At 38.6% G+C, this 52,338-nt stretch overlaps 2 protein-coding genes across 5 annotated transcripts; one reads left to right on the forward strand and one right to left on the reverse strand.

Moving 5' to 3' along the window:
* Positions 1 to 357: 357 nt before the first annotated feature.
* On the forward strand, positions 358 to 12,390 carry ALDH5A1 (aldehyde dehydrogenase 5 family member A1). Of its 3 annotated transcripts, none has more exons than XM_075213152.1 (11): positions 358 to 449; positions 1,010 to 1,299; positions 1,896 to 1,979; positions 3,474 to 3,644; positions 5,013 to 5,129; positions 5,244 to 5,387; positions 6,018 to 6,161; positions 7,015 to 7,173; positions 7,477 to 7,646; positions 8,157 to 8,215; positions 9,647 to 12,390. In XM_075213152.1, exons 2-11 carry the CDS (start codon positions 1,027 to 1,029, stop codon positions 9,850 to 9,852), a joined length of 1,527 nt encoding a protein of 508 aa, XP_075069253.1. In that variant the 5' UTR covers positions 358 to 449; positions 1,010 to 1,026; the 3' UTR covers positions 9,853 to 12,390. The 3 variants fall into 3 exon arrangements, with proteins under 3 accessions (XP_075069253.1, XP_075069252.1, XP_075069254.1); XM_075213153.1 differs by lacking the exon at positions 358 to 449 and adding an exon at positions 460 to 544; XM_075213151.1 differs by lacking the exon at positions 358 to 449 and having other exon boundaries at positions 456 to 1,299.
* A 712-nt stretch (positions 12,391 to 13,102) lies between these two features.
* KIAA0319 (KIAA0319 ortholog) lies at positions 13,103 to 48,410 on the reverse strand. 2 transcript variants are annotated; one of them, XM_075213150.1, is made up of 20 exons: positions 48,244 to 48,410; positions 40,536 to 40,655; positions 38,653 to 39,371; positions 37,915 to 38,110; positions 33,583 to 33,686; positions 32,019 to 32,106; positions 29,070 to 29,159; positions 28,612 to 28,744; positions 26,579 to 26,804; positions 25,861 to 25,984; positions 24,967 to 25,099; positions 24,241 to 24,389; positions 22,647 to 22,798; positions 19,649 to 19,787; positions 17,787 to 17,946; positions 16,554 to 16,696; positions 15,993 to 16,115; positions 15,219 to 15,309; positions 14,567 to 14,658; positions 13,103 to 14,236 (listed from the first exon to the last, which is right to left on the reverse strand). In XM_075213150.1, exons 2-20 carry the CDS (start codon positions 40,600 to 40,602, stop codon positions 14,058 to 14,060), a joined length of 3,108 nt encoding a protein of 1,035 aa, XP_075069251.1. In that variant the 5' UTR covers positions 40,603 to 40,655; positions 48,244 to 48,410; the 3' UTR covers positions 13,103 to 14,057. The 2 variants fall into 2 exon arrangements, with proteins under 2 accessions (XP_075069251.1, XP_075069250.1); XM_075213149.1 differs by having other exon boundaries at positions 13,104 to 14,236; positions 29,070 to 29,162.
* Positions 48,411 to 52,338: the final 3,928 nt, after the last annotated feature.

Consider the following 52,338-nt stretch of genomic DNA (forward strand, 5'->3'; position numbering starts at 1 on the left):
ATGTAATTTAAAAAAAAATGCGAAAAGCAAATGTTGGGGATAATTTCCGGGTTTCCCTACATGCCGCAAATAGATGGACAAGTTTTAGTGACTCCTGTAGTAAACTGTATGGATACCAAAAGGCCGGCAATTACTATGTCCAACGGGATGAATGATAGATGCGATCAGACAGTGCCTGCATGTAACTGTGTAGTTCCATACACGGTAAGCTCAATAGCACGATTTGTTTAACGAGTCCTTAGAGATGTAGAAACGTCGACCTCCCACCAGCAGATGGAGCCAAAGGTTCCAATCAATATGAATTCTAGAGCGGTTGCTGTATTGAACTACTCTTGAGTCAGCGAGATGAAATTGTTAAACATGATTGGAGGAGAATTATTGCTAGATAATGGTGATTGGAGGAAGATAGCAACACCCTCTTATGGTCAGCTGTCACAAGCACTGCCTGGGTAAGGTTCTGCAGTGCTGGGCTAGTTGCCGGTCTATTGTATTGTCACACGGTCATTTTACCTTAGACGCTGACCTGAATCTGTATAGAACAAGAGTTGGTTATATTTTTTCCGGTTGCACTGATATTTTATAGCTCTTATTCTGTGTCAAGTGAATGCACCGTGTTACTATCACCTTCGTGCAGATCCACCCTCATTGCAGATTGTTTTTATGTTTTACAATAGGATTGCAGCAGCACTAATGCATAATGCAAGAGTACTTGTATTCTTAGCAATCTAGTGTTGTTGTTTTTATATCTCCCTACCTTTTCCATGTTTAGTATGCCTAGAAATATGATATATTAATTATTACACTGCTTGGATTAGCTATTTACTAGTTATATGGAAGCTGACCACACTTTTGCATTTCATTTTATAAATAATTAATCTTGCCTTCTACTTGGAAGCTGAACACATTTCATTATAACTAATCTTTTTATTACATTTGAAGGTTGATGTGCATTTAGCAGCTCCTCCCTGCTTGGAGTTTAATCCTTTTCATTAATCTGCCTTCAATTCAGTTGTTCACTGATTGGTGATGTTTTCACATCTGCCTGTGTCTGGCATCCTAAAACTTCCGTGCAGGATGTCCTCTTCTCTGGCCTCGGCATTGCCTGCGTCTCTCTTACGCTCTGCTGCCTATATTGGTGGTTCTTGGGTGCGTTCCTCAGACTCTGCAACTTTTCCAGTGGTGGATCCTGCAACAGGCGCAGAACTAGTTCAAGTCACTGACTGTGGGCCCAAAGAATGTAGGGAGACTGTCAAAGCAGCAGCTGGAGCCTTTCAGGTCTGGAAAGAGGTGCCCAGCAAGGTGAGGATAAGTTTATTAAAAATACACTGACCCTATCAAGTATTAATTAAACCAAACATTGAGTGATTCTCGAGAAATATATTAAGAGTTTGCATCTCATTGTTTGCTTTAGGATAGTGTCATTGAGAATGTTTAGCCTTCTTTTTATGTTGACATTTACATTATATTTGATTTATCTTCTGTTGGTTGCGCCAATGTTTGGTTTTACACTTCCAGTTTTATGTTATGCATCACTACTACACTTAGCTATCCACATGCCTTTATCCTTCATCCAAGACCTTTCATCTATGATCTTTACACTTCTGTGATGTACTGTCACACATCAGGGTGCCTTGACATAATAGTTGGGAATCACTGATGTCCAGTAAAAGGGATTCTGCGTTATCTGTCTATTTACAACTCTTACATTTGTTAAGATTATGATCTATGTGCATCATGTTGTAAAAATCTAGGGGCAGCAATGCAAAGTTCAGCAATGTTTGTGTGCATCCTCTTCTATTTCCATAATTTCTGTACAGTTATGTCCTGATTCTAGTGTAGCAGCTGCACAATAGGTATCACTACTTTTGTTGCTTCCACTCTTGTCTTTTTCTTAGGAGCGAAGCAACTTGTTGCGTAAGTGGTACGACTTAATGATCCAGAACAAAGAGGACCTTGCTCGGATTATCACAGCAGAAAATGTAAGAATACTGAATCGTATTAATGTTGTTTTAAAAGATACGCTTACGGAATGTGTTCTCTAGGTAACTGGGGAAAGTAAGGCGCTGTAACCAAGAGGTATGCTACTTATGGGTTGGGACTCCACAGGAGGATCCCAGATCTGTTTTTGGGGTTTCCTGATTGTCAGATGTACAATATTTTGGGAACATTCCATTCTGGGGTCTTAGAACAATTACATGTCACCTCTTGGGCTCTTGGGACAATGGTGCACTAATATCTGGGCTCCCAGGACAATGACACACAATGGCATGGAAGTGAGGGATGACAATGGTAAAACAGAAGCAAGATGATATTTTGACACAACAATTCCAAGAGCAGTACTGTGGCAAAGGCAATGCGGTACAATAATGGCAGAGCCGTAAATTCAAAGGCAATGGGAAAATATAGTGTGGGTGAAGGGGTTTCGTGGCAGGAGAGCAGTGAAGAGACAGAGGCAGAAGTGAAGTGGTGAAAGTATGGAAAGCAAAAGTAGTAAGTGAAAAGTAAGAGAGCAGCTGGATGAGGCAGGGAAATAGAGTGAAACAACAAATGCAATTGCCTAGTCACAATGTCCATGACCATAAATGCAGGGGTAAGCTACAGCAGGTCAAGTCCTTTGCTGGCAGTCATCCGTGTCTGTCTTTCTTGTTTGTTCAACTGTGCCTTTCTAACAATTTGGAGCAGGTTCAATTGGCTGCAGAGTGCCTCTGGAACAGTCACAAAGGCACTCATTGGTGATGTAACATTGCAAATCCCCCCCCCCTTATAGAGGTGCGAGCAGAAATAGAAGATGTTTAGGTACCGTAATGCCTGCAAATGTTCGCAGCAGCAATGTTTGGAGAAACATCACAGCAGATTGACTTTTCCGCTTTGTAAGAAAAAGACAAAACATTTTTCCCCCTTAGAGTGAATGCTATTGGTCTTAGCCTAGATGAGCCAGGCCAGAATGGTGTCCTAAACTGTTTATCATTTCAAAGCACATCATATCGCTTCATTTGATTTTTAATCGATGCAGTGTACACACTAATGCAATATCGGGCTGAACGGTCGTTTATCGTTTGATTGGCCCGATAATCGGCTGGTAACACTGTAGTGTCTACCCAGCCTAATACAGGTTCTAACAGTAGATAAGATTCCTGTTACATACTTTTAAATGGCAGTTTGCACACATATGAAGCACAAGATACAATAAGGGGAGGTTCAGATTAGGAGAGGATGAGAGTTGTAGCAGATGATGTGTATATATACTTAAACCATTGTGTTTTGTCCTCTAGTACTTCGTGTAGTGCAGTAGTATATAGTTGGTTACACTGCGTGTCAGATTCTTGAAGATGAAATTATGTAGCTCACACAGCCTTGAGACTCTTCTTTTATATTTGTCTTATAAGTCTTTTTAAGTATTTTTTTATTTTACATAATGACAACATAATGATTTGTAGCATGTACTGGAGAGATGTTTGTGTTTTCCTTTATAGGGAAAACCTACAAAAGAAGCACTTGGGGAAATAATTTATGCTGCTGGTTTTCTGGAGTGGTTTTCAGAAGAGGCTCGTCGCATATATGGTGATGTTGTTTCTGTGCCAATGAAAGACCGCAGGGCTTTAGTCCTCAAGCAGCCTGTAGGAGTTGCAACTGTCATCACCCCAGTGAGTATATTTAAGCTTCCACAATGTTCCAGTAGAATCATTAAATAGGCCTGTGTGGTGTTTTATACACAGGGAAATTGATGTTTCCCAGAGCCTTTAGCATCTGTGTGCTCCAATGCCAGGATCTGTTGTTGACTCTGGTATGCAATTGTATTTGCTTTATTTAGTATGTTTTACTGAATTCTAGTTGGTAAGATAGAAAGGTATTTCTGATTTTAAATTTCCAATTGGTTTGCTATTGAACACATTATTATTAAAAACATTAAATTTTATTGATACTGTATATTTGAAAGGACAGTCCTATATATTTTTCCAGGTCTTGTTTATCCAGCGGATTATTCTTTAATTCCAAGTAAGGTGCAATGTATCTTTGGGTACGTAGCAGAACGCAGATGTGTTTTTCGCTGATGTAGTTTGTATACTTGGAGAGTGGGCCTAAATGAACACTCCACTCAAATTTTGAATAAAGAAAATTCCAACTCCCTCACTGTAAAATCAAAATACCCTAATTTTGGAGAAGAACAACTGAGCAAACATATGAAGATGTAGCAATGGATTAAAATTTGTGTAGCTAATAATTACAATGTAATGAAATTAGTTATTTTAAACATTACAACGTTGAAGGGGGCAGGACAGCATGTAATTATCCTGTGCTGTTGTAATAAAATATTTGTCCACAAGTTTAATTGTAAATGTTTATTTTAATGTTAAGAAACAGACACCAGATATATAGTGTTACTCAATAAACTGGACTTGTTTATCTTGCAAAGAATTGACTTCATTAAAGTGTGTATTGTGACATACAGTTAAATAATTTGCCTTTCAGGAAATATTTTAGTGTTGAAATAGTCTAAGCCTATTTGATTAGGGATTAGACTGTGTACCTATTGTCTGACATATCACACTTATTGATGAGGACTGATGGAACTGCAACCACGGTACTGCAGAATTTATTTAATGGCATCCTGCGGGGTATATTGATAGCTGCAATCTGTCTAGAATACAGGACTTCATCAGAGTTCTTGCAACATTCTGGTCACATTCTCCATAATCTTTCAGATATAAAAACTGGGGAGGGGTGGTCTTTTCAACCTGGTCATTTTTGCATGCAGTCATACTCTCGGCTGACTAGCTACAGATAACCTCCATGTTACTATGGAGTATATCCTGCTTCCTCTATACTGCATCTGTGACTGATAAGTATGGCATATATAACAGTACTACTGTGCTAGCAATGCCAGGAATGACTTGTGCTGTATCATGTATATTTAAGTAACTGTTGTTGCTGGTGCAAAAACGAAATGGGTTTTATTTTATTTTTTAAATCTATGCATTGAATCTATTCCTTCTCTGCTTCTCCGCTGTCAGTGGAATTTCCCCAGTGCTATGATAACGAGGAAGGTGGGTGCTGCCCTAGCTGCTGGATGTACAGTTATAGTGAAGCCTGCAGAAGATACCCCATTATCTGCCTTAGCACTTGCAGAGGTATAGTTTGCATCATCATTATCACCATTTATTTATATATGTAATAGGTTGCATTTATTTAGCACTACATGGTGTAAATATCCTGCTTACACCCCTTACTGTGTGTTTTTGTAGCTTGCTCACCAAGCAGGGATCCCAGCAGGAGTTTATAATGTTGTGCCATGTTCCCGGGAGAAGGCTCCAGCAGTCGGAGAAGTTCTCTGTACAGATCCTTCTGTAGCTAAAATTTCTTTTACTGGGTCCACGGCAACAGGAAAGGTAAAATATGAGAATAAGCCATTTAAATAGGCATTAGTAGCATCATTTAAAAGTGGACATTAAGATATTTTCACCATTCTCTATTACATAAGCATAATATAACTTACTATATTAAAAACATTTCCTCTGCTTTTTGCCTGTATATTTAACATGTCCTCATTGCCTACACAAACTGGAGTTTGTCATTTTGTGGTCTGAATCAATATCCATGAAAATCTAGCTTGACATCTCAGATAATGCAGTGCACCCACATACTTGGTACCATTGATATTAGTGAGGCTCTTTTTGCCTAATGAAGTTGTGTTGTGTATTTCAGCTCTCTAGTGATTGTTAGTGAATGGATAAGGCTGCATTCTTATGGATATTGGCTCAACCTACAAAATCTCCACTGTGCGTTGCTGACAGGTGTATTTAATGGTAAGCATCTGCTGACTGCATGCGCTATCTGTCAGATGCACTTTGCGTAGTTCTGTAAGGTTTGTGAGGTATTGAAGTAGTATAGCTTAAAAACATAATCTTAGTCTGTTCCTAAGTAGATTTATACATATTGAGTTAAGTCAGCTAGCTATGGGCTTTCTATATGGCATTTGTCCTACATCTGTGACCACGTTTCTTTACATGTACATGCAGATTCTGCTTCGCCATGCAGCGGACTCTGTGAAGCGTGTGTCTATGGAACTTGGGGGACATGCTCCTTTCATTGTTTTTGACAGTGCAAACGTTGACAAGGCTGTTGCTGGAGCTCTTGCATCCAAATTCCGCAATTCTGGGCAGGTGAGCATGTATACTCCTTCTTTTTTTTTTTTTTTTTTTTTATCTCTGTTACATACTTAGAATTTAATGGATATATAGTAATATCTTCCTTTTTCCTCAATGACTGTATATTCTTAAAATCATCTATGCAAGGTTAAACATAAATATCTGAAATGCAATATTGTGATGTAAATTCTCAGTTCCTAGTTAATGTGAACACACCAAACTTAACAGCTGTTCAAAGTGAGTTTTTATACCTCCAGTAATTGGACTGTTTGATCCGTTTGTTCTTGATTCAGTAGTGTAAAGAGAAGAGAATCTGCCATGTGGTTTTATGTTTATGTACTTAAGCAGTGAAGGTGTCCAATATACTGTTATGTTGGGCACACAGGCAGCAATACTGCTGAACCACTTTCCAATCTGGCTAAATCACTTACGGCATCACTGGGCTCTCTTAGTGTGGTTGGAAGATGACCATACACATAGGCCAGCCAATACAGGTCCTCAGCCACATTTACCAACATTGCCCGATAGCTATGGAATAGAGTCACTGTCAGTCGTGATCTACACATTTTGATCATTATCAGGCAACGTGGTTGTTTTGCGAGTAGTTGCTCAATATTGCCTTTAATATAGCAGCCTTTTGGGCAATTCTATTGAGAACGTTGTAACAATTAGTAGCTTTTATAAGGTTTTTATTTTTTTGGTGACATGCATGAGGTTACTGGACTGATGAAAGGGAAACCAAGCAGAGAGATAAACTGCAGATATAAGTGTATAATTGTTTAGTAACGGTAGACAAGGCCTGTGATACCTGTGTACTGTTGGCACTGCATTTTCTGTGTTTGTTTTTTATATTATTGTTTTTTTTCAGACATGTGTATGTACAAACAGATTCCTGGTTCAAAAAGGGATACATGATGTTTTTGTGAAAAAGTTGGCAGCGTTGATCGAGAAGGACCTGCATGTTGGAAATGGATTTGAAGAAGGTGTTACCCAGGGACCACTCATTAATGAGAGAGCTGTGGAGAAGGTATTGGTCTCCTTATGAGTTTTATGCAAGGTGATCTGGCAGCACCGTGTAATAGTGTGACTGCAGCTGCAATACAGTCTGCTATCCATAAGAAAGCTATATTGGTGGCAATATACTTTAAAATCTTTAACTTCAGCAAACCTTGAATTATTTCCATTTGCATGTATCTACAAATGTAAAGAAAGATGTCTGTACTACTGATCTCAGGTGCCTCTCTTTGGCCATTTGAATTATCTACATGTACCAATATCCTAATAGTTGATTGTAGTGCTGAGGATAAATGTATTATGTGTTGTCCTGTAGGTGGAGCATCATGTAAGGGACGCAGTGTCTCAAGGGGCTCGCGTTGAAACTGGAGGAAAACGATCTACATATGGAAAGAACTTTTATGAACCAACATTACTCAGCAATGTTACCACAAAAATGCTTTGCAGTAGGGAGGAAACATTTGGACCTTTAGCACCTGTTATCAAGTAAGAAAACCTTTTCAGTTGGATGGTTGCATATAAACATTCACCTTTTGAAAATTATCTTGCAACAAATAATGTAAAGCACCTCTTGGTAAATAAAATCAAAGACCATCTTCTATCAGAACACCAGATGGATGAATGCACTGTACCCTGCTACTACATTTCCACTTATGTATGTGTGGATTGCATAATGTGCATTTCACATATTGCTGGACAGCCATGTACTGTTAAATATTGCTTTTTTGGGGGGGAGGGGGGTGTATGCAGAGGGTTCTATTTTTGTCTTTTTTTTTTTTTTTTTTATGTACAGTCTAGTTTTGGGGGTGTTTTTTGTTTTGGTTTTTTTAAACTGATGCTTTAATGTCCACTGAAGGTGCGTAAACATACACCTGAAATTATCGACTGACTCATTTTGACACTTAATTAAACCATTACAAGAAAAATTTAATATGTAAACGCTAAACTGAGACCTTTTGTTTTCATTGTTGACATTGTGTATTTCCCATGTGACAGGTTTGACACTGAAGAGGAAGCTATGGCTATTGCAAATTCAGCCAATGTGGGCTTAGCAGGTATGTCTTCATTTAAATAGGGTACAATAATGCACCTAAAACTGCTATGACCTAGATGACTGTTAAAAGGAGTACTAAACTTCATTTTCAAGTTCATATAATATGAAACAGCCCTTGACACTGCTTAGAGGAGTAGTCTACCTAAAGTGCTCCCTGTGAGCAGTGCACAGTGAAGCGATAGGACTCCCCTTTGCTGCCAGACACTGCTGCTCCTCTGAACCAGCCCCTGTTTGAAGGTGCAGTTTGAATTACAATTTCAAATCCTTCCACTTTGTGCACCATTTGGACTATTCTCCTGAATCCTACTACATTATGTATTGTCCAGAGGCAAAACATTAGTTTTTTTTGAGAAGTGTGGGGGGTTGTTCAATATAGACAACTCAGTTGTATGAAATTTTGTTAGGCGAGTGTAGTCCATTGTCATTTGTGTATAGTTCATATGTTCTCCCAGTATTTGCGTGGATTTCCTATGAGATACTCAGTTTTCATAACACAGTCCAAAAATGTACTGATCAGTTAATGGGGCTGCTGACAAAAAGTGTGTGTGTGGTAGTAGGGGATTTAGCAGGGCCGTAACTAGGGCTGTGCGACAGTGGCGACCGCCCAGGGCGCAACGCTGAAGGGGGGCGCAATTTAGGAATATTTTAGGTTAATTTGGTTAAAATTGAGGGCTAGGGGGGCGGCATTTGCCTTTCTCGCCCAGGGCGCTAGAATTCTAAGTTACGGCTCTGGGATTTAGACTGCAAGCTCCAATGGGGTAGGGTTTGATGTAAATTATCACATTTTCTGTGTACAGCTCTGCATTATATGGTGGCACTATTTAGATAAATGATAACAAATAAATTTATCAATTTTGTAGTATGGATTCCAGACAATTTCCCTAATCTTTCACACATTAAGGCTGATTTGTATAGAATAAACACTTACTACGTGACATGTTTACTTCACTTATACATACATATACAGTGGCCCCTGTCCTATTTTGCACTTAATGTCACAACATGGAATTTTTATGTTTTTTTAGAATGAAATTTATTTTGTGACTCTCACATTTATCTTCAGACAGAAAAACATAAAGCAATAAAAATAAGTGATTTAGTATTTAATAAGTACACCTCCCCCTTGGTCAAGGCTACTTTGGAGAATTTCTGGCAGCTATTACAACCATAGGTCTTTCATTAAAGAAAAAAGTCTGTAACTTTAAACACGGAGACGAAGAACTTTTGACTCTTGAGATGATGTATTCTTATTGGCTGAATGCAATCCAGTCACTGTGTTTCTGTGATGGGATGGATATAGCATTTATTTCTAGTAGCTGTTCCATACTGGCCATTGTATGTTAGGTTTAGGTTCTCTAGGTTAACGGACAAGTATGTTCTAAACAGAATTTCATGTCGTTTTTTTTTTGTTTTGTTTTCTATCTGGGTGTAGGTTACTTTTATTCCCAAGACCCAGCACAAATCTGGAGAGTGGCTGAACGCCTGGAAGTGGGTATGGTTGGTGTTAATGAAGGCTTGTTGTCGTCTGTCGAATGTCCATTTGGTGGCGTGAAGCAGTCTGGTCTCGGAAGAGAAGGATCAAAATATGGCATTGATGAGTATTTAGAAGTTAAATACGTTTGCTTTGGGGGCCTATAATACATGCCTTATTATATGCATATAATATACACTATTTTACCAATGTGTATAATAGTAGTCAATGAGATGGAAAGGATTAGATAGTGAATAACCATAGCTCCCAAAATTCAGAATCCTGAAATCTGGACAAAATAAGCCCCGTCCTGCCCAAATTCCGCCCAGTTACAACCAAATTCCGTCCACAAATTGTCATATTTGTTCAAAAACCCACCCACTTTCCCATTAAGCCCCACCCCTGTTGTGGGCCGCAAATTGGGACAGTTGGGAGGTACGGTTTGACTCATGAGCCAGTAGCCTGCCTGTTTTGTATGGGTAAAGATTACCCACTGTGACTCTCTTTTAACCTGATTAGTGTTTTGTGAAACCATAGAAATTTTGTTAAATGAGAGATTAGAACTGAATTTAAAATAAATGTTTATACTTGTTAAAGGGTTTAGATCACTGCAGTTGTGTATATGTTAAGTGCTTGTAAAGAGCTGTTAAATCTGTTCAGACTTGTCTCCTTTTAGCACTCGTGGCACAAGATTGGACTTGGAAATGCTTTGTAAGTCTCTTTAAACTTATTCACCTTTGTAGCTCAGAGCACTGACCAGGAGCCGTTCTCACCCGGTGTTCCCGTCCCTATGCTGCCAGTGTGCATGCAGGATGATCACCATAGCATTATGTGAGCTATTAGTGGAAAGCAGAAGAGGGAGCTATGGTGGTGACAAAAGGGATGGATATGGCTCAATTGTTAATTATAATCAGTTGTGAAGTCTTTTCATTTTTAAACCACTGATATATTGTGATATTTACAATGTGTGGATGGTCTAATACCTTTAAGCATTTGTATTCTTAAACTTTGTTTAAGCATAAATAAGATGAATGTTTTCATATTATGACAGCCCTATGGCATGTTCTGTTCCTGTGCCAAATAACTATTTTCTATTAATAAGAGAGGAAGCTTTTCTGAAAAGATGAGAACACTACAAAATATTGCATTTTGTTTGGCTTTAGCGAGCATCTGTAATGCCGAGCGGTACAAAGACTGATGTTGAACGATATTGCACATATTTTGATTTCATAGTATTTTTTTATTTGTTTTTCTCATTGTGCAGCAGCCAATTATCGTTCTTTTCCATATCTCACTCTACTGTAGTTGATTCTGTTTGCCTAGAGAATTATAATATCATAGTACATCTAAATCACTGTAATCTCTTGGGTCAGGTGTAAATCTGGAACCACTAACAGACTTAAAGACGTCACATGTCCATAATGTGACCTAAATACATGCTCACAACTTTTTTTTTTTCCTGCTATACAATATTTTTCTATAGGTTATCTGCTCTTATGGTTATCTGTAATATCCTGAAACGTCCTTGTTCACATAAAAATTGTCAGGTTACATCATAGCAATGTAAGCACAAAACTTATACTATTTTTAATAAATTAGGCACTTGTGTACAATATGTTGAATTAATACTTTTTTTTCGTTTTTTGCCTTTTAAATAATTTGCCTAGCTCTACACATGTCTGTGTTGATATATTACTATATATTTTCTATGTATACCTGTCCTCGGTGGTACAGTGACATTGCACATGGTGGTTGCCATAAGAGATGTGCCTATACTGAGACAGTTTGAGAAGTTTTATTGGCAGTAAGATGTAAGGAATAAAAAATATTGGGATTTATTGATAATCAGAATGTGGTTCAGCTATATAGACACTTGCTTTGTTCTCCCATGTATAGTGGTGCTCCTATAATTTTATGCTCTGCAATTTCAGGATCTTATGTCTATATACTGTAAAGTTCCATATGTCATTTCCTTATTCAATAGTCAGAAAACTCTAATTTTGTTATGTGAACTAGAGGTTTTGTAGTACATTAAGAGCAAATACAATCCATTTAAGATGCTGTTTTATACCAGTGCTGTAAACTTTGCAGAAAAAAATGTTAGACATGCGTTGAAATTGACATTTTCTAAGCATAATAGTTGTTTAATGCCAAGCAGTATGCAATATCTGGTTATATCCCTATAAAGATATTATTTCACTACAAATGTGCCAAAGCTGCTTAAATTAGGCATAGATGTACTGTACAGTGACTCCCATTAGCACAGAATGTTTTTCATTCCTAATTAAAATGTTACCATCCAGCCAGTGATACGAGCCAAACACAGTATGAAGTTGTTTTAGTGTATTCAGTGTGTGAGTAGCTTTGTGCCTGTATCTCTTAGAAATACTCTTAGAAATACTGTGAACATTTCAAATAATGACAAGAAACGTAGACATGTGTTGATGTACTTCGAGATCAGCTGTGTCAACATATTAACAACTCTAAAATCTGTCCTGGAGAAATGTGAAAATTATATGTACCACTTTGTTGATACAGTCTTGTTTTATTACTGTTTGATCCCAAATGTAAAGCGCTAAGGCGTATGTGGACGCTATGTAAATAAATGTTAGTTATTAATGTATGTTTTCGGAAACATGGATGCTGTCCAAATAATCCGTTGTGCAAGTGTTTGTAGATACATTAATAAATCTGTTTTCTTGTAAGTTGTTCACTGATGAATACAAGAACTGACATAAATAGCGTGTTTTTATTGTTATAGTTAGACAGGAGGTCTGTTATATTATAATAAAATTAATTCACTAATTATGTATATTAAGATTCATAATTTATTTAAAAAAACCACACCAGGGCTCGCAGCCCCACAATTAGTTGGGCAGTCATTTGCACAAGAGCACTTCTCAAAGGTTGGAGATGGGTGCACCACTGTGTTCTGGTAACAAATAGACTAGTGCTCCACGATATATGTAAAAGAACCGATCTGGGAAATGAGCTATGTGGTTAGGTGCATTTACACAAAAATGAGTACAATTACACCCGCATATTTTGAGGATAGTAACTGACCTTTATTCTGTATTATAAAACACTGATATGGCTCCAATTCCACCCTTTTAGATCACACAGATAAGACATTCTTCTATTGCAGGCCTACAAGAATCACAGCAGGGGTAGTAGAAGTATCTTAATGAGCCAACCTTTTTTTTTTTTTTTTTTTTTTTTTCTAACCAACAATCCATAAAACAGCAGAATTGCAGAAAGAAAAACCGTTTTAATGCTTTATAAATATATTGATTAATAAATGTTACTTGTTGATGATCACTATAATTCTTTAATGACCTTTTACGCCACCATGACCAGACCAATTTCTACATTTTTGCCATTCGGTGATCCTATTAACCAAAGTTATTGGTTTTATTTTTTTTTTGTCTAAATAAATGGCCTTGCATCAGAGGAACTTTGGGGATAGCCAATGGTTCTTTATGATAGCAGCTGCATTATAACAACATTCTATATGCATGTACTGTGCTTAAGTGATATTCTAGTAGAGATTGTTCTCTGTTGGCTCATGAAGACCGGGGTCTGGAGTAACAGCCATCTATACCACCTTGTATAAATATCCCAAGCACACCAGACATCTTACGTCATGCTATAGGTGGGCAAGAACAGGCTAATGAAAAATTACCATATGAAACTATTTTATATATACAGTGCTGCAAAATATTTGTTCTATATAAACATAGGCTAATAATAACTGATTATAAATAATGCAAATGTCTCACATTTTGAAATAAGATAAACCAGAGACTTTAGTGGTAACAGTACAAACTTTTACTTTTGTTAATAATCAAAAACCATCATCCATTTTGGCAAATACTTCCATTTGGTTACATGTCTACAGTATTAACATTTTTACACAAGTTATGCCTGTTTGCCTGTATATAGCATTGAATTATGAGCATAAATATGGAGATTCCGCAAATATACCTGTAAGAGTAAAATAGTTTAGTTGAACAAATATACAGAAAAATGTTAAACAAAACAAATTGTTTCATAAAATCACCTTTGTCACTACTAAGCCTCTTTCCAGCTGCATTGTAAGAGCCATCTCTCTTCAGTCTTGACATGGATGAGACAGATGTATTTAGAAGCACCACTCTTAACAGCACAGTGAATATAATTTTCCTCCTCAAATGATTTATTCTTGACAAACTAACGTCATCAGTTTCAATAACCTACTTACTGATATCTTTTAGAATTCTTAGTTATAGAGTAATATTTTAATCTGTAAATTGTAAACCTTTCCAAGCTCTTGTATGGTCAAACACTTGTTTGACACCTGCTTAAAATACATTTATTTTCCCACTGTCTCCGTTTATCTGCACTTTGAACTAAAGTTAACAGGAGCACCGTTTTTGACGGGTCCACTGGCGATATTTTTTGGATTTTCTTGGTCCGCTTTCTCACGACTAAATGTAGTGTCTTGGTCACTGTCGAACTCTGACTCTGATACCATGAGACTGGAGTTGTGTTCTGTGCTCCTGTGCTTTATACCTGTGAAATAGAAAGATTACAGAGCAATAATTCAATGCTACCATTGCCATTATGTATCCCAAAAGTTGAAATGACCCACAATAAACAGTGTTCATTTAAAGTTAGTATGATCAATGTATATATACAAAAATCCTTTAAATTTCTTCCCCAGGAGAATACTTTAAGTTGCAAGTTACAAATATTGAAATCTATCTACAGCTTTCAAAATAACCAAAAACCAAACTAAAAATTGTATCCTGAACTAAGGGATCTTTGAAGTCACTAATTGTTACTGTAGTAATGGAGACTGACACAGTACGAGTTAGTCAGTTGCAATGTCTTCCTACATACCATACTTGGGTCTTAGTGCCATTCTTTCTTGCTCATCAAAATTATCCAGGATTGTATATTTCGTTTTTTTCCGTATTTTGGTCCTTTTGCGGCTGATGTGAAACAAATATAAATTTTTAGCTAAAAACCTAGATAGTATGTAATAAACATTAAATGTGAACAAAGACTTGTGCTAATAGCAAATTTTCCTATTATGAATATAAATACGCAATTAATTAAGAAGTCAATCAAATTAGCTATATGCTTGTGAGATTATCAGAGGCGCGAACAAAATATAACGTGTCAAAAGGTTAGTGCACAACATCTAAATACAATCACATTTCACTTATTTAGGGACTGGTTTTTTGTTTTTTTAAGAAAGACTAGAAAATACAAAACAAATGCAAAGTGCCCACAACACATGTAACACATGTAAGTGTATTTTGCAGTACACACTGCAAAATACACTTACACTGAAAACACAATGTATTTTATCATTTTTGTTTTTCATTTTATTTGCTGTACCTGTATAATTTGAACCAGAAATGAATGACCTAGTAGACAAACAACAGAATTTAAAAGGCCTGATATCACTGGACTTACATAGACCTAGACAAGCATTTAAATATCTACAAATACAGAAGGCAATTCTTCTCCATCTGAACTTGTTTACCTCTTGTAGCAGCAAATGCAAAACCATGTTAGTCCCATCAGGAAGGCAACCAAGGCAAATGTAAGCACACTCATATAAAGGATACTCCATTCTGCAAGACAAATCAACACCTAGGACCATTTTCATCCAAAAGGATCAGATTGAAATGTGTGTGTATAGTAATGGTACATTTGTTGTCCAATCCTACAACTTTCTTACATTGGGAATGCACTGAAAAGGTCTTTGTTGTATGAGATCAAATTATAATTGTCGTGAAACAATTATTCATAAAAACAATCAGATTTAAAATCATGATATTGTAACATGTGCCTCCATTATATATTGATGGTATTGTAAAGAAACAGAAACATTGTATGAAAAAAAAAATAAAAAAAAAAATGCTTTTGTGGCCAACTTGAAGGATTCAGGTTATTTAAGATAACATTTGTACTCTACATTGCAACAACAGCATTTGATTGATTAGTAATCCAGTCACCTCCGATGGATTGAATGGACAATCCAGATGAGAAGAACTGAATGCATTGTGGGAGGCATAGTCAGTACAGTAGGGTTGGTGTACACTCTGATGTGGCTACCTGTGTTACACAGTATCTAACTGTCCATTAGGACTGTAAATATATATTACAAATGTAGTGTAATGGGAAGGTAAAGCAAGACAGTAATGGCAGAGTGGTAAGACTGCCAGAATCAAAACAGAAATTGGGGAGAACAGTAGTTGGACAGGACTTTAGGAAAGTGTACATAGCATATGATACTTAAATGAAATGTACTCACCACAATTGCTCTCTCCATCACTAATATAACGTTGAATAAAATTCTCTGTCCAAAATGGATAGCAAAGACAGGATTTTGTAATTGGATCACAGTGTCCATGGCCCGAACATTTCAAAAGACACACTAGTGGAAAGAGTAACGTTTTACAGATGTGCTGGAATCAAGGATCTATTGTCTGTTGATTTAAATAAATATTTCATGAACATGTCTGGCTCTAAAATTAGTTTTTGTGTGTGCAATGAAAGCACAGACTTAATAGACTCTGTATAAAATGCACTTATGTTCAAAAGTTTTATAAATGGGAAAAGGTGTTTGCAAAAAATGGACAAAATACATAAATTATTGAATTATTTATAAGATGAATTTAGAAATATAGGTTACTAATTCTATTAGTAAATGTGTTTTTAAGATGGTAGATAGGATGCAGTCAATCAGCTTTCTTTCCAACATATTAAATCACTGAACATAGGGACTGTAATCAGGGACACTTTTTCTTATGGTCAATATATTCTCACACATGCACAGATAATGACCACAAACAATCCATAATGTAAATCTTACCAGCAGCATCTACTCTGATCACCTTGTACAGTAGGAAATCGGCCTTCTCCTTCAAGAGCTGTTTCTGGAGGGTACGAGCTGTGTCTGCTGCCTTTCGGATTTTAGGAGGATGACCACTTTGGACATAGAATAAAATTACAGTGCTGTTTGTGGAGATAAAAATAGAAGCAGTTACATAGAGGTTTAGAAATATAGCCTACATTATTAATGTCAAAACACTAAAACATTGTGAAAATTTCTTTATGAAAGGAAATAGAACATTGACATTTAGTTGTAGTGAAAAAGTAAAAAGCATCACAATTAGCTCATGCCAATGTCACAATGTTGTACACTAAAACAGCAGCCATAGCACAGCTTAATACAACTGCACGGGCCATTACATAGCAGACGTTGCACATCTAGGGAGCGATCTACTAAATTACAATTTTCCAGGGGTTTTTTGATTTTTTTTAAATTGTCCCCTCAAAAGGGGGGTTTCTTTGTCTCTGCCATTTAATCTATGAAGCATAATCTTTCCTATTCCAGTGCTTTTTAGCTATTTACATCACTCATGACCAGTAATGGAACATCCATTAATGAAATGTTATCACATTCATTTCAATGCACCCATTTATTTCAATGTGGTCAATAGTGCACCTGTGAAAACCCCATTGAAGTGAATAAGAAAATGAATTACAATGCTTGCACATACATACATTTCTTATTTTGCCTTTTTTTTTATCGAACTCATGTCACTCATTTTGATCTGGAGTGTCTGAAACCAGTGGAAAAGTTTTGGTCATTTCCACAATCTTTTCAGAGATTTGCCTGTACTATACTTGTCCCTGGAACATAAGCGATTTTGATGGTTTGCCTATTTCTAGAAAATTTTGGCAGGAGATTTAAAAAACTGGTTATTTACATGTTGATTTGTGTCTTATAAATTCCATGATTAGGAAATAGTCATTTAAATCCCAATAACAAATGGTCATTTTGACACTATTTCTGCAAATTGAACTATAATAGATCTCCCCCTTAGAATAGCGCAGGGCTATATTATTACTTTTTCTGTGCTACATCAGTATTATAAGAACGCCAGAATCATGATCAAATATAAATATACATTAAAAAAAAACAGTCGACTGCAACTTTTGTGACACATCCAGCCTTGAAAGACTATTTGGGAATTATTTATTTTGTTACAACTTTGCAACTTTCTTATTTACTAAACTAACATGAATAATGACAGTATACCTTAAATCTGAATGTGCTTGTATCTTCTGAACCTTAATGTCGGAGTCAAGGACATTGAGTAGGACAGCCAGCTGTCTCACTAAAGTTTCTTTCTGTTGTTCGCTCAGTTGACCGACTACCACCTCCAATATCAGCTCTATCAGGTTTTGTTTTCTTGGATCTTTGAAAACAGTTACAAGATTACAGAAAAGCAAGTAAAATACATAGTTATACAGTGCTTGATATATATATATATATATATATATATATATATATATATATAACAAGTTAACCCGTGCATGATACTCATGCATTCTATTCAAATCAAGCTACTTAAGGTGTTAAAAAGGTTCTTGTCATGCATTTGGGCCTAGCCCAGGCCTCCTCAAGGAAGAGCGTTACTTCCCGACGTAAGTGCCCTTTTTTAACGTGGTTTTGTCTACATGTCACCACCTCATCATTCTTCTCCATCACCTCATCCTTCATTTTCATCGCCACATCTATACAGATGTCTATCCAGACACAGGGATCTCTCTCAGCGGTCCTGAGTATCACACTCCTCTCACTCTGTCACCCCTGGCAACCACCAACCACTCCCCACTGTCACCCCCGGCAACCACCAACCACTCCCCACTGTCACCCCCGGCAACCACCAACCACTCCCAACTGTCACTTCTCCTTCAAGAAATATATATATATTTTTTAAATCTTCATAAACACTTTTAACAATTAATAAATTAAATTAACAAATTAAAAACATCTTAGTATACCAAATTTCAGCCCTTTCTGAATTTTTTTTCCCACACACACTAAGAATTTAGTAGGTCAGTGTATAACTCCGCCCAGCAGGTGGCGCTGCAGCTTGGTTTTATTTTTTCCACACCCACACATACACACAGACAGACTAACACACGCCACTAAGCATTTATATTATAGATCCTTTTAAACAAGCTACCAATGATTTTTGTATTAAAGAATCTAAATAGAAAGTTTGTGGTACACAGATTTTACATATACTCCCAAATTTAAAATCTAGAACACTGTTTTTACAGAATATAATAACTTAGACATAATATATAACTACACACTAGTGGTATCATCACAAACTATTACTGATATGACTATATTGTAATATAATAGCCATTCAGGTTTTTTTCTTCATTTTCTAAGACACAGTACAAAACGTAAAGCTGGTATCTTATTGGTTGCTATAGGTTACGGTACTTTTTTACAAATTGCACCGTGTTATTAAATAAGCCCCCCCTGGGAAAATGATGGATGACAAAAATTGAATCTGATGAAAAAGTTAATGTTATAAACACCTACAAATTTATTTAGAGTTATTTAGTTATTTATTATATAAATCTAGGGTACACTAACACAATGCAGCATGTTATGGTTTGTGTGACCAGAAGGTTAGCTTGCATTGCAGTTCACATCATTGAAGGATTTAATCAGCCCGATTCTATTCAATAGAGCTTTACTAATTGGAGAAACAACATTAAAGGAATGTAAACGTTTTTGGAATAAACACAGTTCTGAGAAGTATGCACTATTAGACTGGGCACACAAGAAGGACCAAGTGGTCTTGTTGGCCAATGATCAATTGGTCTCTGCTAGCTAAGCCCAATTCACGGCATTCTGTACAGACAACAGAAAACCATGATAACTATTTACCAACAGACGTGATTCTGTGTTCTGTTTCAAGAGTGAGAACAATCTAACAACATGTGGTGACTTATACACTAATGGTTTATTCAAAGTGACCTCTACATATACATTTAGAGCTTGTTATTAAGCCATATTAAACTAATAATATATGCAAGAAGCTGCGTTTTCCCTAAGGCATAAGTTTTATCTACTTGTTCTTATAACTTTCATACCAGGACGCACTTCCACTGTTGCTGTGTCAGTATCTGAATCTCCTTTGGCATCCGTGACCTTCAGATGGAAGAAATATACTCCTTCCACTAGACTGGTGAGATGAAGAACTGGCTTGTGGTCAGATAAATCCATCACATCCTGACAAATAAAGATTTACCAGTTGTGAATTTGATTCATTTAAATGATCATATTATTATATAACACCAAAATAAAACACTGTCACAAAATAAAATATTAGTCTCATCTCTATATCAAAGAAAACATAGGAATGTCTGTGTATTACTTGTGTATTTGTGCAGTGGAGCTCTAAAATAAATATACAGCTTACCAATGAAATATAATCATGGGAACGAGCAAACAATGAAGGTAGTGCAGTCTAAAGGTGCCCACAGACACTGGGATTCCACTTTTACCCCTTTTTGACCACACTCTCAGCATGTGTGGTCCACATTGACTCTTTTACTCCCAATCAACAACTGAAAGGGGTCTTCCAGATGTTAACTGGAGCTGGAGGAAAATCCAGTTGGACAATAACTGCAATCTGCATGCATGTTGTCATATTTTAACCACACAAATAATGCAGTATAGGATCCAGTTGTTCAGCCTGAGTGCTAAATGGCCAGATTTCTCTCATCTGTTCATACAAGTATGTGGCCAAGTTGAACATAGTCCCGACCACTTGGTATTTGGGTAGAGCCGATGGACCTGGCCAAATGTTGGCACCTACTCTCCTCAGGATGTGTTCCTGAAAAAATAAACTGAACAGTAGGCAACCTTATTGATGAAGTGCACTGGATGCGCACCGTAAATGTCATTGGTTTTGTACCTGTGCACCTAGATGGTCCGCCCATTGCACTTCAAACAACATGCCTACTAAGGTTAGCAGAATTCTTGGCACCACAGGCATAAGGATTTACAACAGAGGGGATGGGGGATTCCTACTATAAAGATACCTACTCTCCCCTCGAGAAATACATTTTGCAAACTTAGTTCACTTAGTAATGTGCTACTCTGCAAAAGACCAAAACAGGATGATACAAAGTAAGTCCCAGACAATACCTGATCAGCTCTGAGCCACTGGAGAAACTGGAGTGAAAATGAAAATGACTGTGCATTCTTCCAGAAAACAAGAAACATCCCTAAAAATGCACCCTCTCTACCCATTTATCTAATTTTAATAATCTCTATCCACAAAACTAAGCAAAGCAGTCTGCCTACAACAAAAGTTGTGCTCTGCCCAACCCCACTCATTGGCCAGAGCAGACTTTTGCTGCTTTGCAAATGCCTTCAATCATCATCAGCTATTTATATAGTGCCACTAATTCCACAGCGCTGCACAGAGAACTCAATCACATCAGTCCCTGCCCAATTGGAGTTTACAGTCCAAATTCCTTAACATAGACACACAGACTAGGGTCAATTTGATTGCAGCCAATTAACCTACCAGTATGTTTTTGGAGTGTGGGAGGAAACCGGAGCACCCGGGGGAAAACCCACGTAAACATGGGGAGAACATAAAAACTCCACACACTAAGACCGTGGTTGAGAAATTAACTCATGAACCCAGCACTGGGAGGCAGAAGTACTAACCACTAAGCCACCGTGCTGCCCAATCTTGCTCCTATGCACTTTGGTGGAAATCAAGGTGCATGATGTCACCACTGAGTATTGCACAGTGCACCTCAGCTGTTTTGCACATTGTAAATGAGCTTTCAGAGGCGGCAAATCATTGTTGATTTAATAATATAGAAAACTAGGTTGTTGTGAGAAAAATAGTTTTATATTAGGCTCTGACTTCTGCATGGTTACTATACATTTAAAAGGCACACTTTAATCTTCTGAAGAAAATACACATCACCCAACTGATGATAATATTACCAAATTAGCTTCCCTCTTGCCTTCTGGTAGAAAAGTACTTCTGAGCTGCAGATTTTAGCTGCCTCTTATTCATTCAGTTTGAAAAGATAGTCGTCGGACCTTCCACTTTCTTCCCTATTTTCTATAACAGAACTTGTCTGGCAGCCATAGCTATTACTAGTTTACTGAAACTGTGGCAACAATGTTACTGTTCTCTACAAAATAGTCAACTCAAGGGCCCTGGCCCACTAGCGTCAAAATAAATTCATTGTAACAGTACTAAAGCCTGTAAACAGATTGTGTTTGACATGTGGTGACACTGACGGTTAATGCAATGTCAATGATAAGGGTATTTAGTACTGCATATAAGATCATTTGAAATCTTATTTTCATCAAAAAGGAAGCAGAAAATAAATAAAATTGTTTGCAACTCAAATTATCAAATGCAGGAAACACGAACAGATATCTCTATTTAAGCAAATTTGGCCCTACCTAACAGCTTGTGTGGTCAACCAGACGATAGTTTGGGTTTGTTTGCTCATAACAGAAAAGTCTGCAAATTATATGGGAGTGTGAAAGATTATTACCCAGCCAGATCTGTGACTTTTTTTGTAGCTTTCTTCTGTGCTTTTTTCCAATACATTTGTATAATCATAAATAATCAGACATAGTTGTAAATTTATTTTTGATTTTCTTGGATTTATTTGCAGAGATACACAGAGCAGCTCTCTGGACCCAATTGTCTCCAATCCAGAGAGCACAGCAGAGCTGTGTCATAATCATATATAACAAAAGTGATCATCTGACTGGTTATATAAATACATGGATGAAAATCACATGGCATTCATTATAGAAAGATAAAATAATATATTTATTAAATGGTAGCAGATACATAAGGTTCATCTGAAGGCAGAAACCCCCTTTAAGGCTGGATTTGCCTTATGTTGCTGGTAACTAATTCAAATCTCTATCAAAGTTCTTTATTATAAATCCTATGTCAGGGTATTTAACTGATTTAGCGGGTAATTGGTTATGTCATTTATCTGCTTATTTCATTACTTGTTGCTGATTCTCTTATTAATGTCATGAAACAAGGACACAGATTGAAGGCGACTGGTGATATAAAGTGTTTGTAAGTACCCCAGCTGCTGGACTCTGGCCATCTCTTGTCCACTGGTATGACACTATTCCTTGATCATCAACAGATTTTGATCCATCCAATGAAATGGAACTATTAGGTAGCACAAGAACATGTGTTCCACCAGCATAAGCCTTAGGGGGGCTGTTCTTTTCTAAAACAAGAATATATCTTCATGTTATAGATACAAAGGTAATAGAAGAAAATTGACATATAATTATTTTAAAGACTTTGACATATGTTCTGACCCTTAGGGGTATATTTACTAAACTGCGGGTTTGAAAAAGTGGAGATGTTGCCAATAGTAACCAACAGATTCTAGCTGTCATTTTGTCGAATGTACTAAATAAATCATAACTAGAATCTGATTGGTTGCTATAGGCACATCTCCACTTAGTAAATGTACCCCTTAGTGCCTAAGCTAAAAGACTGCTAGACCTAAATACTTTGAATGCATGTGCTCACATTGAGCCTGATTCATTAAGAATCTTAACTTGAGAAACTTCTTATTTCAGTCTCCTGGACAAAACCATGCTACAATGCAAGGGCTGCAAATTAGCATTCTGTTTTGCACATAAGTTAAATACTGACTGTTTAAGCTATCAAGTATTTGTGTGCTACATGGAAAAGACAGATAGCTTAAACAGTCAGTATTTAACTTATATGCAAAACAGAATGCTAATTTGCACCCCTTGCATTATAACATGGTTTTGTCTAGGTGACTGAAATAAGAAGTTTCTCAAGTTAAGATCCTTAATGAATCAGGCCCATTTATCCTATGTGTTCTCTGGAGGAAGCAATAACTTTATTTAAAATATTTAGTTCAAATAAATTTCTGAAACATTACACATACATTTATAGAATGTTTTAGTAGTTTCTTTTTATATAAGCCAATTTGTATTTTAAGCCAAAGCTATTTTTATAGGTTTAGTTCCCTTTTATATTATATAAACTGCTTCATAAACAAGCTTGTATCAAAAGCACACTTTACACAGCAACTTTAACAGAACATGCATGAAACAATGACTGTACTATTTATCTAAAGAGCTCTGTGCTTGCACATATTTCAAAGTCCTGAATAATTAATTTGATTTATTGGCACAGGTTGCTTTGGACATACTATAAGGTAAATGGAGTGACAGATGGGCTTGTAAACAACATAAAACTGGGATCATCAGCAGAGTAATAGGAAATACTGTAGAGAGCATGGTGTTAAAAAAACAATCCATTATGTATGGAGCTACAAAAATATGTGCAATAGATGAAGGCAGTCTTAGGCAAAATGAGGCTCTCAGCAGGTGTGGCACTACAAGTTCTAGTATGCCAGGGAATGCTGGGACTTGTCGTTCTACACCAGCTGAAGTGTCACTGTGTGCGGGCATCTGGTCCAGAGAGTACTAAGAAATTACACCAACATTCAGTATTCACTGCTTATTGAATGCATACAGCTATAACAGTAGTACTACAACTAATAAACTCTGAACATAAAATCTACTAGGAGCTCACAAATGAAACTCTTTAATGACAGGTCTGTAAACTTTTAAGTCATCTGCACACATCTTCCGCTGTAAAGAAATATGTTGCTGTAATATTTACCTTCCTTAACAGTTACAGAGAGAATAGCTGTGCTGCCTAACCCTTGACGGTCTTTGACAGTCAATAGAAAACGGTATGTACCCAGTTGCAGGTCAGCCACAACAGCCAATGGTTTATCGCTGTTCTGAATGGTCGGCACAGTTGGCCCACTGAAAGATAAATAAAGATGTTGATTAGCTGTGGAAGAACACGTTTGTATTTATTTTATTTGGTATTTGGTTTCTTTTAGCTACATATAATTTTGGCTATTTATAGGTATTAGCTAATAATAATAAGAGCAAAATATGTGTAAATAATGTATCTTTATTTATTGTACAAAAATACTTGCTCAGTCAGGTGCCAGTACTCTGCAAGAATATGTCACATTTTGGGATCCAGGGATGTATGAAAGGTATAAGAATTCTGATTATGAAGAGGACCTTTCTTGTTAAAAATAAAATTGTCTGGGGTGATAGTATAAACTATTTTAAAATGTTTAGAGTAGAAACATGACTGGCATTACACAGTACTTATTACAGCCTATATAAGTACGATAGGCTATACTTTCAAAGTTAGTCAGTCACAGGCAAACTGTAAGAGACACTGCAATAAGAAAACAATGTTTAGGTTATAAAAGTTAAACCATAATGAATAGTCCAGCAATTAAGGAATACCTGTTTTATTTAGGTAGTGTAAAAAACACAAGTGACACTGATGATGTTAACAATCTTACTCAATGTTTTGTACCTGATGTTGTCCCATTCATAGGAAACAATGCCATGATCATCTCTACTTCTACTCCCATCTAACGTTGTAGATTCCACTGGGAAAGTCAATTCTTTATCGGGCCCCGTCTCTGCTACAGGCGGACTGTTAACCTCTGTTAGTAAAAATACAGGCATTTGACTATATATAATGTATTAGACTATATATTTTAGCCAATGTAGAAGATGCTATACATTTTTTATAGACTACTGAATGCATCAGTAATTAAGGTATGGGATCTGTTATCCAGAATACTTGGGCCTAATGGTTTTCCAGGCAAGCGGATTTATGCATAATTTGGATCACCCTGCCTAAAATGTACAATTTAAACATTATACATGTCTTACTATACACAGCCTTGAGCAATCATTTCTTGTAATTGTTTAGCATTGGTACTCACAGTGATGTAAGAAAATGCGCAGTGATCGTGTATGTGTATAACATCATTACCAAAAAGTAGCAATCATTTACTTTTGGTCTTTCTGGATAATGAATTGATAAATATTGGATAAGTGTATAAATCACAGCATCACTCTAAAAAGATTGTAGGCATTTATTTGTTTCATTATTAATCTGCAAGCATGGCCCAGTCCACACTAAAATCATATTTATTTTATTAAATGATCCTGTCTTTGTTAATTATATATACATTATACCAGTGCTTTAATTGTTCAAGTGTCCAAAACACTCATTAAAATACTCTTAAATTTATATATTTATATTTAATGAAAAATGCCCATCTGACACCACCCTATGGAGGAGGAAACAGATACATGTTTTGTAAATTAAAAATATGCCCTGTGGCTTGAACCATAAAAGTACATTGCTATCTAGACCTTGGTGTAGAATATATGTATGAACAGACACTTCACCTACCAGGTTGTACAGTCACAGTCACTTGAGCAGTAGATTGTTGCTTGGAGGAATCAGTGACTGTCAATTGAAATATATAATCTCCAGACTGCATTGCAGTAGCTTGAAGGTATGGAGAGCGTACACCCTGTGTAACACGAGAGGTCATTCATATGTACCCTATAAAACCATCCCCGATGTTATACTTAAAAACCTGTTGCTAGACTACACCTCCTAGTACACTGCTAGGCAATGTGCAGATTCTTTAGAATATTGTAATGTTACATAATATTAGCCAAACTTAATAAACAATAAAAGTTAAAATGCTCTGTTTTCAGAATATTTAAAACATTTTTTACATTTGATGTTAACATTTTTAAATAAAGATAAAATATCAAGGTTTCATTTCATCTTCATTTTGGCAATATATATTGTTATAGCTGTTTAAAATATGTTGTCACTAAGGCATTATATTAATCTGCATTGCCTGTGAATTTGTACTTTTGTTTCTATAAAAACAGGAGATACTGTATATGTCCACACTTGTTGCTGCCCACATATGCCCAATACTTAAAGGAGAGACACACAGGGGCAGGCTGGGCTGGGCTGGGGGGCATCTGGCCCCTGGGCCGGTCCCACCTGCATTTTTTCACCTTTAAAGTAGGCTGCTGAGTCAAATCTTGCCACCTGGGCAAAAATTTGCCAACCCTCCCCTGGAGACACACAAAGTTTCCACCATTACCTGCAGGGTCACCACTTTTCCTTCACTAGGGATCAGAGACCACTCATAGCTGACAATTTGGTAGTCATCACTGCTCAGATTTCCATTCAGAGTGATGTGATTTTGGGGAAGGGTTATGACTTGGTTAGGTCCAGCATTGGCAATGGGTGGGTTGTCCACAGGACTGATCACAGTGACATAGGCTTCAGTAGCATTTGTACTTCCATCAGAGTCAGTTACAGTTAACCTGAAAACATAAGAACCAAATCTAAAACTAATGTAGGCAAGAAAACTCAAAATAAAACTTCAACCTACATCATGAAAACATGCAGGTCACAAAATATTCCTCATGCTACAAATGATTGTATTTCCTTTAAATTGGACCTGTCAGAAAGCTAACCTAACCTAATGTCAGGTTGGCAAAGCTATATCTTCAGTGCTGGCCTCTCCATCACCCCACCTTTCTAGTGTGTGGAGCTCTGATATTTTTTACTATATTTCCACCCCTTTCAATACTTTGCTAATAAAACAAACTCTCCATTTAGATATTTAGGCAAACAGATGGTTGCAAAAATCCAACTGGACAGCAATCAATAGGAAAGGCCCAATCCTCCAGCTTACAATTATCATGCAAAGCCACGTGTAGTCATGTAACAGCCAGAGCAATAGGCACAAAAGCAGCCACCTGCATTCACAAGAGTGTCCCCTCTAAGCTGTGTTGCAATACGGTTGCCCATTATTTTTCTTTTTCCTAAATGTACCCCTCACTACTGTGGTCCCGCCATTTCCTCTGGCCCTCTGATTATAGATTCTGCCCCTGTGTTTTAATATATTGCAACCTGTGTATGTGTATTTACAATAGAAACACAGTTTAATGTGTCTGCCTGTTTCATCAATCTCTCCAAGTCCTGGATGGCTGCATGTACAATCAGTCTGTCTAACTTATCTGTCTGTGTTCCAGACAACTGCACAATCTAGTCTGTCTATCCTCTAGGGTTATCCATGTTCTGGGTGTTTGAATTGGACATTTTGTCTGCATGTCCTGTCTGCCTTTCTTGCATGTTGACAAGTGTACAGTGCCTTGTCAGTCCGTCTGTCCTATCTGTCTATCCATGTCCTGGAAGTCTGCATGTCCTGTCAGTCCATCTGTCTTATCTGTCTATCCATGTCATGGAAGTCTGCATGTCCTGTCAGTCCATCTGTCTTATCTGTTTATCCATGTCATGGAAGTCTGCATATCCTGTCAGTCCATCTGTCTTATCTGTCTATCCAGGTCCTGGAAGTCTGCATATCCTGTCAGTCCATCTGTCCTATCTGTCTATCCATGTCCTGGAAGTCTGCATGTCCTGTCAGTCCGTCTGTCCTATCTGTCTATCCATGTCCTGGAAGTCTGCATGTCCTGTCAGTCCGTCTGTCCTATCTGTCTATCCATGTCCTGGAAGTCTGCAAGTCCTGTCAGTCCGTCCGTCCTATCTGTCTATCCATGTGCTGGAAGTCTGCATGTCCTGTCAGTCCGTCTGTCCTATCTGTCTATCCATGTGCTGGAAGTCTGCATGTTCTGTCAGTCCATCTGTCCTATCTATCTAACCATGTCCTGAGGAACAGTAAGTCACAACAAGGGAAAATGGTTTTTGACCTTGTCAGTGAAGCACTGCACACTTGTTAATGAACCCCACCATCTGATTATATTACCTTTTAAGGAGCTAAATAATGATAACAAAGCAGGCATAACAGACAGCTTAGATGGATCAGATATTTTCTTCCGATTATTTCTATATTTCTTTCATGCATTAAATAAATCATGCACTGTGCCTGGACAAGCACTTAAGTGGCAGGAGGGCACTTACTGAGAAAGATTAGCACTGGTCCAATACTAAATTATAACAAAAAACTTGTCTACTACAATGTTGCCTAAATGGTCCTCATAAGAATTTTTCTATGACCTATTGTCTCACTAACATTGCTTCTGTTGTATACCATTATATTTTTAAGATACACCAAGCATAATTGGTCTAAATCATACAGTTCCTGGTAGCAATCAGTACTGGTCTCACCTAAATGTATAGTTTCCAGTTACCAGATCAGACAAATGCAAGACTGGTTGATCTCCTAATGTCTTCAGTTCTTGTAAAGGTCCTCTAATCTCTTCCCAATGATACGCTACTATTTTAACATCATCTGTGCTTTCTGTGTTAGAAACATAAGAGAACTCACTAGTTTGAAGCCTGTTTTACGAGTGATTTATCAAATAATGTTATATACAGATAAAACCAATAAACCTCACATTGCTTAACCTTAACCAAACATATGCTTTTATGTTAATATCGGGCAATGTACAATATACTATGGAGTGTAAATAGATATATACATAACGTACCCTTTATCTGGACCCCTAAAAATTATTTTAAAAAATCCAACAAAGGAAATGAGGAAGATGTATGTGATACATGCAAGTATGTGATTGTTTGAGCAATACCTATCAAATATAGAAAAATGTCCATACAGTACTTACGACTTCCATCAATAAAGACCAATGTTCTAGGTAATGATACCTCCTGTGTTTTCGGAGATACAACTGCAACTGGAAGCTGATTGGTTCTGGCTGCTTTAGAAATTAAAAATAACATTCTTTTGTTAACTTTTTGTGGCATATATCATACTTAATACTTAAGTGATTTTGCAATGTAGACTAAATCTACACTGCATAATATTGTTCTATTATAAGGTCCTTCCTCAATATATTATTAAGGATGAACAACTACATTTTCCTATAGGTGGTGCACCACAGAATACAGCGGCGGTTCCCAAAGTGTGCGCCGCGGCGCCCAGGGGTGCCGCGGCACTGTCACTGGGGTGCCGCGGGCCAGCCCTAGAAAAAAGCAAACAGAAACTTACCAATCCACGCGGCGCTAGGACCCTGCAGCCTCCTCTCTCCCGCAGCTATCACTGAATATCGACGTCAGTGACAGCTGCGCGAGAGAGGAGGCTGCAGGGTCCTTACCGCAGATTGGTAAGTTTCTGTTTGCTTTCTTTTTTTCTATAGCTGGTGCCTGGCGCGGGGCAGAGGAGGAGGGCAGAGGAGGGGGACAGATGGCAGAGGGGGGGGGAGAGAGAGCAGAGGAGGGGGACAGAGAGCAGAGGAGGGGGACAGAGAGCAGAGGAGGGGGATAGATGGCAGAGGAGGAGGGCAGATGGCAGAGGAGGAGGGCAGAGAGCAGAGGAGGGGGACAGAGAGCAGAGGAGGGAGACAGAGAGCAGAGGAGGGGGGCAGAGAGCAGAGGAGGAGGGCAGATGGCAGAGAAGGAGGGCAGATGGCAGAGGAGGGGGACAGAGAGCAGAGGAGGAGGGCAGATGGCAGAGGAGGGGGACAGAGAGCAGAGGAGGGGGACAGAGAGCAGAGGAGGAGGGCAGATGGCAGAGGAGGGGGACAGAGAGCAGAGGAGGGGGACAGAGAGCAGAGGAGGAGGGCAGATGGCAGGGGAGGGGGACAGAGAGCAGAGGAGGAGGGCAAATGGCAGAGGAGGAGGGCAGATGGCAGAGGAGGGGGACAGAGAGCAGAGGAGGAGGGCAGATGGCAGAGGAGGGGGGCAGATGGCAGAGGAGGAGGGCAGATGGCAGAGGAGGGGGACAGAGAGCAGAGGAGGAGGGCAGATGGCAGAGGAGGGGGACAGAGAGCAGAGGAGGGGGACAGAGAGCAGAGGAGGGGGACAGAGAGCAGAGGAGGAGGGCAGATGGCAGAGGAGGGGACAGAGAGCAGAGGAGGGGGACAGCGTGAGAGAGGGCAGAGGAGGGGGACAGCATGAGAGAGGGCAGAGGAGGGGGACAGCGTGACAGAGGGCAGAGGAGGGGACAGAGGGCAGAGGGGGAAACGTGAGAGAGGGCAGTGTGCCTGGTTGCAGAGGAGGCAGTGTGCCCTGTTGCAGAGGGGGCAGTGTGCCTGGATGCAGATGGGGCAGTGTGCCTGAATGCAGAGGGGGCAGAGTGTCTGGATGCAAAGGGGCATTTTTGCATACAACTAAATAAGTATTTCTGTCGTGACCTAAATACTTATTACAATTTTTTGACCCAACTACTTCTAAAACAGGACTGCTCAGTAATTATTTTGGAGGGGTGCCTTGAAAAAATTTGGAGACTCTAAGGGTGCCGCGAACTGCAAAAGTTTGGGAACCACTGGAATACAGTAATAATAGCAAACCAAAAAAATATATATATATTCCAATAGAGGGCACTCAAGGGCTAGAGAAATATAACTCAATATTTTTAGATATGCATTGAAATATATCCATCCCTTTTGTATTTAAGGCAAAATATAACAACAAACCAAGCGAAAAGTGAAAGTTGTTCGTCTTTTTCTTGAACCCCAAATAATTTATAGGCACATTTTTTTTACTTCTATATTATTTTTTTCTGCCATCAATATATGAATCCCCATATGTGTCACCAAATTGGGATTTTTTTTATTGGTCGAGTTTTATGAAGCAATTCTTTCATCAGAGACTCTGAAAAAGTATTTTTTTTTTTTTTTATGAAAATGTTTATATTAGTTTAAGCAAATACTTAATATTCCTCTATTGCTGAAATATTAGGAGTTCTGTAGTTATAAAATTGTTTCACTCATAAGTCTAATTTACTGGGTCAGTGAGTCTGCTACAGGCATGGTCGTGCATAGGGCGGCAAGTTTTCCCCCACATGATTTTGCCACCATAGCATGTAGTAATACTAGGACACCATGGCCATACTGCATCTATGGATAGAATGACATTCTGGCTCCCTCTCCCAGGCAGAGAGAGAACAGGAGTGAGAGAGGCAGTGATGAAACTTACATTAATTGCCTATCACTCCATGGCAGTGCAAAAACACACCAGTGGGAGATGCAAGAAAGTTATGTCTACATACCTATAACTTCTCTACAGGTATGGATGCAATTGGGGAGAGAGATTAATAGACACAAAATAAGAATGGGGAAGACAGGTACCCCAATGAGAACACAGATGAGGGAAAGTGCAGAGTGAGAAGGGATTGCAGGACCAGGCACTGGAAGGCGAACACTGGGATATGGGGGAGAGGGGCATCTATACCATTGGAGGGGAGCACAAACAAGACACAGGAGGCGAGAAGGATACAGGCAAGGTATAGGGAGGGCAGATTAACGGCACGCCTGGGCTACGTGGCAGCTCACATGATTTAACACCATCTTACCACTCCATGAAAAATCTCATGAGGATGCCTATAGCTAATTGTGTGTAGTTTGTTGAAGATACCTTAAAAAGTAATTAACACTGACATTATTGGTTATGTAGAATCTTATTAAAAACAAGCTACGTTTAAAAGAAAATGTGCCCAACATGTATTCTTAGTGGTTAACCCTAAATACATTGCATGTTGGGAATGAATGAAAATAGGTAGATGGTATGAAATGCTGTAGTGCCATGACCTCTGTGCATATGAATACTACAATTACCTGGCTTGACAGTAACATTAACAAATCCTTCACCAAAAACATCTTCTCTTGACACAGTCACTCCCAATGAGTACAGGCCTGCTGTAAGCTGTAACAATCAATAGCGCAAGATAAGTCATATCACAAACACGTCCATAACATCACACCAATAGCTGAACACTTCACTAGTAATGAGTAGTGTTATTAATGGAACAGATATATATAAACCACAGGTTAAAATTATCTGCAATCTACAGTCAAAAACAGTTCAATATGGTTTGAGAACTACTGTTGACTTGGTATGGCTGACAAGTTGAGATGAGTGATGTTTTCCAAACTTCTGTTAAATATTTGTCTGCATTGGGCCGGGAAAATTTCCACATTTCATCAGCGGAAATTGGCATTAAGTGTTTCTTGTGGAATGCTTCCATAATTTTTGTTCCTCCCGGAGTTTCTAATTCAACGAAAAACTTGAAACACTCCATAAAAAATACGAACTTGCACATTACGAATACCTAAAGTGTAATGTACAAAGCTGGGAGCCTCATCTAATCTTCTACGCTAGCCACTTGGGATTAGCTGGCATTAGGACTGCAGTAGGATATGATATTAAAGGAGAAATGCCTTGAAAAAATCAGTCAGGCTATAAGAATCTTGGTGTTTACCATTTTCCTTTGTTTTATTTCTTCAGTTTGCTATTAATGTCTTATGATATTCTAAGAGCTGTGAGCCTGTGTCTGTGTAGCAGACTGACTGTGTCTGTGTAGCAGACTGACTGTGTCTGTGTAGCAGACTGACTGTGTAGCAGACTGACTGTGACTGTGTAACAGACTGACTGTGACTGTGTAGCAGACTGACTGTGTCTGTCTGGCAGTCATTTTTGTTTGCCGACCACAGAGCTTTTAAAAAGGATGATAATGATTTTTAGGAGGATAGCTAAGAAAAATTATCACCAGATGTATACTTAAAATGTGCTTAACTTGCTACTTAAAGAAAAAAATATTTTATGTTGTGTTGCTCCTTTAAACAACAAAGAAAAATATTTTATTTTGTATTTAATTTCTTTGCTAACGGCATATAGACAAAATGTACAAAATGCATCTTTCATCTAAGATGAAACCTGATTTCCACCAACTCAGGACTGGTACAAAATTCAAATGTTTCTGTGCAATAAAAAGCAAGCGTTGCCCTTACAAATGTACCTGCTGTACTCCTTTATTTAATAGCAATAATTTTGCTCCACAAATTTAAATCTCGTGTTTCACTGCTCCACAAAACTACTCGTATTTAGCAAGGAATGCCCACACTCTGTCCACCCCCTCCTATCAGCAGGTCTGGTAACACCACCATCCTGCTCCTCAAACCCAAAGCACTGTGGCAGAAATCCCCATCCCCTTGTGCAAATTTGGGCTCACCACGTCACCAAAGATGAGTTTGGACTGCACCTCAGTGATTGTATATTACCTCCACAGAATTCAAACATATGTTGAAATCTGTGATTGTTATATGCAATGGCTATTTAAAGTGCTATGTGCCTGCACAGTGCATGGAAAGTGCTGAAAGGAGAAGGGGAAAGCTCACTTACTTTTGACAGCATTGGTGATCCTGTATTTTTAATTTTCAGTTCACCCTGTAAATTTGAGGGCTCCTTTATCAACTCCCACTGATATGTGTAAGGCATGTCTGTAACTGATACATAAACCAGTGATATTACTACATACAGAAAATGTAAACAATTGTAAATGTTTATATTTATTGTTTTAAAGGGAGCAACATGTATTGCAACAAAAAATCGAAGACACTTACATTAAAACATTTTTGATCCAGTGATATTGATTAAATTGTTATCTCTGCAAATATGGTTTCCAGCATAGAGTGTTTACTTGGGGGGGAGGGGTCAGTGTTTATGAAGCAAGCAAAAGATAGTGATTTTCAGTGTTAATGAAACACATATATATCATGAAAAACTTCATATAATTTAGTGTCTATCTTATTTTTATTTTAAATGGGGGGAGGCAAGGATCTCAGAGGCAAGGGACGTGGGGGCGGATCTCATGGAAAGGATACCAGGGTACAGAGTGCCAGGAGAGTGAGGAGAGGGTGATACAGGGAAGGATGCAAGGTCATGGGACAGGGTGCCAGTGAAGAGAGGAGAGAGTATACCAGGGAACAGAACGAGGAAGCTAATAACTGTTCTCACAATGGACAAGTGTATCTGGTTTCTATGTAAGAGGCAAGTTATTGTGTTGGTGAGGGGATAGAACAGTCCTGTCCCCCCACCCGCTCACCTATCACATATCTGGAGGATGCATCCACACCCTCTGTAATGATGTTGTCACAAGGGAATGCTGATGATGTTATCAATAAAACAGGACTGTGCTGAACTGGGCTTTATAAGCCTGAGTCTGGCATCACACACTCTATCTTCTACTTTGCACCTAGACAACAATCAAAGATAAGTATAGCTTACACATCCCGCCATATTCCCCACCACCACCAGGGGACACTCTACAAAGGAAGGAATACACACAAGGAACATATAAGGAATGGCACAAGACATAGGACAGCATGGTTTGGGATAGTTATTCCCCAGATTCAGGTCAATACTAATTGCTATTTAATGACACTTAATGGTACTAAGTGATCATCTTCATCCCATGCTGCACACTTCTTTCCTGATTGAAGGGGTGTTTTGCATGTGCACAATGCCCACCATCCACAGAGCAGCTGGGGTCATACAATGATTTGATGAGCATGACATTGATGTTATCCATATGTCACGGCCTGTCAGTCACCATATATGAACACAAATGAGCATATATTGAGGATATTCTGAAATGATGACTGAGGCAGCAATTTTCACCACCACCATCAACCAAGAGTCAGATGAGAGACTTGTGGAAGAAGGGTGCTGCCTCCATCCTACACAATCCCAGAGTGTGGTAGACTTGGTGCCAGGGTGCATAAAGACGATGCTGGCCACACATATTGGCCCAATACCCGAATTACTGACTTCATATTGGTGTTTATATTTTTGCCCACTACCTGCAAATTAGAGACAATAAGTGACAATAATTGATGTTAAAATGTATAAGCTACTAAAGTAAAGGATTATGTTGATTTGTGTAAGGAGTAATAATGGCATATTTGTATTTGCTGTATCAGGAAAGGTACACCGTTCATCATAAGGCACCTATACTGGTGGGGATGGGTTTTGCAACTTATTGATTGTATGGTCAGTTTCTCCTAATAAACAAGTGCAGGTATTAGGTTCTTTGCAAATAAACTGCAATGTGACAATTTTGAAATATAGTTGATACCTACAACTTTGTTCATTGACTGTTTCCCCCAAATACATTGGATTGTTTATTTAGCTTTTCCCCAAGTTGATTAATAGCTACAGTATAATATATATTACTGTATACATTATAATTCATAGTACAAAGTCCTGCGAGTACTTTAAGCATCATTATGAGTTATCCCATGACTACGAATGCATGGGAAATCTCTGCTATTACCGTATGGGTAATATATATAGATCAGATGGTTGAATAGATAAGGACACTGCACTATGCAATGATCATTATTATTTCCCAGCAATGTCCTTCATAGAATTTTAAACGGGGGTGTGAAGCAAAATCATCGACAGGATCAGTCAAGAAGCCTATTATTTTGAAATTACTTTGTTAATATATTGAACATGTAATAATATAACAAATGCAACAAAATAAAACAGATCCTAGAAGCACATTGTGACAGGATGGACCACTTATGCCACCCTTTCTGTTGTTGGGAACCGACTGGGCTTACTTTCCCATTGTTCCTTTACATTATCCCAAATGCGCCCTCTTGCCGCAGTAGAAGGGGCTTACAATGATGCCACCACTGAGCTCCTTTATGGCACTCAGAACCACGTTCCTTCTGGATAACTGTCACTGCTTGGTACTCCTGTGCTGGTACACTTGGGCTGGTAACTCCGGACCGCTTACTATGGGTCAGGGTTGATGTAGATGGATCCCCCCCTGGCTTATCACACTGATCAGAGCTGCAGGGTAGCGGCAGAGTGGTGGTACTGGAGAGCTGGGTCCAACCTCAGAATCAGCTGGAGAACGGATTGGATTTTAGAGTCTAATCGGCAGGTCACAGGATTACAGCAATATTGAAGAAGTTGTCAAACAGGGTCTTGAAGCAGAGTGATGTTTATTGCTCAAGTGTCAAGGACAGTTCCACTGATATAAGGTATCAGTTGTCAGGTCAGATGGAACATCAGAATGATACAGTACATGCTCACAGAGCTCAACTTTTATACAGTTCTGACACAGGCTAATTTTAGCATCAGGATGTACTCTAGTTACACAAACATGGATTTACATGCATTGGAAAGCTAGCCATATTTACACTTATATGTTTTTCAGATGCAAAGAATCCAGGAGCCAGTCTTAATTAAAAGTTCCTGCCTTCAATGTTGGACCTTCACACATCAAAAGATCTAATTAGCACGGGGCCTTTCTTCAGACCATTCGGAATACATATTCACACTGAACAACAAAAACCAAAAACAATCCAGTTTCCCACATCACAGTACACAACAGGCTTTGTAAACAAAGGCTTATTGTATCAGATATATACATCAGAAATAAGGTATTTCCTTTAGCAAGGGTAAACAGAAAAAACAAATTTTCTACCCTGGTCTCAGAGATAATGATTTCCTATCTCACAATATACAGAATATCAAAAATAAGTGCATTGGCAATTTATATAAATCAGCGGCCTGTCTATTTCCTTTAAATAAATTCATACCAAAAGTTATTTATCAGTGATCCAGTCACACACATTTTGAGGCATGTTTTGTAGATTTTTTTTGTCATTTTATGGGGAGGTGAGCTTTGGGCATTGGGAAGGGTAGGGTGGAAGGGAAGGAAAAAGAAAGGGGAGGAGGATCTTGGTAAAGGAATAGGAGTGTGTATGGGCTTTATTTAAAACAAGCACTTCCCCCTCCTGTAATCAAAAGGTTTACCAAACAGTAATGACCATAATAGGTATTGTCAGAAAAGCTTTTATGAAGTATCTCTGTCCCTTGAGGAATAACTGAAACAGGGATCCCATATTTGAGAGTAGTTGTCCTATATCGTCCAAAAAGTGGGTAATCCTTTCTATAGACACTATAAGCCATATTTTGTTCTTTACAGCTTAGATGAGAGGCTGTTTCCAGAAATTGGCCACATGTAGGACAGGGGGCTAAGTTGATATTTATCTGTGAAATGTCTGAAAGACAATTGTGAACTTTCCTCAAAAAAGTAGATATTTATATCCACCAAATGTGGCAAAATCAACTCTTTTTTTTGCATTCTTGTGATGATAGATGTGAAGTATGGACACCCCTGTTTATTTATTTGCTATGACTACTAACTTTTGTGGTGAGACCTGTAAGATGATTGATACCAGCATCTCCCATTATTTCGGTTTAGTAGTTAGCCTTCTTTGTCTCATATCACTTGAAATAGCATTGTTCTAAAATACATCAAATTTTGACACAATTTTGATAACTCGGGACTAGCTAACTGGTAATTTAGCCTGCAGACCAGATGCAGCCTGTGTAGTAGCTATTCTGTTGACTGCAATTCCATGAAAGCCACCAAACACGTAATTCTATTTTTTATGGGATCCAGCCAGTGGACAGGTAGCCACAACATAAATGTGGGACTTCCTGTGAAAAAAACCCGGATGGTACCTGAATGGCAAAAGTGACACTTTTACCAGAAGTTGAAGGTCATATGCATCTCTGGTTAAATGTGACAATTGCAAGATCGACTTCTTTTCTATTTTTTTTTTAACAAGTGGAATGTTATACACATTATTCACAGTTTCAAAACATGATTAAAGATGTTTTTATACAGTCCTGTGTCATGTAACTTACTTGGCACTTGGGCAGTGGAGACAGGTAAATCATTGTGTGTAAAGGGGGGAGTCAAATTTTCAGTAATGGTTGTGTGTTCTGTGACCTCCTCATGCTCTGTTATCCACCGCAAAGTTGCATGGTTTTCGGTTTTCTCTGCAACACCAGGCAAGACTTGTTTTTCCAGAGATGAAGAATTAGGTAAAAGTGTTGGAAGCTGCAAATGTGATAAACAAATTATTCACTAAATCTTAAGAAATAAGTTTGTATTTTCATTACTTCCCCACTACTAAGTCTACAGGAATTAAATAATAAAAAGGGAAACACAAAAGACGTACACAATTGTTTTATAAAACAATTAATAAATTAAAACAGGGAATTCCCTGTAAATGTGCTCTTTCACACCTTGTATATCATTTAAATAATTGCATCCCACTTGTTTTTGTGGGATTATAACTAGGTGCATTCATGTGCCTAGCCTGTACTCAGCCATATGTGCCGCCTGACCCTAGCTCATCCTATCAGAAGGGATGTACTCATGCAGACAACGCAATTTTCACGTGCAAAATGTGTGAATAAAATCAGGAGTTTTTGCACTCAAGAAGTAGATTTTTGAACTTACCCTTATTGTTATTTTAATAACAAAGCTAATTTTAGACCAAGCCAAATATAGTAGCACAAATATGAGAATATGGGCCTATTTATCTACTTATTATGTAAAGGAAAATGACAAATTGTGGAAAATATTAAAAAGAATACCTCTCCATGAAAATGCTGAGTTACGCTTGCCAAAACTGTGTCTGCTTGTGTTATAGTAGGAGTTAAATGATTTGCAGCTGATGTCTCGAAACCATTGTTCACAACCACATTACTTATTGAGGACTCTTCTCTGGGAAGTTCTGCCACATCATCGTTGCGTCTGCCAACTTCTACGACAGTGGTATTCTTATCTACTTCTGGCAAAAGCCAATTTATGAAGTCCAAGTCAGGTCTTACTTTGTCCCCTTCCTTAGCACTAAGATGAAGAAAATCCATTTGAGGGCCCATGTAGTCATCCGTGTAGTCGGTCAGTTCCTCGAGGGTGGGACTCTTAATCAGGGAGGACAGATCCTTAAGATTGGCTATATCCTCCTTAGGGTCATCCTGATCCCCCAATAAATATTCTCGATTGAGAGCAAAGTTTTCGTAGAGTGGCAAGGGAATAAATCTTGGAGAAGGCCTTAGGATAAACGTTAGGTAAGATTGCATGCTGTCTAATTTTTGTGGTTCACAGCTCTCTTTATGCTGACAGTTCACAATATAGCATTGTCTGCCCAGCATCCAGGAGAGATCACAACCCGAATGGTTACAACAGGCAGTAGTACAGTCTGACATAGTTCTAGCATTTGGCACTCTCATTACGTGTGTCTTTTGTAAGTTAGGGGTTATAGCCGCATTAGTGAAGGTGGCACCCTCTTTGCACTGGTCACACAGATATCCTGGAGATTACATAAAAAACAACATATCTTGGAATAGCAATATGTGACAAACAGAACTGTTCAGTAATTTGGGTGCACTACATTTTTATTATGTTTTATTTGCATAAAGCAAGACTAGAATATTAAAAAAATACAAAACGTACATGATTTTATTTTTCAATTAGTCACTGTATTATATTGATATAGTCATATCGTTTCTTCTAAATGACACTTTTTACATTACTACATTAAGTTAGCCATGTTCTGTGCAGCTATAATAGATTCATGAGTAATAATTACAGTGGCACTGATATGAGCACAAATCACTGTCCTCCTGAGAAACTTTGTGACATCATTAGATTCTAGCAACTATTCCTGCTTTCAAGGCCGTCTATAAATGATCACATGAGATTTGTGTTATAGGATCTGCAGCTGAAATAAATAATAATACAGAAAGAGGGCATGTTTTTATTTAGAACATTGTGTGCTGTAACAATTGTACTTTGCAATTAGGCTTTTACTGGAACTGTACTCATGATGCTAAATTTGTGCATGACATATATACGCTTTAATGACCTTGAAGCAGATTTCTGAAGCCATTTTTCCAATAGTTGATAGTCATAAATATTCAGTATCTTTTCATTTGCATAACACAGATCGGTATGCTTCTAATATATTCTATTGTCATTAGAAATTGTATTTGCTGGGGCATTACATTCAGATTATGCGAGGAGTATATATTCTTGCAGACATATCTATATCTCTCCCCAGGGAGAACACAGCATCCCCAGGTCTCATAGCTACATTTCAGAAGGTCCCGGTAATGCTGGCCCACCTTCCTGGGGTTCCAGTTGCGCTCTTCTGACCAAGCGCGTGGCCTGGCATATGCGCAATGAAGCTCTAAACAGATCCTATAGTAGATACATGCCCTGCAGTGGCGGTAGTTCTATCTCTGGCTCTCCCATTTATTGAAGCTTAAAGATTTACTTGCCTACTTATGGGTACTGCAAATATCTTGAAATTAACTAATTTTCTCTCTCCACATTTCTGTTAGCCCTTATGCTCCCACCCACCAAATTGGGTGAGGTGAGAGTTAAACAATAATCCATACAGTACATTGCAAATGTAAGGAACAACAAATTCATACACATTAAATGTGCAGAATTGTGATAAAAACACTCTTACCAGTAGTTGTGCACAACCAGATGAACAAAGGGTATAAACGCAAAGTCATGATGTCATGTGCCGCCATTATGTGCTGTCAGAAAACTCCTCTTGAGAATTATGCATATTCAATTATGAAGCCTGTAGCAGAACAAGCAAACAAAACAACATTCAAATACAACAGCAATTGGCAACAAAATAATATTTTTATTTTTTAGTGTACACTATTGTGGTTTTTTTTGTATATATAGAACAGATAGAGCTCTTTTTAAGAATATCTGAATGTATTTATGTATTATTACCTATTTATCTTGCCCCACCATATTATGTGGTGCAGTACAGTGAATATCTATTTTGTTATTTTCTCAGCATTAAATGGAAAGTAAAAATACCAAACCTGGCTATTTGTTATGATTATATGCAGTGGTGGAATTGGGCTGGTACACAGTGGTATGCCATACCGCCACTTCTCCTACTGCCTTCATTATAATACTAGCAAATTCCAGTCACAATTTCCATAAAGCCACTTCTAAATTCTCACTTCGACCACTGATTATATGGACACAGTAGCAAGGTCCAAGAACAAATAATATACACATTTTAGTCTTAAAACTTTTTTCTCTGATTGTGTGCTGTGACTGCAGAGGGCTAGGAGTAAAGAGGGATCGGGATGACAAGACGTATATTGGCCCCATTCTTCCCCCCCACCATCATGTCCTCCCTGGTGTCAGGGAAGCAGAACTCCCAACAAATTTCTAGGCTGGCAGTTTGAATTTCCAAATGTCAAATTAATGACATAGAGGAGGGGGTGGCTCACACTGTCTGTGTGAACAGTATTAAGCCACTCCAGTTCAAAAGTGTCACTGGTTGCCTGGGACAATTAGTAAGAAATTTTTAAATATGATTGGCTGTTACAGATCCAAAATGGTACCTGTCATTTGAAAAATATAGGTGTTAAGTAGGGAGCTCCAGAAAAGGTGAAGTAGGTCTGTGAATAGCGGTAAATGTGTCAAATATAGCAAAAACAACATACGGACATATGTACAGCATACAAAAGTGTTTATAAGGGTGATGTTTGCATTTGTACTAAAAATGTAAATGACTTATGTGCGCTAACCCTTATGTTTTGGTTTTGGATGTGGTTTTTGTTCTAAAACAAGTTTGTGTTTTGGTTTTTAACTGGTTTTGCCCAAAAATTGTGAAAGGTTATGATTTTGGTTTTGGATTTAATTAGAAAATATGGAAAAATAGGTAAAATAATGTAATTTTGGGCTGTTTTTGCTCTAATATTACTATTTATAGCACTAACATTCATTTTTAATCTATTTTCTAATGATCCCTTCACAACTGTCCAAATTTTCAGCAATTTTGACCAAAGGCTGCAGAGACCTGGCTAGCTAAAATTAGTGACAGAGCAGTGGCACAGATACATAGCACAGACACATAGTACAGACATCACTTTCCACCAAATATCTCCGCTGAAGTGCAGTTAGAGAGTGCAAAATGAGTCCTATAAACATATGAAATAAGACAAGGATCGCTGAATGTCTAAAATACCCAGACATTTTACAGACCACAAACAACATCTCCTGCACTGGCCTCTCATTTTTGTAGAAATTCTGCACCACCAAGTTTATTGTGTGTGAAAAGCATGGTACGTGTTGAAATTCACCAAGTTGTAATGCACACACAAGGTTTGCTCCATTATCGGCAATGAGAAATCCTGAGGAGAGTCTTAGTGGGGTGAGCCATTTTGCTATGACATTCCTGAGTTTGACACAGATTGACACCAGTATGTTTCTTTGTGAAACCAGCAGTACAAAGAGTAGCTGTCTGTGAATGACCTAGTAATGAGTGCTAGCTCTACTATGCAGAGAGATGAGGAGGAGGATGGTGAAGCTATCAATGCACCTACCCAGTGGACTGTCACGGTCGTATAAACTGTTTTGCCCAGGACCACTTGTCCACATATCCATAGTTAAGTTGACTGTCGTTACAGGCATTTTCAAGGGACTGAATTACTTTTTGCTTAACCTCACAGTGCAGCTGAGGAATTGATGTTCGAGAGAATTGGAATCGATATGGAATTTGATAGCGTGGACACATGATCTCATCTAATCTTCTAAAACCTGATGTATTGATGGTGGAAATTGGGTGCACACCCAATGCTAACATAGCTGTAATAGCTTTAGTGATCTGCTGTGTATGACTGTCATACTTGTTTCCTCTTGCAAATGCTTGCTTTACAGACAATTGTGTAAAATACTTACTCGTCTCCCCCTCAGCAGCAGCAGTAACTATAGCGTGCAAGAATGTTTCTTGGGAATCATGGATTGCATTAGGAGAGTTATTTGGAGTTTGATAAAATTTGGATGCTGGTCTACATACTAATAATGAGGAGGTTGAAGATGAAGGTGTTGACACTGGTGAGGATTGCAACTGTCTATCCATTCGGCTGGTAGCTGATGCTGAGCTGTTTGCTACTATTCACAATTTGCCATGTTTGGAAATAATACTTGAATTAACTTTCTACAAATGACATAACAGGGAGGAGTTGCCTAGATGTTCAATGTCCTTACCTCTATTTACTTTGGCCTGACAAAGGCTACAGATGCTTTGAAAAATTTTGTCTGGGTTTGGATAAAAATATTTCAAAAACAGAAGAGATGCTTTTTTTTCGTCTTGTGCCCTGGCATGATAATGCATTTATCATGGGCATCTGTTGGTGGTTATACTGGTGGCTGACGCACTTCAACACAATCATCATCATCCTCCTCATTATCTCATCCATGTACAACAAATTCATTTTCATATCCACAATATCCCATCATCCTCTTGCACATTTGCAACTTCCAAAGTAGCCTCCTCAATTTCTACATTTTCAAGAGGTTGAGGACTTTTGAAGGAGGCTGCCCTGTAATGACAGTGTTGGAATCTGAAACCTCAGACTCACATATAGCACTTACAGATACCTCTCCTCAGGATTCTGTTACTGCCCAAGTTGTGCTTCAGCCTTATTTTCATGCACTGATTTGGCTGTTTTGGAGGTGACAGACGTACACTCTGAGCGACAAGGTGGTTGGAATGGCCACTCTAGTATGAATACCAGTAACAGCAGTAGCAGGACCTGGCAAAAATTGGACATAAACTGAGCCTTGTCTTGCCACTGCGGGTGATGTTAGCTATTTTCCTATTTTTTGAACAACTCATCATATTCATCAGAAACTTGTTATATCAAGAGCTGATGTTTTCTTTGAGACTGAATTTAACAAATAGTGTATGGATTATGAGGACGCTTTCATCAACTTTCTTCCTACATTATCTTTTTTACTAGTAGAGGTTGTAACAGTAACAGTACTACTACTGCTAGTACTGGTACTGGGATGCTCCTGATATTTACATTGATCCATGGCTGCCAAGAGGAGTAATGCTACTTGAACAGGTTGGAGCTACTTGTAGATGCCACCACACCAAGGGAATGCCCAATGAGGAATATTATCTTACAATTCTTATGACATTGCTCCACTTCTAATTTAGAAAATTTGTTAACTATCAACTTCTATATTTTATTAGGGGTTATGCTGCTCTGAGTCAAAGACAAGAATGCCCTGTTTACTTTTTTTGGGGTGTGCAGCTACTTTGACTCTCATATGCAAATCTCCTTTTTTTTAATATAGATGTCACTGAATGACTCTTTACAAATTGACAAGTATTGAAAATTAGAATAGATTAGAATATATAGCGTTTGTTTGGGGTATACAACTGCATTAACACTCACATGTAAACATCCTTATTTAAATATAGATGTCACTGAATGACCCTTTAAAAATTAACTAGTATTGAAAAATAGAAAAGATTAGAATACATAGTGGTTTTTAGGGGTGTGCAACTGCAATGGAAATTACGTTTTGCCTCGTTTTGGGATCCAAAATTGGTGCACGAACCGAGTCGTGACTCGGGTTCACTTGGAACCCCGAATCTCAAATCTTTTGGATTTCTCCCAATCCAAACTGCTCATCTCTAATTTTAACCACAATCAAGGTACAAATTTTGCCTAAATGTAAATCTAATTAATACCTGTCATATATTTCACTAGACATAAGACAGATATTTTATATTTGAAGATGGTTATGAATAGGAGTGGAAACCTACATTATCGGGGGCCAAAGCAATGTTGTGGTAGGGGCCTGGAATACAGATTGGCCTCCAGGAATCCCTGCTCTGAAAGGACCGGATAGGGGGCCTCTTCTGAGCATGCACAGCTACCCCTTTACAACCATGGTAGTCCGCCACTTGTTATGAAGCTTTTTGTATTTTGTCAGGTGTATTTTTTTTTAAAAGCTCCCAGAGTCACCATAGAAGAGACTACATTAAACGTGTGTCTTCTTTTGGGAGCACTGCCGTCAAAATCATATAATTTAAATGCATGTTAAACATTAAGTTTAGTAGCATTGACTTGATATATATTTTATGCACACAAACGTCAAATGTTTACTGTTTCATTGTTTGAGTTGCAGATGTAGTTCACCCTTTATTACTCTCCCTCAGTTTCAATGGTTTGTCACCTTAGTTTTGAGGATTTGTCATTATGTTGCTAGAAATAGGTAATAAGTATTAATTAACTGATAATACCTATTGTAAGCAGGGACTGACTGGGCATGGGGTTATCTGACCCCCAATCTGGTCCCATAGTGGGCTACCTTGGGCTGGGTCACTGGTCTACCTGCATTTTTTCCTTTAAAATGTTCCTAATAGGCTGCTGAGCCCTGTCTCGCCCCTTGGGATAAAATTTGCCAGCCAGCCCCTGATTGTATGTTAGGTAGACTGATCCATGCTAGATGAAGAAATGGAGCAAGATCTGTCATAAAGTAGAAGCTAGATACTATGTGCAAAATAGACAAACCTTTACTACATGCTTTTTATGCAATTTGTTTATATTGAAAAAGTTTTTTTTTTTAAAAAGAAACAAAGCCAAGATAACCAAGAGGGACATGGCCCGTATCATACAGTTCAAATACAAATGCTCACATTAGAGGAAGCCATTTTGTAGGCTGAACCACTATTCATGAGAAGGCAGCCTCACTAAGAATCAGTGACATCAATGAGGCACTGCATGGACAATGTCCATAAGGCACTGGTTACCAGGGCTGCCAAGAGGAATTAAGGGCCCCAGTACAACAACTTTATTGGGACCCCCAAAATATTTGTGTCAAAGTTAATGTGGGTGTGGTCATACTATTTGGGGCATGGCTATGCATCATTGGGGTTTGCCTAGCAGGTGAAAAGTGCTAGCCCACCCTCCTACACAAAAAAAAACCTGCGTTGTTGTGTACACCATTGACACAAGGGAGCAGTGCCCGCTTGCCGGAATGTGACATATGTCCCAGCACTCCTGACTTTCAGGACATCTAGCACCATAGTGTAGTATAGAAAGAATGCAGTGTGTACAGAAACATTCACAGTCTTGGCCTGCCCCTTAGATTGGGCAGAACAGTCGCCAAAAATCGGGATTGTCCCACTAGAATCACAACATTTCACACACTGTCCTACCTGTTCTTCTCACTTTCACCACCTGTGGCTGCTGCTTTCTTTAGTTGCGGCATGTCTGAATCCTGGAAAGTTGGGGGCCCTATTTGGAAAAAAAAATGGGTACATTTAGAAAATTACAACCAAAAAACTAGCACCCACGAATAATAATTAGGCCTTCCTCCGGTCCTATTAAAATAATAGTATTCCCATTTAATAAATAAACCTATGTCCCTCCCTGCAAACAGCCCCAGCAATATTAGTATTTACATTTCAGAAATATACCTATTTCCAGCAACCATCTCTGCCATTAAGTAATTCATACTCACATTTAATAAAGAGAACTCATACTCCCCAAACTCACACCCACATTCAATAGCCCCCAATCCACCCCATCTTAAATTAAGTTCCCATTATTAAATTACCCCACTATCACCCCACAAACAAAATAGCACCCATTAAATAGCCACCACCTACCTTACATACACTACATTGCCACAAGCCCCCTGTGCCATCACATACACATTACTGTGCCCCTTCATCACAACCATGCTGTGCCCCCTTATGATTACACTGCACCCTCCATGCTGCCTCACCCCTTTCTTTATCACTCTGTGCCTCTCACACACACCTTTCTTTTATCACTCTCTGCCTCTCTCTCATCCCTTTCTTTTATCACTCTGTTCCTCTCTCACCCCTTTCTTTTATCACTCTGTTCCTCTCTCACCCCTTATCACTCTGTGCCTCTCTTACCCCTTTTTTTTATCACTCTGTGCCTCTCTTACCCCTTATCACTTTGTGCCTCTCTCACCCCTTATCACTCTGTGCCTCTCCACTCGGCTCCTTTACTTACCTTAAATTAGCTTGTTTCATCTCTTCTTTCTTCTTTCTTCTTGCTTGGTCCTCTCTGCGGCGCTCCACACTGAAAGTCGGGCGTGACTTGGTGATGTCATGCCCGACATTCAGTGTGAAACGGAGCAGAGAGGAGGGACGCCAGCGCCGCTATCACGTGAGTATTTTTTCTTTTCTTTTAAACTATCCAGCTCCCCCCACCAACGAACGAGTCGGAGCTCAAAAAAAAATTTCGGCAGTGAGGGCCCGGCTAAATAGTACCCACTCCCCCCCCTCTCGACGGCCCTCTGTGTGTAGGTGGCAGGGTCTCTCATAATGGTATTACAACCCAAAACATTTCTATCTAGAATCTACTCCTTGAGTTTTTGGATCGTTATCATTTTTATGGATGCCAGCAAATCCTAAGGCAAGATACCTCAAACCAAGCAGTGTTATGAAGCTGTTTTGTAAAAGGATATTGCTCCTTTTCTTGAATAACATTAGCTGTAGCTTACTATTGCTTGAAACCTGACTTCAGCTATATCCTCACTGAAACTTTTTTGGGGGGCATGCAGATGAGAGCTCAGAAAATGATATCTATATCTTTTTTTGCTCTGCTTATACTACAACGCTCCCTGAATGCTTGAAAATAGTGTAACTTCTAGTTTGAAGCGCTCTTATAAATCCTACGATTCAGGATACTAACCATTTACTGCCCAATATAAAAAACAGGTACTACTTACAATGATACAATGTATTTAATACTCAAATGGTTACAAATAACACTTTGACTACAAACCTCAATCAAGCCAAGTCTTTTAAAAGCAGGCTGATACTTCTATTACTTTTCTAATAGCAATATTTGCTAAGGCTTTTCTGTTTTAGCTGCATAATAAATACTTTGCTTATACTGAACAAGTCCTGAAAAATGGCTGACTCGTTTTTAACGCGTATTTTAATTTGAATTAGCACATAAAAACAATGGTGAGAGGAAACGCTACAAATTGCTTACACATGTAATTGTCTAACAATTTTCCAGAGAGTTTCCCCTTTAATAGAAATGCTTAAATAATAGTGATGAAGCAGCTATCAGTATCGTCATTGCAAAAATAAAAGGATTTGATGCAATGTTCCTACAGCTATAAAATTGACTGGCAAACAAACATACATGATTTCAAGCAGCACTGATGGTGCAATATGTAGCAATGGTTTCTAGCTGTAAAAGAGCTCCCATGTGGCAGGTGGTAATACATAAAGCATGATCTTGCAGTTTCTGGCCCTTAGCTAACAGATTCAGGGCAGGCAATGGTTTCTGACAAGCCAGGAATAACTAGCAATTCCTGCAGAAACCATTGAGTCCCTTGTTTCTTACCTGGTTTGCTGATGATGGAGATGAGATGCTGACTGTTGCTAGTGTGATGCCAGAAATGCTGGCTGCTGCTTGTTAGAGGCAGGACCGTATATCTCTTGTAGTCTAATGTCTTCCTGTCTTTCTCATATTCACAGATGGGCTGGAGGTGAGGGGAGTGGTGGAGCTGCTGTTGCTGCAGGGGGTGGGAGGTGGGGCTGGTAGAGTGAAGACTCTGTGGATGAGACAAGAAGAGCTGTGGTGTCTGTGTGTGTGTGTTTGTAAAATGATAATAAATGATGAATTGGGCAGTCACTGAATATAATGCTCTTGTCTAAGTCTCTGTGGTTCAGTGCACCAGGTCCCAGTTATTACATGTATGATATCTAAGTTTTATTCTAGATAGAGATGGTCACTGACCCCCGTGTTTTGGTTTTGGTTTTGGATCTGGATTACCTTCGTGTTTTGGTTTTGGCAAAACTGCCCTTGCGTGTTTTGGTTTTGTTTTTTAATTTGTTAAAAAATTTATTTTTTTTGGGCTAAAATAACATAATTTAGTGCTCCACCTGTTTCTTGGATAAGTGAGGTAATTGTACAGCTAATAAATGTCAACGAGCGCAGACCCCCCTGGAAGTGTGCTTTTATCAGAAACACAATAATCCAGGGTGCCAGACAACGCACTAAAAAGAGCAATTGAAATTCATAGCAAAAAAGGCAGTTTGGTGTCTATCTGTATATTACACCCTACAGTTATAGTTAAATAGAAGAAAAAGCAAATACTGCAAATGCTGTACGATCAATAGAAATGCCCAAAGCATCTTTTCTGTTTGGCTCTAGATTACACCCAAACCTTATTAGTGCAAATTAGGAAAAATACAGTTTAATCCCTGGTAGGCCATCTTTAATTCTACAGCTACACACACCAATCCAGGGTGGTAGCCAACGGTCTAAAAAGAGCTATAGAAATTCATATTTATTCAATGTAATGTAACACTTGCCTGCAAATTCTACAGACAAGCCTGCTTGTCTTCCTCTCCATCATTGCCTATTGGCAATGAAGCCATTATCTTTGGGTGTATATTATTATTATTATTATTATCATTTATTTGTTAGGCGCCACAAGGTATCCGCAGCGCCGCACACAGTACTAACAGTAGACTATACAGGGTGAAACCATACAGAACAATGCACAAAAAGTACCAATACTTCAGAAACTCCGGCTCATCATATGCAGTAAAGACGGAGCGGAAGACCAAGTATGGAGACTTATAGTTAAATAGAAAAAACACTTATAGTTAAATAGAAAAAAGAGCAGCCTGCAAAGACTATTTTATAAATAGAAATGCCCAAAGCAGATGTTCTGTTTGGGTCTAGATGATTCCCAGAGATTAAAATTGAAATAGAAGAAGCAGCCTGCAAAGACTGTACAATAAAATATAAATGGCCAAAGGCAGTTTGGTGTCTGTCTGTATAGGCCCCCCTCCACTTATAGTTAAATATAAAAAAAAACAGCCTGCAAAGACTGTACAATAAAATAGAAATGGCCAAATGCAGTTTGGTGTCTGTATGTATATGACACCCTACAATTATAGTGAAACTTACAAAACAGCAGCCTTTAAAGACTGTACGTTAAATAGATATGCCCCAAGTCCCTCTTCTGTTTGGGGGTACATTACACCCTACAATTATAGTGAAAGTTTTAAAAAGATGTTGTCGTCATCATCTTCAGCATCATTCTCACCCTCATCAGTGTGTACATCATCATCACAGACTATTAATTCATCTCTGCTGGAATCCGCGATTAGAGAACTGTCAGTACTTGGATGTCTTTGGTGGTAAAGGTCTTGCTCGTGGAAGATGTAGTTCATTTTGATGAACATCATCTTTTCCACATTTTTCAGAGTATCCTCCTACGTCGATCACTGACAAGGTTCCCGGCTGTGCTGAATTCTCTTTCAGAGTACATACTAGAGGGTGGGCAGCTTAGGTATTGCAAAGCAAGTTTGTACATGGGTTTACAAATGCTTGTTTTTCTTCCCAGTATGGAAAAGGACTGTCTGACATTTCCATATCAATTAACTCTTGAAAATAATCCTCCACCATCCTTTGTATGTTAATAGTAGGATTGGATGGAGTTATGGGAAAGGTCACACATTTTTTGGTAAAATCTTTCAAACCAGCCCAGATGTCAAACTGTTGTGGTCTGCCCCCTGCGTCATTCCTGCTTCGCTTTGGAAAGTGCAATTTTTTCCGAGCAGCAGCTGCCTAAGAAACTGAAGGAGGAGATGTCGTCAAGCCAAGGCCCAGTTCAGCGGACAACTTGCTGACCAATAGCTCCTTGCAAAGGTTCACATCTCGGTCATTTTGAAGCAAAGAATCAATGTAGGTCTTAAACCTAGGATCAAGCACAGGCCCTAAAACGTAGTGATCCAAGTTCAAGATTTTAATTACTCGAGGATTATTGCGAAGAGAGTTAAGTACTTAATCTACAAGGCCAACACACTTTGCGGAATTGCTTTCTTTCAGCTCCTCCTTCAGTTTCTCAAGCTGCTTTTCCAATAGTCGAATCAAAGGAATGACTTGGCTCAAGTTAGCAGAGTCTGAACTCACTTCACACGTCACAACTTCAAATGGTTTCAGCACCTTGCACAGCACAGAAAAGATTCCCCACTGTGGAAGAGTGAAATACATACCCTCTCCTTTCCCTATGTCATGGCTTGTGCAATACGCTTGGATGGCTTTGCGCTGTTCCTCCATCCTCTGAAGCATGTACAGGGTGAAATTCCACCTTGAAACAGGAAGGGACCCCAATAGGGGTTATTGGCGCACACGGGAGATTGAGAAAAAAAAATGCACTTAATATAGTAGAAAATCGGGAATAATAATGGGTTCAGTTCTCAGCTACGGCAGACCCGTGGTTGATTGCATACAACCACCAACAGTAATACAACAACAGAAAGAAAACAGTTGCGCTGCAGAGAAACTGATCAATTGTTATATATACGGAATATCTGACACGGTATCTGCCAGGGAAGAGTGAGACAGTGGCTAATAGTAATCACAATAGTCTTTAATATAAAATCAGATTAGGTAAATAGAACACAGTACCCACAATTGGGTTAATCACCCTAAAAACATCAACATTAATTGCATGTACAACATGTAAAAAAAAAACAACCTTCAGTACTAAGGTATCAAAAAGCAAGTACAGATCTGTATATGTATATAAAAAAAAAACACAGTTCTAATTGATGAGAAAAAATATATAATAGCTGAGATGTCCAAATTAAAAGTTAAACAGTCCATACATGATTCTGTGCTTACATCATATATATGTAATATGGCAACAATCCAAAAACACGGAGCTCTGACGAAGAATCCAAAGAGATGGTAGAAGTTTGATTGCACGTTTAGTTCTGTGCTACTTAATTGATAGTCTATAGATCCCGTGTGGTTAAGCTCCAGTTAGTTAACATGTGGTTGGGAAATATAGCCCACATATAGTGTCCTGAGTTCTTTGTTTTGGACAAAATTAGTCCCAAATTCTTTAATCCAGATAAGTTACAAGCAAAGAAAGAGGTACACAGCTTACCAGTGTTGAAATTCACCCTCCGGAGGGATTTAGCATAACACCTGGCAGTCTCCAGTAGTTTGCCTGACTCCACGGCACTTTCCAACCTTAGCGCAATGCTGCGCAACTGTAAAACCAGTCCCGCTGGTGACAGAGCGTGTAGACTACTCATTCCAGCTTCAAATCACTAGCGGTAACAAGTGAATATCCAGACATGAATAAGGTAGCAGACCCAGCTGATGCGTTTCGTGCCGACTTGGCACTTTCTCAAAGCTAATGAGTGGTCTGCATATATCGTCTGAACTCATAATCTTCCCTCCCCCTCGCACCTCGCCCCCTTCTGACCTCTCTATCACTGTTGACCACACCTCTATCTCCCCCGTCCCCCAACTTCGCTGCCTTGGGGTCATCCTCGACTCCTCTCTCTCCTTTGGCCCCCACATTCTCTCTCTTGCTAAATCCTGCCGCTTCCAGCTGCGCACCATCTCTCGCATCCGGCCCTTCCTCTCCCAAGATGCCACTAAATGTCTTATTCACTCTCTGATCAT

The sequence above is a fragment of the Mixophyes fleayi genome, chromosome 5 (assembly GCF_038048845.1).
Source record: "Mixophyes fleayi isolate aMixFle1 chromosome 5, aMixFle1.hap1, whole genome shotgun sequence".
Classification (NCBI taxonomy): Eukaryota; Metazoa; Chordata; class Amphibia; order Anura; family Limnodynastidae; genus Mixophyes; species Mixophyes fleayi.

Excerpts from the sequence above, each read along its gene's own strand:
- KIAA0319 (XM_075213149.1), bottom strand. The coding sequence starts at position 40,602 with ATGGCGGCACATGACATCATGACTTTGCGTTTATACCCTTTGTTCATC. Across the intron at positions 29,163-32,018 it reads TAATGTTACTGTCAAGCCAG|CAGCCAGAACCAATCAGCTT; the intron begins GTAATTGTAGTA and ends TAATTTCTAAAG. Across the intron at positions 25,100-25,860 it reads GACTGTGACTGTACAACCTG|AGGTTAACAGTCCGCCTGTA; the intron begins GTAGGTGAAGTG and ends TTTTACTAACAG.
- ALDH5A1 (XM_075213152.1), top strand. The coding sequence starts at position 1,027 with ATGTTTTCACATCTGCCTGTGTCTGGCATCCTAAAACTTCCGTGCAGG. Across the intron at positions 1,300-1,895 it reads GGAAAGAGGTGCCCAGCAAG|GAGCGAAGCAACTTGTTGCG; the intron begins GTGAGGATAAGT and ends TCTTTTTCTTAG. Across the intron at positions 5,130-5,243 it reads CTGCCTTAGCACTTGCAGAG|CTTGCTCACCAAGCAGGGAT; the intron begins GTATAGTTTGCA and ends GTGTTTTTGTAG.